At 34.8% G+C, this 60948-nt stretch overlaps 3 protein-coding genes and 1 pseudogene across 3 annotated transcripts; 2 read left to right on the forward strand and 2 right to left on the reverse strand.

Moving 5' to 3' along the window:
- Positions 1–33111: 33111 nt before the first annotated feature.
- LOC121262209 lies at positions 33112–34856 on the forward strand (annotated as a pseudogene).
- A 3606-nt stretch (positions 34857–38462) lies between these two features.
- On the forward strand, positions 38463–41968 carry LOC121262517 (serine/arginine-rich splicing factor 11). Its single transcript, XM_041165018.1, has 6 exons — positions 38463–38790; positions 40446–40524; positions 40610–40672; positions 41307–41351; positions 41437–41493; positions 41590–41968. The coding sequence occupies exons 1-6, from the start codon at positions 38567–38569 to the stop codon at positions 41680–41682; spliced, it is 561 nt and encodes a 186-aa protein (XP_041020952.1). The 5' UTR covers positions 38463–38566; the 3' UTR covers positions 41683–41968.
- A 1731-nt stretch (positions 41969–43699) lies between these two features.
- Positions 43700–44686, reverse strand: LOC121262518 (putative invertase inhibitor). The gene has a single exon (XM_041165019.1). It carries the CDS (start codon positions 44505–44507, stop codon positions 43983–43985), a length of 525 nt encoding a protein of 174 aa, XP_041020953.1. The 5' UTR covers positions 44508–44686; the 3' UTR covers positions 43700–43982.
- Positions 44687–45748: 1062 nt separating this feature from the next.
- LOC121262520 (60S ribosomal protein L18-2-like) lies at positions 45749–48049 on the reverse strand. The gene is made up of 5 exons (XM_041165020.1): positions 47863–48049; positions 47681–47770; positions 46929–47057; positions 46658–46840; positions 45749–46084 (listed from the first exon to the last, which is right to left on the reverse strand). Exons 1-5 carry the CDS (start codon positions 47863–47865, stop codon positions 45926–45928), a joined length of 564 nt encoding a protein of 187 aa, XP_041020954.1. The 5' UTR covers positions 47866–48049; the 3' UTR covers positions 45749–45925.
- Between the last annotated feature and the right edge of the window lie 12899 nt (positions 48050–60948).

The raw sequence follows: 60948 nt of genomic DNA on the forward strand, positions 1-60948 counted from the left end.
TATTTTATTTACGCATGTACCATGATCTCCCATAGGAACCATGTGCGCACCCTGGCTCCCTTCGTCACACTACGGATAATGTCCGTGCATCTGATTTCAAAACAAGCAATGCCCAGTTCCGCACCCGGCACGTACGTGACCAGACATCCTCTAGCCCCTGCCAACAAAAGGGCTACAAAATCGTGCCAAGAGAGTTACCGTCTTGGCTAAGCCAACTGTCGCCCGTTGACAGCCAAAGGGACGTCACTCAGTTTTACAAGCTCCCGAGTGATCAGAGGAGTTGCACTAAGATAATACCCCATCTTGGTTTGGGGTCATGATACGCAATACCCACAAAAATATTACCAACATACAAAAGCCCAGTTTTCAAATCACACCACATGGCAGAACACAACACAGTTAAATAATCAAGACAGATGTTATAAAGGGAGATATGCAGATGCATGACAGACAGTATAATAGATGACATGGCATGACACACATCAGACAATATATATCATCACAACATTCACAAAGTGCACAGTTTAACAAACCCAACTACACACGAAATCCCATCCTCCATCGGCCCAATTTCCGCAATCACACACAACTATCAATCCCAACACTTCGCCGAGCCTAAGGCCCATCTCAACACAACCAAACTGCAAACAATGGATGTCATAATCCCAAGGGTCAGCGTTGGAGAGGCACTTACAATGCGATCAGAAAATTTGGATGATCGAGTGCGCATCGGTCTACGGGTCCCGCAATTGGACCAGCGTGTGCGACGCTACGCGTACGGACACCAAACGGTTAGTAAATAAACAATCGAAAACAGAAAACAAAAAAGCAATTTCGAGGCAGCTTTGGCTCACCGAGGTGACGCAAAAGTGGCGGGCAGCGGCGATGCAAGGTGGCAGCGGCGGATATGGGCTCAAACTCACGGGTGTGGTTTTGTGAGATAGGGACGACGGGTAAGGGAATGTGGGTGCTCGGGGATGGTCGCGCGGCCTTGGAAGGCAGCTGGGGGAGGCTGAGCACGGCGGCGCACGGCTAAAACTCTCCTAAGGGCTTCGGGAAGCAAATTAAAGGATGGGATTTCACTAGATCTAGGCTTCGAGATGGAGAGAAGAGGAGTTGGGATGGGTTTCGAAGGGTGGAGATCCGACGTATTTGTGGGCCGTGGAGTTAGGGCACGATGGATGCAACCCTGGCTGCGATAGGAGGCGCGGGACGGTGGGGAGGTGGCGCTTGACACAGAGGGCTTGACGCGGCGGTGGGTGGCTATCGGCATCATCGAAGAGGGAGAAAGAACCAGAGAGGGGGCGGGGGGGGGGGGTTTCGCAGACGAGGACGCGAGGCAAAGCTGGACTGGCGATGGTCGGTGGCGCTGCAAGGGTCACGGGCGTGGGAAGGTAGGAAGAAGAAAGAAAAGAAAGGAGGGCTGCGGCGCAAGGCGAAACCGTTGAAGCCCTAAAGGCTGTGCCGAAACGGCGCCTTTCAAGGGGTGAGGGCTGGGCTTCACACACGGGCTGGGCCCATTCACACACCTCATTCAGCCCACAGAACACAACACACAAAATAAACTCTTTCACTTAACCCACTAAATTTAAAAAAGAATAGACTAAAAAAAATAAAAATAAATACATAAAAATAAAAATAAAAATAAAACAACCAATAATAATACATATAAATAATTAAAACACTCTAAATTTGGTATCTCACACATCTCCTATGCCCGAGACCTGCACTAGGAGGGAGAGAAGGTTGTGTAAAAATGTCATCCAAAAGGCAACTAAAAAAGTGAATCCAACTAAAATTTATCTATTTAAATTTTGTACAAATTATTTCTTTATATATATATATATATATAATCAAATTCAAGTCGTGTCAACTATTAAAATTATAAAAATTTAAATTAGTAAAAGAAAAATCTGATAAATTGAGATAGAAATTCCATACGTATTAAGAGAAATTTTTTTGCAGGATGTGGTTTTAAACACCAAATAACACCTTGCTATAAGAGGATGCCATGTGGTCGTCTTATTTTTCTGAAACAAAACCGCACAATACAAGATTTCTCTTGTGTGACCCTTTCTCTCACAAGACTCGCGATCCTAGAACCTCACATTCTCTCCCAAGACCCTCAACGGACATGCCATATATAACACACCCTAAGGATTAAATAAAAAATCTCACTTCAAGTGCGAGAACCTCCTGAATAAGAGAAAGGAAGAAGAATGATAAACTTGAAAATAAGAATTCTATTAGTTTCTAGAAAAAGCCCCCCCCCCCCATACGTATTAAGAGAAATTTTTTTGCAGGATGTGGTTTTAAACACCAAATAACACCTTGCTATAAGAGGATGCCATGTGGTCGTCTTATTTTTCTGAAACAAAACCGCACAATACAAGATTTCTCTTGTGTGACCCTTTCTCTCACAAGACTCGCGATCCTAGAACCTCACATTCTCTCCCAAGACCCTCAACGGACATGCCATATATAACACACCCTAAGGATTAAATAAAAAATCTCACTTCAAGTGCGAGAACCTCCTGAATAAGAGAAAGGAAGAAGAATGATAAACTTGAAAATAAGAATTCTATTAGTTTCTAGAAAAAGCCCCCCCCCCCCCCCCCCCCCCCCCCCCCCCCAATTATATGTAAGGATTCCCTAATGGAAGGCTTTCCATCTATTGGTCCTCGTGAGCCATGATTTAAACAACTAACATAAGTACAATAAGAAAATAAAAAAGAAGTCCTTTACATCATTACACTATTAGGACCTAAGCCCATTACAGTAACTAAAATATATTGGGTCTTCAGTCCAATGGCCCTGTTTGGAAACCCAAGCCTGTAGCCCACTTCCATTATTCAGTGCAGCTACCTTTATCGAGCTTGCCCCAACCATTTGAAACAAAATAAGGCCTAGGAGTTCAAGACCCACGAACTGTTACAGATCTTCCCCCATCAAAGCACATTGACCACAAGGTGCTTCCCATAATTCTTCTTCATTTAAAAAATCTTGACAACTTCATCAACATAAGTACACAGGGCTAAAAGTGTATCGTGGAGAACTATATTCACAAGTGCTAAATTATTGAGTCCTCGCCTAGTGGCAATGGTGTTCATCATTCCCAGGAGAGCCATTGTTATACCATATATGGCAGTCAAGATTAAAATATGCATATAAGCCTATTTACATCTAAAATTTGGTAAGCTTGTTCTTTCAAGAGCAATAAAATCAATGAGCTACTTAGGAAGCATGTGAACGGATCCCAAATTGAAACCAAGCTTATGATTTAAGAGAGCAAAAGAATTTACTGTTTTTTCCCCTCATTTATAGGTTTTAGCTAGAAATCAAAACTGGGGAAATCATAGATATATAATAGTTACAGTACCCATTTATGATACATTGAACACAGGCTAACCTACATGCATAATTGCTCCTGCAACCAACATAAATAATTTTACCAAAGTTTTATATTTCAAGTTGAAAGATCAAGCTACATGTGATAATTGAAGAAGGCCAGACGGAGGAGCTCTAATCCATTTTACTCTCAACCTAATTGACATTGATGATAGCAGAAGAACTAGGTACTAAATTAGTATACACAAAAGTGAGATAAAAAAAGATGTTATGACTTACATACTTCTTAAGAGATAGCCAAACAAAAAATAAAAAGATATATGTACAAACTTTACTGCATCAGATACATTGAGAGATCTCAATGATTTTTGAATGACGGCTTTTCATTAGCTCTTGAAGATCTCGTATCAGTAGCATCTACATATATCTTCTTTCTAATCTTACAGAACCTCAAGAGAGGAAATGCTTTGATACAAGTGATATAAAAACTTAAGGGCCTAATTTATAAGGCAGGGATGTTTCATGCTTGTGAGAACATTCATAGAGTCAATCTCTTAAAACTTTATCCGGCTATGAGTACATACTTAATATTTAAACAAGAATATGCTTAAATTACCTTAAAAATATGCCTATAAAGTACAAGAATTTGGGAAAGAAAGCCCTGGATGGGCTTTAAAACTTCCTCAGCTTATTCAGTATTGATATGCAAAGAGGTCAGACAACTACCAAGGGTTCAGTTCTACCAGTTACATCCTCATGGGTTCTCACCTTTTTCCAAATTTCTAAATTCTAACAAAGGGGTCAACTCCGTTCTTAAAACAAAAAGTCAACAAAAATTAAACATTGACAGAAATAACAATAAGGTGTAAACATAAACGCAAATCAATTTTGTTGTTAACAGCACAAAAGTGGGTTTGAAAGCCTACTCATTTTATGCAAATATTGATGATTATATATGCTTCGAGAATATGGGGTTGCAAAACCTTCTCGAGCTTAAATTCATGAAAAAAAAGGTAAAGAAATTAGGCTAATTTCATAATTATTCTGTCCATTCAGTTTCATTTCCCCTTGACAAAAACTAAGGTCTTCATGAAAGTAATCAACTGCAACGTCATCTGTTTCCATCAATTTGAAGATAGTTCATTTTTTGGTAGATGAGTCATACAAGAGCAGTTGTCCATCAGCACTTCCCAAAAACAGAGTATCAACCTTCCAAAACCCTAATACAATGACAAATATTGTAAAATGTTTCAGAGTATATATCTTCCTCCAAGATTCTTTGATGCCAAATTCACCCAATAACCATTTATGAAAGTAAACATCTGATTATTCTTCATCTGGGATACGAACAACTAGAGCAACTAATTCATTCAACACAAACAAGTCTCTCCAATTATAAAGCCCACTCCCAATAATGTTTTTTTTATCTAGTATCGGTGTTCTAAGAAAAAACTTCTTTCCTCATGTCAAATGATAAAATATACTCACAGTCACCTTGTGCCCGCCATGAAGCCATTCTATTAGTATATGTCCTCGTACCTCGTACCCATAAAACCGTCATAAATGAAATAGTACGGGACATCAAACTAAGGTTGACTATCAACATGTCGCCAAGAATCGATACTTAAGCTATATAGCTCACTTTTGTACATGTATTTGCATTCATAGTATAAAACAGAGGGATCGGAGTAAACGAAGCGAAGAAGCTTTGATTATCTTGTAGTTATTAGTTTTGGAATCAAAACTGAATCCGATAGCATTACTAAAGGCGCAATAGTTACAAGGAAGGCGGCGCAATGTTGATTCAACTACAACATTTATTTTTTTAGTAGCAGGATTTCATATAAAAATTTTCCAGGCATATGCATCGGATAGGTAGAACAAGCTATCGCAAGAACCCACGAAAAAAAGTGGACTTTCTTGTCGATCTCAAAATACGGTGGAGGCAAAGGTTATGTAAGCGATACTTAGAATGATTAGTGAGAAAGAATTGAGAGAATATGATCACTGATAGTTTTATCTAGCCAGCTAAGGAGAAAAATGACATTTTTGTTCTTGTTTGAAGGAGAGCAATAATGGAGGATGTGTTCTCTAATGAAGTCATGGTGAGTAATGAGAGCATACAAAGGTTTGTTGATCACTGCAATAAAGACTCGACAGGCAGCAATAGTAGCGCCTCAAACAACAAGTCTTCCGGCAGTTCGTTGGCCATTGACAATTGGCTTTCCGGATTTTTTCAACTTAGGTTACAAAGTGGAATAATAAATCGGTTTGATGAAGGTCTTCTTGATCAGAAGATTACAGTTCCAAAAACCCGAGCTCAAGGCAGCATACGTTTAGAAGATTACAACATCTTCTTGGCTTCCTTCGGGAGATCATAAAATGATGGAACAAAATGGAATTAGAAATCCAATTTTGTTATGGGAAATGCAGTTTGGATGCCAGTTGACTACCCCTTGACTGAATGGCGGAATTGAATAAAATTTATAATCTTAAAACTGTTAGGATTGTGGTGAGAAATATAGCATTTTAACTTGAAAGCTTATTATTGTAGAGCTTTTTGAGGTAAAAGTATTTTTTGAAGTAAAATTAACATAAAAGTTCATTTAATTATCTTATAATCAAATAATAATAAAAATAGTCTAATAGAATTTTCAGTAAGTATAATAAAAAAAATTCATTCAACGATGCATAAGTGAAAAATAGTCCCTTCATGCATTTCCATGAATAAGAACAAAGGGTAAAGTGGTAATTATTTAGAATTTATATGAATATTTTCATTCATTGGCAGTTTTTGAAAAAACATATTTGAGAAAAACATCAAAATGTTTTTTTTTTTTCCTCAAAAGTAGTTTTAGCTTATTTGAGATTATAAAGTACTTTAATATGTAAATTGGACACTTTGTCTAAATCAATGAGAAATTAAACCATTGTCAGGAATTATCCTGTTCTTTAATTTCATTTCCCCTGATAGAAACTAGTTTCTATGAAAGTAATCAACTGTCATCAGTTCTCTATCAAGTTGAAGATAGTTCATTTCTTTGGTAGAGGAGTCATACAAGAACAATTGTTTATCAGTACTTTCCAAAAATAGAGCATTGTCCTTTCAAAACCCCAATACTTTGTCAAATCCAAGATTCCTCGACACCAACTCACCCAACAACCATATATAAAAGTAAACATCTAATTGTTCTTCATCTGAAATACGAACAGCCAGAGCGACCAATTCAATCAACACGAAAAGTTTCTCCAATTGTAAATCTCACTCCCAATAATGATTTCATCTAGCAACGTGTTCTAAGAAAACCTCTTTACTCATGCCAAATAAAAAAACATAATCGTAGTCATTTTATACCTGCTATGAAGCCACTCCATTTGTGCATGTCCTCATACTCATAAAATCGTTGTAAATGAAACAGTACAAAACTTCAAATAAGGGTTGACTATCAACTTGTCTCCAATAATTGGTACTTGTGCTATATACCTCATTAGTGTATGGCCTGCCATGAATTCATTCCATTAGTGTATATGCTCATATCCAATAAAATGTCATCAATGTAAACGTCTCGGATATCAAATCAGGATTGATTTTTCACTTATCTCCAAGAATTGGTTCTTAACCTATATATGTCACTTTTGAAGTACAATACGGAGGAATCAGAGTCAACGAGGTAAAGAAGCCTAATTATTTTGTAGTCATTAGTCTTAGAATCAAAACTGAATCCGATAGCTTTACTACAGTTGCGATAGTCACAACGAAGGCTGCGAAATCTTAATTTGAGTACAACATTTGTTTATTTAGTGGTAGGATAACATAAAAAAAATATTTCAGGGAGAGGCATCGGAGAGGCAAAGCAGGCCATCGCAAGAACTTACGATAAAAATGTTGAGTTGCTCGCGATCTCAAAATACGGTTGAGGCAAATATTGTATAAGCGATACTTTGAGTGTTTGGTAAGAAAAAGTGCAGAGAAGATGATCATGGGTAGTTTTATCTTTTCGAATAAGGAGAAAATGGCATTCTTGTTCTTCTTTGAAATGAAGTGATTGTGGAGGAAGTGTCTTTTGATAAAGTCATGGCAAGTAATGAGAGCGTACCAGGATTTACATACGCACTTGAACCACAATAAAGAAACGATTGTCAATGATAGCAACGTCTGTAACACCAGGTCTTCCGGCATTTACTTGGCTATCGACGATTATCTTTCTGGATTTCTTCAACTTTGGTTACAGCGTGGAATGATAAATTGGTTGTAATTCTTGATCAGAAGATTATAGTTCCAAAAATCCAATTCCAAAGCAGCATACGATCAGACGATTACAACGTCTTCTTTGTTGACTTCTTTGGGATGTTTATGAAATGATGAATGAATTGATTAAAATCTATAAACAATGAAGTGAGAAATGCAGTTAGGATGATAGTTGACCACTCTTCATTTATTTTTGTAGATGATAAGAGCTTGTATGCTCAAAACAAGCTCCAAGGAAGTGGTATAGAATGTTTGAAAACTTAATGTAGAGTTCCGGTTACACCAGATGTCAAGTAGATCAGATATCAAGTGATCAACAATTAAAATAAACAATTATTACAATAAAGTGCAATGAAGAATTTCGGAGATACAAAACAAGTCCTTGGCATGAGAATTATCACAGACAAAGTCCTCTAGCAGTTGTCCATCAACACTTTTTAAAAATAGAGCATCATCATTCCGAAACTCTAATACAAAGTTCAATTTTATAAGAGGTCCCAGAGTATATATCTTCCTCACAGAGTCATTGACACCAAACTCACCCAACAATAATATATGTAACCATACATTTGACTGTTCTTCACCTGGGATACGAAAAGTCAGAGGAATCGATTCATTCAACACAAACAATTATTTCCAATCATAAAGCGCACTCCCAATAACACTTTCATCTGTCATTGATGTTCTAAGGGAAACCTCTTTCCTCATATCAAATGACAAAATATACTCACAGTTTATGTCTATGTACACTGCCCACTATAAAACTATTTCATTAGTATATGTCCTCGTATTCGATAAACCGTTGTGAATGTAAAAGTCCTGGACATCAAACCAGGTTTGATTTTCAACTTGTCTCAAAGAATTGGTGCTTAAGCTATATAGGTCACTTTTGAAGTACAGTACAGAGGAATCAGAGTAAATGAGACAAAGAAGCCTTATTATCTTGTAGTCATTAGTTTTGGAATGAAAATCGAATCCAATAGCTTTACTATAGTTGCGATAGTCACAATGAAGGTTACGAAATATTGATTCGAGTACAACATTTATTTTTTTAGTTATGGGATTCCATAAAAAAAAATTTCAGGCAAAGGGATCAGAGAGACAAAATAGGCCATCGCAAGAATCAACAACAAAAAAGTTAAGTTGCTCGTGATCCCAAAATACAGTGGATACAATGGTTGTATAAACGATACTTGGAGTGTTTGGTAAGAAAAATTGTAGAGAAGATGATCACGGGTAGTTTTATCTTTCTGGCTAAAGAGAAAAAATGCATTTTTATTCTTGTTTGAAAGTGAGTGATTGTGGAGGAAGTATTTCCTAATGAAGTAATGGCAAGTAATGAGAGCGTATAGGGATTTGCAGACGCACTTGAACACAATAAAGAAACGACTGGAAACGATAGCAATGTCTATAACACTAGGTGTTTTGGCAATTTCTTGGCCCTCGACAATTGACTTTCTGGATTTCTTCAACTTGAAATACAAAGTGGAATGATAAATCTATTGGAATAGAGTCTTTTTTATCAGAAGATTACAGTTCCAAGAACTCAATTCAAGACAACATACCATTAGACGATTACAACATCTTCTTTCTTGGCTTCCTTGGGATGTCCATGAAATAATGAACAAATTGACTAAAACTTAAAAACGTTGATTAATGATTTTAGAAGTTTTAAATATGAATAATTCTATTAATCCCATCATTTTGTTCCATTAAAGCTAATATTCATTTATTTTTACAGATGAGAAAATATTGTATGGCCCGAAACAAACTCCAAGGAAGTGGTATAGAATGTTTGAGAACTTCATGGACAGTTTCGGTTACACTAGATGCCAAGTAGATCATTGTTATTATATTTGACATTTTGACAACTCCTATATTATTTTATTATTATTTGTGAATGATATATTTATTGGAGGATTTTTTATTGAAGTGATCAATAATTGAAATAAACAATTATTATAATAGCTTGCATTGAATAATTTGGGAAATACAAAATAAGTCATTGCCATGAGAATTGTCACAGACAGAGTTATATAAGAACAATTGTCCATCAACACTTTCCAAAAGCAAAGTATCATTCTCCAAAATTCTAATACAAAGTTCAATCCGGTAAGAGGTCACAGAGTATATATCTTCCTCCAAGAGTCCTCAATACCAAACTTACCCAACAACAATATATGTAATCAAACCCCTTACTGTTCTTCACCTGAGATACAAAAGGCCAAAACAACCGATTCATTCAACACAAACAAGTCTCTCCAATCATAAAACGCACTTCCAATAACGTTTTCATCTGGCATCGGTGTTTTAAGGAAAACACTTTTGCTCATATCAAATGACAAAATATACTCGCAGTGTATGTCCTCGACTCCTCATACACTACCCGCCATGAAACCATTTTATTAGTGTATATTCTCGTACCCGATAAACCGTCATGAATGTAAAAGTAAAAGACATCAACCCAGGGTTGATTTTTAACTCGTCTCCAATAATTGATGCTTATGTTATATAGGTCATTTTTGAAGTACAATACGGATGAATCAGAGTGAATGATGCAAAGAAGCTTCATTATCTTGTATTCATTAGTATTTGAATGAAAACCGAATCTGATAGTTTTACTATAGTTACGATAGTCACAACGAAGGTTGTGAAATATTGATTCGGGTATAATATTTATTTGTTTAGTGGTAGAATTCTTTAAAAAAAAATATTTCAGGTAGAGGCATCGGGGAGGCAGACCATGCCATCACAACAACTCACGACAAAAATGTTGAATTGCTTGCGATCCTAAATACGATGGAGACAAAGGTTGTATATGAGATATTTGAAGTGTTTAGTAAAAAAAAAAAGTGCAAGAAGATGATTACGAGTAGTTTTATATTTCCGGGTAATAAGAAAGAGGGCGTTCTTGTTCTTGCTTGAAGGTGAGTGATTGTGGAGGAAGTATTTTCTAATGAAGTCAAGGCGAGTAGTGAGAGCGTACCAGGATATGTAGAGGTACTTGAACTGCAATAAAGAAACGATTGGCAGCAATAGGAGCGACTGTAACACCAGGTCTTCTGGCGTTTTTTTGGCCATCGATAATTGGCTTTCTTGTCTTCTTCAACTTGGGTTATAAAGTGGAATGATAAATTGGTTGGAAAAGAGTATTCTTAATCAAAAGATTACAATTCCAAGAACCTAATTCAATGCAGTATATAATTAGAAGATTACAGCGTCTTCATTCATGGTTTCCTTGGGAATTTCATGAAATGATAAACAAATTGACTAAAATTTATAAACGATGAAGTGAGGAATGTAGTTAGGATGACAATTGACTATCCTTTGACCGAATTAACTAAAATTTATAAACATTGATTAATGATTCTAGAAGTTTGAAATTTGAATAATGCTAATAATTCCATCATTTTATCTAATTAAATCATCATTTATTTTTGTAGATAAGAAGAGCTTGTATGGCCCGAAACAAGCTCCAAGGAAGTTATATAGAAAGTTTGACAACGTCATGCACAATTTTGGTTATACCAGATGTCAAGTAGACTATTGTTATTATGTTAGGCATTTTGACAACTCTTATATTATTCTATTATTATCTGTGAAAGATATGCTTATTGTAAGGTTTTGTATTGATGTGATCAACAATTGAAATAAACAATTTTTACAATAGCTTGCAATGAAAAATTTGGGAGATATAAAGCAAGTCTTTTGCATGAAAATTATTAGAGACAGAGTCAAGCAAAAACAATTGTTCATCAACTCTTTCAAAAAACAGAGCATTATCCTTCCAATACCCTAATACAAAGCTCAATCATGTAAGAGGTCCTATATATCTTCCTCCAAGAGTCATTGACACAAAATCCACCCAACAACAATATATGTAACCAAACCTCTCACTGTCCTTTACTTGAGATACGAAAAATTAGAACAATTGATTCACTCAAAACCAACAAGCCACTCCAATCATAAAGCGCACTCCTAATAATGTTTTCATTTTCATCGATGTTCTAGGGAAAACTACTTTGCTCATATCAAATGATAAAATATACTCGCAGTGTATGTCCTCGTACACTCCCCGCCATGAAACCATTTCATTAATGTATGTCATTGTACCTAATAAACCATCGTAAATGTAGAAGTTTGGGACAATAAACAAAGTTTGATTTTCAACTTGTCTCCAAGAGTTGGTGCTTAACCTATATAGGTCATTTTCGAAGTACGATACGGAGGAATCAAAGTCAATGAGGTAAAGAAGCTAGATTATCTTGTAATCATTAGCCCTGGAATCAAAACCGAATCCGATAGCTTTATTATAGTTGCGTTAGTTACAACGAAAGCTAGGAAATCTTGATTCAGGTACAAAATTGTTTTCTTAGTATTAGGATTCTATAAAAAGTATTTCAGGCAAAGGCATTAGAGAGGTAGAGCAGGCCATCGCAACAATCCACGACAAAAATGTTAAGTTGCTTGCAATCTCAAAATACGGTAGAGACAAATGTTGTATAAGCAATACTTGAAGTGTTTGGTAAGAAAAAATGCAGAGAAGATGATCATGATTACTTTTATCTTTCCAGTAAATGAGAAAAAAAAAAGCATTCTTGTTTTTGTTTGAAGATGAGTGATTGTAGAGGAAGTGTTTTTTGGTGAAGTCATGGCGAGTACTGAGTGAGTACCAGTATTTACAGACGCACTTGAACCACAATAAAGAAACAACTAGCAACGATAGCAGCGTCTGCAACACTAGGTATTCTGGTAGTTTCTTGGCCATCAACAATTAGCTTTCTGGATTTCTTCAACTTCGATTACAAAATAGAATGATAAATCGGTTGGAATAGAGTCTTCTTGATCAGAAAATTATAGTTTCAAGAACCCAATTCAAGGTAGCATACGATCAGACGATTACAATGTCTTCTTTCTTGGTTTCGTTGGGATGTTCATGAAATAATGAACGAATTGACTAAAATTTTTAAACGTTGATTAATGATTCTAGAAGTCTTAAATATGAATAATGCTATTAATCTCATTAGATATCAAGTAGAACATTGTTATTATATTGGACATTTTGACAACTTTTACATTATTTATTCTTATATGTGAATTATATGCTTATTAGAAGTTTTTTTTATTAAAGTGATCAACAATTGAAATAAACAATTATTATAATAGCTTGTAATGAAGAATCTGAGAGTTACAAAACAAATCATTGGCATGAGAATTATCAGAGACAGAGTCATGCAAGAACAATTGTCCATCAACACTTTCCAAAAATATAGCATCATCCTTCAAAGACCTTAATACAAAGTTCAATCCTGTAAGAGGTCACAGAGTATATATCTTCATCTAAGAGTCCTTGACACCAAACTCACCCAACAACAATATATGCAACCAAACCTTTGACTGTTCTTATCTTGAGATACCAAAGGCCAGAGCAATCGATTCATTCAACATAAAACAAGTCTTTCAATCATAAAGTACACTCCCAAATAACACTTTCATCTAGTATCGATGTTCTAAAGAAAACCTCTTTACTTATATCAAATAATAAAATATAATCGCAGTGCATCTCCTCGTACATTACCTGCCACGAAACCATTCCATTAGTGTATGTCCTAGTACCCAATAAACCGTCGTTAATGTAAAAGTAAAGGAAATGTAAAAGTAAAGGACATCAAACCAGGATTGATTTTCAACTTGTCTCCAAAAATTGATGCTTAAGTTATATAGGTCACTTTCGAAGTATAATACGGAGGAATCTGAGTCAACGAGGCAAGGAAGACTCATTATTTTGTAGTCATTAGTTTTGGAACTAAAACCGAATTTGATAGCTTTACTATAGTTGGGATAGTCTCAATGAAAGCTGTGAAATATTGATTCGGGTACAATATTTGTTTCTTTAGTTATAGGATTCCTTAAAAAATATTTCAGGCAGAGGCATTAGAGAGGCAGAGTAGGCCATTGCAATAACCCACGACAAAAACATTGAGTTGCTCGCGATCCTAAAATACGATGGAGGCAAAAGTTGTATAAGGGATACTTGGAGTGTTTGGTAAGAAAAAAATGCAAAGAAGATGATTACGAGTAGTTTTATCTTTCAGGGAAAGGAGAAAAAGGACATTCTTGTTTTTATTTAAAGGGGAATGATTGTGGAGGAAGTGTTTTCTGATGAATTATGGCGAGCAATGAGAGTGTACTTGGATTTGTAGACGCACTTGAACCGTAAGAAACGACTCGTAGCGTTATCAATATTTGTAACACCAGGCCTTCCGACAATTTCTTGGCCATCAACGATTGGCTTTCTGGGTTTATTCTACTTGGGTTACAAAGTGGAATGATAAGTCGGTTGGAATAAAGTCTTCTTGATTAAAAGATTACAGTTCCAAGAACCCAATTTAAAGCAACATATGATCAGACGATTACAACGTCTTCTTTCTTGGCTTCCTTGGAATGTTCATGAAATAATAAATGAATTGACTAAAATTTATAAACGTTGATTAATAATTCTAAAAGTATTAAATATGAATAATGCTATTAAGCCCATCATTTTTTCCCATTAAAGCTAATCCTTATTTATTTTTGTAGATAATAATAGCTTGTATGACCCAAAACAAGTTCCAAGAAAGTTGTATAGAATGTTTGACAACTTTATGGACAATTCTAGTTACACCAGATGTCAAGTAGACTGTTGTTATTATGTTTGACATTTTGACAACTCTTTTATTATTCTATTGTTATCTGTGAATGATATGCTTATTGTAGGATTTTGTATTGAGGTGATAAACAATTGAAATAAACAAATATTATAATAGCCAATGAAAATTTTGGGAGATACAAAGCCTGAGAATTGTCCATCAATATTTTCTAAAAATAGAGCATCATCTTTCCAAAATATAATATAAAGTTCAATCTTGTAAAAGGTCCCATAGTATATATCTTCCTCCAAGAGTCCTCGACACCAAAACTTACCCAATAATAATATATGTGACCAAATTTCTACTGTTCTTCACCTGGGATATGAAAGGCCAGAGCAACCGATTCATTTAACACAATTAAGTCTCTTCGATCATAAAGTGCATTCTCAGTAATGCTTTCATCTGGCATCGCTGTTCTGAAGAAAACCCATTTGCTCATATCAAATGACAAAATATACTCGTAGTGTATGTCATACACTGCCCCCCATGAAACCATTCTATTAGTGTATGTTCTCATATCCGATAAACCGTCGTAAATGTAAAATTTCGAGACATCAAATTAGGGTTGATTTTCAACTTGTCGTCAAGATTTGGTACTTAAGCTATATAGGTCACTTTCGATGTAAAGAATGGAGAAATCAGAGTCAACGAGACAAAGCAGCATGATTATTTTGTAGGCTTTAGTTTTGGAATTAAAATCGAATCCGATAGCTTTACTATAGTTGTGATAGTCACAACAAAAGTTACGAAATCTTAATTCGGATATAATATTTGTTCCTTTAGTGGTAGGATTCCATAAAAAATATTACAAAAGAGGCATTGTAAAGGCAGAGCAAACCATAGCAAGAACGTACAACAAAAACATTGAGTTGCTCGCGATCCCGAAATATGGTAAAGGCAAAAGTTGTATAAGTGATACTTGGAGTGTTTGGTAAGAAAAATGCAGAGAAGATAATCACGGGTAGTTTTATCTTTCTAGGTAAGGAGAAAAAGGGTTTTCTTGTTTTTGTTTGAAAGAAAGTGATTGTGGAGGAATTGTTTTCTGATGAAGTCATGGCAAGTAATGAGAGCGTACCAGGATTTACAGATGAACTTGAACTATAATAAAGAAACAACTGGCAGCGATAACAACATTTGTAATACCAGGTTTTTTAGCAGTTTCTTAGCCATGAACGATTAGCTTTCTAGGTTTCTTCAACTTGGGTTATAAAGTGGAATGATTAATCGGTTGGAATAGAGTCTTCTTGATCAGAAGATTACAGTTCCGAGAACTCAATTCAAGGCATATTATGATCCGAAGATTACAAGTCTTCTTTCTTGGCTTTCCCTGGATGTTCATGAAATGATGAACGAATTGAATAAAATTTATAGACGTTGAAGTGGGAAATACAGTTAGGATGATAGTTGACTACCCATTGACTGAATTGACTCAAAATTTATAAATGTTGATTAATGTTTCTAAAAATCTTAAATATGAATAATGCTCCAAATCTTGTAAATGAGAAGCGCTTGTATGGCCCAAAACAAACTCCAAGGAAGTGGTATAGAAAGTTTGACAACTTCATATACTGTTCTGATTACACCAAATGTCAAGTAGATCATTGTTATTATATTGGACATTTTGACAAATCCTATATTATTCTATTGTTATCTGTGAGTGATATGTTTATTGTAGGGTCTTGTGTTCAAACGATCAACAATTGAAATATATAATTATTATAATAGCTTGAAATGAAGAATTTGGAAGATATAAAGCAAGTGCTTGGCATGAGAATTATCAAAAACAGAATCATATAAGAACAATTATCTATCAACACTTTCCAAAAACAGAGCATCACACTTTCAAGATCCTAATACAAAGTTCAATCCTGGAAGAGATCTCAAAGTATATATCTTCCTCTAAGAGTCTTAGACACTAAACTCACCCAACAATAATATATGTAACCAAATCTCTCACTATTATTCACCTGGGATACGAAAGGATAGAGCAACCAATTCATTCAACACAAACAAGTCTCTCTAATCATAAAGCGCACTCTCAATAACGCTTTCATTTGGCATCGGTGTTCTAAGAAAAATCTCTTTACTCATATCAAATGACAAAATATACTCGTAGGGTATGTTCTCGTACATTGCCTGTTATGAAATCATTTTGTTAGTGTATGTCCTCGTACCCGGTAAACCGCTGTAAATGTAGAAGTTTGGGACATCAAATCAGGGTTGATTTTCAACTTTTCTCTAAGAATTGATGCTTAAGCTATATAGGTCACTTTCAAAGTACAATATGGAGGTATCAAAGTCAATGAGGTAAAAAAATCTGATTATCTTGTAATCATAAGTCTTGGAATGAAAACCGAATTTGATAGTTTTACTATAGTTGCGATAGTCATAACAAAGGTTGCAAAATCTTGATTCGGGTACAAAATTTGTTTCTTTAGGCCTCGTTTGTTTTCAGAATACCTCTCATTTCATCTTACCTCATCATTACAACTTTCTCAAAAATAATATTAAAAAATATATTCTAACAATATTTTATTCAACTTTTTAACTTTAATCTCAACTCATATCATCTCTGAAAAAAACAAACCTTAGTGGTAGGATTCCATAAAAAAAAATTTCAGCAGAGGCATCAGAGAGGCAGAACAGGCCATCGCAAGAACCCACGACAAAAATGTTGAATTGCTCGCGATCCCAAAATACGATGGAGGCAAAAGTTGTATAAGTGATACTTGGAGTATTTGGTAAGAAAAAATACAGAGAAAATGATCACGGGTAGTTTGATCTTTCAGGGTAATGAGAAAACTGGCATTCTTGTTTTTGTTTAAGGGGAGTAATTGTGGAGGAAGTGCTTTATGATAAAGTCATGGCGAGTAATGAGAGAATACCAAGATGTGCATACATGTTTGTACTGCAATAAAGAAACAACTGACAACCATAGAAGCGTCTGTAAGACCACGTCTTCTTGCAATTTGTTGGCCATTGATAATTAGAGTCTTCTTGATCAAAAGATTACATTTCCAAGAACCTTATTCAAGGCAGCGTATGATAGACGATTGCAACGTCTTTTTTTTTTGCTTCGTTGGGATTTTCATGAAATAATGAATGAATGTATCGATTTAGAAACTTACCTTTATAGTGGGAATTACAGTTAGGATGATAGTGGATTACCCCTTGACTGAATTGCAGTAAGAAAATTTATACACATTAAGTAATGTCTAGTAGTCTCAAATATGAATAATGTCTATCCCTTAAAATTATTATTAGTGTATTTTAGATTATTTTATTTTATTTTTAAAATGGTTAAAAATTTCACTACTAGTACATTTGTATATTCCTTTTTTTTTCTTTAAGTACATTTAAAAAAATGAAAAATGAAAAATAAAAAACACACAAAAACTCAATTTCTTGTTACATAACATTATTTTTCTTTTGTAGAATGAGAATAACTAATTTACCTATTTTGCTTTTGTTATAAAAAGCTCAAAATTTAGAAAAATAATTAAACTCATTTAACATGTTGTCAAAGTGTTATGCTCTATATGTAGCATGATCCTTTCATACTTTGGTGTAATCGATCTTTGAAATTGTGATTATATTTATAATTTGATTTGTAATAAAATTAATGTTAAACATGTTTACCTATCAAACAGTTTTATATCGGGTGCATTTTGGCTATGCAAATGTTTAATCTATTAAAAATAATGCAAAACAAACAAAACATAACAATTAACAAAATAATAATATATGGATTGTATTCAACATGTTAGAAATATCGCCATATTACTAAAAAAACATACTTACACGTTGTTTGAACCACTTTGAAAATTTAGCTTCATGTCTACGATATACATTATTTGTGCATTTTGTTTTTATCTCCTCATAGTGCTCACTGCATATAAAATTTATATCAATATGTGACATATGATTTACTTACTTTAGATACTTCTCAATTTTTGTGCAATTATTTAGCACATACCATTGTGTCTTTGTAAAAAGTTGTTCATCTAAACTGAAAAGTGTTGAGGATCCCAATGGACGAACATTCTGAGAAAAAATGGACAAACCTCTGCATTCATTCCCTTGCCCAATATCAGTATTCACTCTACACGATTAAATCTTGTCTCAACATCATGAAAATTGAAAATACATGGAGTAGAATGTCAAGCATTCAACATCAATATATGCCTCTGCAATTGATCCTTCTGGATGTGCTCGATTTCACACATATTTTTTGAGTTTTTCGAGAAACCTTTAAATGGTATATATTCATCGAAATTGCACCGGTCCTGCAAGCAATGCTTCACGTGATAGATGAATTGCTAAGTGTATCATTATATCAAAAAAAGCTAGTGGAAATATCATTTTGAACTTGCAAAGAATAATGACAATGTTGTTTTTTAGTTGCTTCAAAACCTCTATGTTTAACGTACGTGAACATAGTTCTTAAAAAAAAAAAACTTGGCTCAATCAATGCCATCTTTATATTTTTTCGTAAGTATTCACGGATTGCAACTGAGAGTAATCGTTATAAAAAAACATGACAATCATGACTATTCATTCCTGATATCCTGCGATTAGCAACGTTCACACTCCGAAAAATATTTGAAGCATAACCATCAGGGAACTTCATAGATTCTATCCAAGCACAAAACTTTTTCTCTCATCAGTTGACAATGTGAAGGGTGCATGTGGCATTAGATAAGAACCGCCATCTTCTTTTAAGTGTAGTTCCTTCTTGAGACACATTTGAAACAAATCCTTTTGTGCTTTGATTGTGTCATTTGTCTTTTCCTCTATATTCATCAACGTTCGTAGGACATTATCACAAATATTTTTCTCAACGTGCATGACGTCTAGGTTTTGTCTTAATTTCAGTGTTGACCAATATGGTAACTCAAATAATATACTTTTTTTTTTTGTCCAATTCAACTTCTTTACAGCACGTTTTCTCTTTTTTTTTTTTTCCAAATTGCATATCTCTGACATTCATAAGTTGTTCTAATACATCATTGCCAGACAGTTTATGAGGTGTCAATCTATACTCTTCTTTACCATTAAAAATAACCTTTTTTTTGGCTAAATATGCCCTGATTGCAAAAAGCGACGATAAGCTATATAACAATGCTTCTACCCATATTTAACCACATAGATTTTGTCTCCTCATTACACACTGGACACACTAATTTTCCTTTAGTGCTCCATCCGGAGAGGTTTGCATATGCAGAAAAATCATTTATTGTCTATAATAATGCTACATGTAATCGAAAGGTTTGTGAGACTAATGCATCAAATATATCTACACCTTCTTCCCACAACTGCTTCAACTCATCAATCAATGGTCTCAAATACACATCAATTTCATTTCCAGGTGCCCTAGGTCCAGGAATAAGTAAGGTCATCATAAAGTACGGATCTTTCATACACTTCCAATGAGGTAAGTTATATGGCATAAGTAGTACCGGCCACACGCTGTAAGATGTACTCATGTTACCAAATGGATTAAAACCATCTGTTGCCAGTCTAAGTCGAACATTGCGCGATTCTTGAGCAAACCATTGATGCGATTTATCAAATTCTTTCCAAACCACAGAGTCGGCTGGATGTCTCAAATTATTCAAATCCTGAACTCTTTTTTCTCTATGCCATCTCATATCCTCAGCTGTATTTTTTGACATAAATAACCTTTGCAACCTTGCCTTCAATGAAAAATACCGCAACATCTTATGAGGAATTTTCTTATCTTTTTTTTTTTCATTATCAATCCATCTTGGCTCTTTGCATATAGGACACTTTTGACTATTAGCATGCTCTTTTCAAAAAAGTACACAATCATTTTTGCATGCATCAATCTTATCATAATTAAAGCTCAAACCCCGTTTCAATTATTTTGTCTCATAGTATGACTTAGACAATGTCTCTCAATCAGGAAGTGCGTTTCTCAACAAGTCGATCAACATGTCAAATTACTTATTACTCTAATTATTAATTGTCTTCAAATGGAGCAACCTTATTATGAAAACCAATTTTGAAAACTTCACACAACCTGAATAAAGTTGACGTTGAGAATCTTTCCATAACTGTTCAAAATTTCTATTTCTCAATTCTGGCAATGCAGGACCTTGGCTATTGGAAGACTCTCCGATATAAGTATCCATAAATGTTCTCATGTAAACATCATCTAACAGTTCTTCAATTCCGTCAATATTTTCCGTCCAATAATTTTCATTAGCATTGTCACGAACCTGATTTTCATTCCATGTTTCATCTTCTCCATGAAATATCCATTGCGTGTAATTCTTATCAATTCCTTTAATGAATATATGATCTTCCACCACATCTATAATCCTATAATACTCATTTTTACACTTAACACATGGACACTTAATCCTGCTCAGTTTGTCTGCATGACCACGTACAATACTAATAAACTGGTTTACCCTTTCTACATATGTTGTAGAAAATCTATTAGTAAGTTCATCAAACTTTTGTCCATTTTATTGTACCTATAAAAAATTTAACAAACAAATCGAGTTCAACTAAAACTAAAAACATCATTGAAAAGTATATGTATGAAAAATTATAAATTTACAATCTTTTAACAATTATATTTTAATCTAGAAATTAACTTTCATTATCATGAAATATAATACCGTTAAAACTATTTTTTAAAGAAAAATTCTAAGGTATGTTCATTTTCTTTTAAAATAATAAAGTCAAATCATCAATTATATTTGTTAAAATAAAATGAGAAAAAAATAATTATTTCAATTACTTCATTAAAATAAAATTTAAAGTTAAATGAGAAAAAATAATTATTTCGAAATTAGTAAAAATATAATGATTAACACTACTTAATTGTGATAAATCTTTAATTAATGTAGTAAAATTATGCACAATTCTGATATTATCATTCTTAATTGATTAAGATTATTCAAAATCGTGAGAAAATTGTGATTGAACCCATATCCATAATTCCATCTCTATCAATTGACTTGAAACAAGAATAATTAATCATTGAACACAAACAATTGGGAAAGAAATCACATCTCATAATAATAAGGTTTTATCTACAATTTTAGTTAAGAATTCAGATAGACATATTCTCGAAAATAAACTCAAAAACCTGAATATAAATAAATATTAAAATAATTAATTGAAAGAAAAATAACACTTACAGTGCTTCTAGAACGTAAAGATATCAGCAAGACTGTTGTGAAATTTTAATTGTACTTGCAAGTGAACGAATCGTACCAAAGTATAGTTGTAGCAAAAACGAGGTCAAACTCACAGGAACTTGTCAAAACATACAAATCTAATTAATTATAAACCAAATAAATTCTAATAAAGATGAGTTGTAAAATAAAACAAAAAATTAAGAACTAAACAATCAATTAATCAAAACAAGAAATAATTAATTTAATAAACTAATCACAATAAAAGAACTAAAATAAATTTTGAAGATGAAAATTAATCTAAAAAATGAATAAACTATTAATGGATAATGAACTAAAGTTTTGAAATCCACCTTATTAATTCATAATAATATATTTATGAAAATTGATTCTTCCAGAATATTTACATGATAATCTAGAATTCAATTTTGTTATCATAAAAAATAGCATCGTTGAAACCTATTTTTAAGAAAATATTTATAGTATGCATGTTCTTGTTCGCTCAAAGATATAATGTAACACCCTGTATTTTAGTGTATTTTTACTGAAGGAATTATTTTTATGTAATTAAAATAATTTCTCTTATTTTAAATTGGTTGGATTTTTAGTGAGTTTATTTCTATGATTTTAATTGGTAGAAATTAATTTTTATTTGCTTTCTTAATATTTATTTTTTGTTGTGCATTTAAATTGTTTTTCATATTTAATTAATTACCGTGGGATTTAATTATTTTAATTTGACTTTACCATTACGTTTAAATTATTTCATTTAACTTGTGGTTTTAAAATCGTTTCCGTTGGATCATTTTCGTGACCCAAGTTATGAGGATTGGACCTCATTTCTTTTCCCTCTATTTTTTCTTTTCCTTTTCTTTTTCTTTTCTTCTTTTCTTTTTTTTTTTTCTTTTTCTTTTTCTTCTCCCGGTTTCCTCCCCGGGGTGCGCGAGTTCTCTCTCTCTCTCTCTCGCCGTGCGTGGCTTCCTCCCCAGCCCGCCGCCGTGCGCCGGCGGTGGTCGACACCGCCCGGCTCCACCGCTCCCCTGCCGCCGGCGATCACCTCCCTCCATTTCCAGCTCCTCCATCGTCGCCGTTAACCACCACGAACCCATTGAAGCCGCGGCGTTCCATGCACCACTGCGCCGCCGTCGCGCCACCTCCGGCCACCATCTTCCTACCACTTCATCCCCGGCCTCTTGGCAACCCATTGGACCCAACCCCAGCTCCGATCCATCACCGGTGAAGCCCCACCAAGTCCATCTCCGATTTGTACTTTTTTGGCCTAAAACCACCCCTTGCGCCGCCACCCACGGCAAACCACCACCACCACTAGCTTCACCGACCTCCCTAGGCCCTACCCTATCAATTTTGGGTCTTCGTTTGTCCTCGTTGAAAAGTTGGTATTTGTGACCCACGGCCACAGTGTATTTTACACTGTGGTGTTGCTCAAACGTCGCCTTTTTCAACTTCGCGATCCTCGGAAAATTATTATATTGCACTGTAAGTATTTCTCCAAAGAACTTTCGTAATTTAAATGTATTTTTGCACTAACCCATTTCACTGTATTTTTTTGGCATGCCGGACTGAGTCCGAGGAGTTCGGGGGTCGGATAGATTTGTGATTGGAGTTGTTTGGTTGGATTTGATTGGATTGGTATTTGTTGGTTTGGATGTTGTGTTGGTACATGTGCATTTCATCATTTCATGCATGATCATGTTTGTAAAAGAAAACTGGGTTTTCGTGTGTTGCATTCATGTTCATGTGCTTTGAAAAGCTATGATTTTATGTGTTAATATTTTTGGTGCGTGTGTATCACGACCCCAAGCCGAGATGGGCATTAACTCGGTGGAGCTCCTCTGGTTACTCGGGAGCGGAATATACTAAGTAACGTCCCCTGGATTGTCGCCGGGCGACAATGGAATCGGACGAGATGGTCTCGTGCCGACTCCGTGGTCCTTCTGCTGGCGGGGACTAGAGGATGTCTGGCCACGTACGCGCTGGGCGCGGAACTGGGCATCGCTCGTTGCGTAGTGTGAGTGCTTGGCCACGTACGCGCTGGGCGCGGAACTGAGCACCGCTGCGAAGCCAGGACGTGCGGATGGTCCATAGGGGAGACCATGGTGCATATGAAAATAATGCATGGTGCATTTGGGATTAATGCACTATTTTCTGGGAAAATAGTGCGAGTTGATTTTTTGGGTAAATCATTTTCTGGGAAAATGATTTACGGATAATTTGGACCAAAATGAGATTTCGGTGTGTGTTGGAAAATTTATCATTTTCGGGGAAAATGATGTTTTGTGGAAAAATGCATGTTTTCATGTGCATGCATGTTAGTTGCGTTTAATGCATTTTATATTACGTTGTTGTTTGGGTTATACTTACCTGCGAGACCATTTTGTGGTGTCGCAGATTTTGATGCTGATGAGGAGGAGGAGGGCGAGCCTGAGGAGACGGCTCCGCCTGAGGAGTGATCTGGGATCACTCGTTTGTACATTTAAAACTATTGTAAATTATTTTATGGATGACTGTATAACTGCTATTTAAATCTTTACTGATGTTTGATTGTAATTAAATTCTGGTACTTAGTTGACTATCCGCTGCGTTATTTTATTTGAACAATGTTGCATGTACACACACTGGCACTTCGTTGGGATGTGTGACCGTGTTGTCACCATCCTGGCGTCTCGATCCCTGTGTATTTTTATAAGGGGGATTGGGGGCGCCACAGGTGGTATCAGAGTAGTTCGGCTCTGGGTAAAACCACATGTCCCTTAGGATAGTACCAGAAAATTTTTTTTTATTATTATTTTAAAATAATAAAATTTTTGTTTAAGTGGTGTAAGTTAAGTTATTTATTTTATATTATGAGTTTATTGCTATTTTATTTTATGTTAATTGATGTTATTTGATTTATTTGATTTTATTGCTTTAATTAGTGTTTACCTTTGGTTGAGTATGGTTTTATTGGCTTTATTTATTTTATTGTATAATAATTCTGTTGTTTATTTATTTTATTGTATAATAATTTCGTTGTTTATTTATTTATTTGTATGTCATTTTAATTTAATTGTTTTATTTTATGGCGGATTATTTTATTGTTATATTTATTTTATGGTGAACTACTTCATTGGTTTTATGCATTTTGTCGTATGTTATTTTATTTATAGAATTTTATTTTGTTTTGTTCGAAATTGAAAGGCGGGTTAAGGGTTATGTTATGACAGAAAAATGGTACGACTGAGAAGGCCATTGTTAGGCTTAAACATTGGTATAGTAGGCCTGAACTCTTGGTGATTGGTTGTTTTAATATCAAGGCTCGAACATCAGGGTCTGGGAGAACTCTTTGGATTAGGTACCCAAGTTGCTGCTAAGGAGGGGAATAGTTTTTAATTGCTTAGGATAATTGAGGATTTAGGTTCCGTAGAATTTAGGTAATGAGTCTTTGAGGTAGGGGGTTGTAAGTTCAACGAATGTCAATGTTAGATTTATGAGAAGTTCATCTAAGGTTTGTGGCCCCATAGTTTTTTTTAGAAAATAAGTTAATGGGATTTAAGCTGGTAGGTTCAACAAGCAATTAAGAGATTACTTAGACTAGAAGTTTTTGATCTTGCCGACCTCGATAAGCAATTTGATAACATTTGGGGTTTTAGAATTTACAAGTTTTATAAGGCGAATGTTTTAGATTTGAGTTCATCGATCTTGAGGATTTCAGGAAATGATTTATATTTGGGTTAAGGTTTTAGAATTGCAGAGTTGAATGGCTGAATTAAAATAGGATTGATCTGAGTTGAGTTATTGATATGAGAATTTTTTTTTTTTTTTTTTTTTTTTGGGAGAATTTCTTTGGAGATGGAGGATGTTGATCTAGTTCAGTTAATAATTGATTTTAGCTTGAGGTTACAGTGTCAGGTTGAGGATTTAATCCATATCAATTTTAAGGATAATAGATGGTGACGATTAAAGAAATGATTCTTATTGATTTCGAGGATATAGGTTTAGTGATGGAATGGTAATGATGACCACCTGCACGTTTGGAGGATTATTGGTTTTGGCTAAGGGTGCGTAAGATTGATGTATGGTAGTGGTGAGTGGTTATGGATTTCGGAAAGTATAGGTCCTAGTCTCATTTGGTTTGAAAGAAGTGGTTTTGGTTGGTGTGGAAGAGGAGTCAACACAATAGTAGTAATTCAAGAGACTTTGGCTTGGAGTTTTTGGGGAGTTGATCGAAGTGTGCAATTGAAGTGGGTTACTCAATGAATCATGGTTGGGAATAGTTATTGTGATTATCTTCAGGAATTAATTGTGACTTGAGGTTACCTAGGAATTTAAATTTTAAGGTTATACTTTCTTTTGGAGTTTGAGCATCTAGTTGGTTGAATGAAGGACATTGTTATTTAACTTGAAGAGAGATTGATAGGATGTCACGTATGGTATATGATAAGATCTTGGAAGTTGAAGTTTAGACGTTAGCGATGAATGATATGATCAAGTATGTGGGGGTAATAAAGCATTAGGATCCTTGGGTGCTTTGTAATGGCTTTTGGTAGATTGAAGATTTGATCAGTATGGTTTGCCCTGAGGTTTAATAGTGATGTGCTATTGAAGGAACTAGTTGTGTTAATACTAGCTTATTGGAGTAGAAATAGGTGGGCGAGTTACCGAGGAAGTTTTGTTAATGTTTTGGTGAAGTCAATGGTGGTTCGTTGTGAGTTTAGTCACCGTTAGATTAGATGATGTTTAGAATGTAGATGGTGAGCTTTCGGGTTTAGGTTGTTAGGTAGAAGTCTCTAGGCACTCTTTTTGATTCGCTAGGTTGGAATTGAGTCTTTTAAAGTATGTTTCTTATCTTAGAGGAGATGAGTGTATTTTGGGTTGAGGTTGTTTATTTTCAATTTGGGATGCTGAGGTTGTTTGATATTGGGTTTCTGTCTTTGATCATGGTTGTATTTTATAGAATTTGATTTTGATCAAGGCAGCAGAAGTTAATTGAGGAATTTGAGTTATAACTCGTGGTTTTGAGAGAGAGTGTGTTTTTTCTACCAAATTATGATAAGGGTTTTGGTTAGTAGGAATGGAGCCACCTTGTACTCTTGGTGTTAGTTTCATGAGGACGTAAGTTTTATGCATGTGGCGAATATCTGAGTGCGCAGCAGAAGCGTGGTATTTTTGTTGTAGTCAGGAGTTCAAATTGTGCTGATTTGAAGAATTAATGGCGACTTGAATTTTGAGAAGATACTTGTGATTGGCGATTAATCATTTGGTTGTGCAAAATCTGTTACTGATGGTTAACATTGGAAGTGGCTATTAGGTTTCCAATAGTAGAATTCAATAAAGGTTTAGAAGTTGGAGCATAGGAGTTGATTGCAGTTGGCACATATTATTGTAAGGGCTTTTGATCATTGGAATTTATTGGATGTTGTATTAAGGTTCTTGAGGAAATGAGATTTTTGGATAGCAGTCACTCTAGGAATACTGGTCGTGATGTGTCATTGGGGGACTAAAATGAGTATGATGGATAGTGCCATGCTCATTGAGGAATGTGCCACGTGCCGTCTAGTTAAGGTTGAGCATCAAGGTAGACTTCAACCTCTCCCTATTCCAGAGTGGAAGTGGGATGATATTTCTATGGATTTTGTGGTAGAGTTGCCGAGGACTCCTAGTGGGAAGAACTCAATTTGGGCGATTGTTGATGTCCAAGATATGTTGGCCATTTTCAGATCGTAGAGAAGGTTGCGCTTGTTGCTTATAGAGTGGCCTTGCCGGACTATTTTGGCGGTATGTTCTTAGTCTGCTCTTAGTTGAATCTTATTCCTGTCTTAGTCTTAATGTTGACCTTGCCAATTTCGAGGATGAAATTTTATTTAAGGGGGGAGGATGTAACACCCTGTATTTTAGTGTATTTTTACTGAAGGAATTATTTTTATGTAATTAAAATAATTTCTCTTATTTTAAATTGGTTGGATTTTTAGTGAGTTTATTTCTATGATTTTAATTGGTGAAAATTAATTTTTATGTGCTTTCTTAATATTTATTTTTTGTTGTGCATTTAAATTGTTTTTCATATTTAATTAATTACCGTGGGATTTAATTATTTCAATTTGACTTTACCATTACGTTTAAATTATTTCATTTAACTTGTGGTTTTAAAATCGTTTCCGTTGGATCATTTTCGTGACCCAAGTTATGAGGATTGGACCTCATTTCTTTTCCCTCTATTTTTTCTTTTCCTTTCTTTTTCTTTTCTTCTTTTCTTTTTTTTTTCTTTTTCTTTTTCTTCTCCCGGTTTCCTCCCCGGGGTGCGCGAGTTCTCTCTCTCTCTCTCTCTCGCCGTGCGTGGCTTCCTCCCCAGCCCGCCGCCGTGCGCCGGCGGTGGTCGACACCGCCCGGCTCCACCGCTCCCCCTGCCGCCGGCGATCACCTCCCTCCATTTCCAGCTCCTCCATCGTCGCCGTTAACCACCACGAACCCATTGAAGCCGCGGCGTTCCATGCACCACTGCGCCGCCGTCGCGCCACCTCCGGCCACCATCTTCCTACCACTTCATCCCGGCCTCTTGGCAACCCATTGGACCCAACCCCAGCTCCGATCCGTCACCGGTGAAGCCCCACCAAGTCCATCTCCGATTTGTACTTTTTTGGCCTAAAACCACCCCTTGCGCCGCCACCCACGGCAAACCACCACCACCACTAGCTTCACCGACCTCCCTAGGCCCTACCCTATCAATCTTGGGTCTTCGTTTGTCCTCGTTGAAAAGTTGGTATTTGTGACCCACGGCCACAGTGTATTTTACACTGTGGTGTTGCTCAAACGTCGCCTTTTTCAACTTCGCGATCCTCAGAAAATTATTATATTGCACTGTAAGTATTTCTCCAAAGAACTTTCGTAATTTAAATGTATTTTTGCACTAACCCATTTCACTGTATTTTTTTGGCATGCCGGACTGAGTCCGAGGAGTTCGGGGGTCGGATGGATTTGTGATTGGAGTTGTTTGGTTGGATTTGATTGGATTGGTATTTGTTGGTTTGGATGTTGTGTTGGTACATGTGCATTTCATCATTTCATGCATGATCATGTTTGTAAAAGAAAACTGGGTTTTCGTGTGTTGCATTCATGTTCATGTGCTTTGAAAAGCTATGATTTTATGTGTTAATATTTTTGGTGCGTGTGTATCACGACCCCAAGCCGAGATGGGGCATTAACTCGGTGGAGCTCATCTGGTTACTCGGGAGCGGAATATACTGAGTAACGTCCCCTGGATTGTCGCCGGGCGACAATGGAATCGGACGAGATGGTCTCGTGCCGACTCCGTGGTCCTTCTGCTGGCGGGGACTAGAGGATGTCTGGCCACGTACGCGCTGGGCGCGGAACTGGGCATCGCTCGTTGCGTAGTGTGAGTGCTTGGCCACGTACGCGCTGGGCGCGGAACTGAGCACCGCTGCGAAGCCAGGACGTGCGGATGGTCCATAGGGGAGACCATGGTGCATATGGAAATAATGCATGGTGCATTTGGGATTAATGCACTATTTTCTGGGAAAATAGTGCGAGTTGATTTTTTGGGTAAATCATTTTCTGGGAAAATGATTTACGGATAATTTGGACCAAAATGAGATTTCGGTGTGTGTTGGAAAATTTATCATTTTCGGGGAAAATGATGTTTTGTGGAAAAATGCATGTTTTCATGTGCATGCATGTTAGTTGCGTTTAATGCATTTTATATTACGTTGTTGTTTGGGTTATACTTACCTGCGAGACCATTTTGTGGTGTCGCAGATTTTGATGCTGATGAGGAGGAGGAGGGCGAGCCTGAGGAGACGGCTCCGCCTGAGGAGTGATCTGGGATCACTCGTTTGTACATTTAAAACTATTGTAAATTATTTTATGGATGACTGTATAACTGCTATTTAAATCTTTACTGATGTTTGATTGTAATTAAATTCTGGTACTTAGTTGACTATCCGCTGCGTTATTTTATTTGAACACTGTTGCATGTACACACACTGGCACTTCGTTGGGATGTGTGACCGTGTTGTCACCATCCTGGCGTCTCGATCCCTGTGTATTTTTATAAGGGGGATTGGGGGCGCCACATATAAAATCAAATCATCACTTATATCTGTAGAACAAATCACAAAAGATATAAGATTTTATTTTTGACAAAATTATAATTCAGACTCTTAATTGATTAAGATTATTTTGTATCATGAGAAAAATATGATTGAACCCATATCAAGAACTTTATCTTCAATTAATATGAAGTATGAATAATAGATCGTTGAACACATACATAACTGGAGAAAAAATCAATCTCATAAATAATACTATAATATAATCATCAATGAGATTTCATCCTCAAACTTAACTAGATATATTGATAAAAATAAATTCTAAAATTTGAATGTAAAGAAACATTAAAATAATATTTGAAAGAAAATATAAAAAAATAAAAATTACATACATAAACACAGTCGTTCAATTTCAATCTTCCTTCTCTCAAACCCATAATACTCCTGCGCCGCACGGCTTAGTGTCTTTATGTGTTAGATTTCGTTCTACAGGTGCCATTTTGGTTGGTCTATTTATTTTTTTTTTTGTTGATTTCATTCGGCGTGCTGTTTGCTTTAATCTATTTATATATCAATTACATCCCGTTTGTTACGTCAATCTTAACACTTTTTTTTCTCTTTTCTTTATACGCCTCTTTCTTCTTCTGTTGTTTTTCCTTCCTCTCTCTATCACGCCTCTTCATTCTAAGGTTTTTTTTTTTTTTTTCACTTCTTCCTTTTATGTTAGTATCTAAATTAAATTTATCTTTTAATTAAACCTTATAAAAAATAAATACAAATCTCAAGACTAATAAAAACATAATAAGAATTAATACCATAAAGCCATGATCATCCTTTATATCATCGCTAAAACATTACTTTTTGTGAAGATAAATTAGATAGTAAAAAGTCAATTATTAGATTATAATTGACAAAAAATTATAACTTCACTAAAACTTATTATTTATGATAAAATGCAACTCGTTGGCAATACTATACTGCAGCAAAATTATTAGTGATGATTATAGTCGTTGCTAGTTCTATAATTGTCGTTACAATTACTTTCTCATTTGGTCAGAAATTCTCCCGCTCATGCATTTGCAACCAATATAAATGACGATATAATTTTGGTCATTAAAAGTAGTATTAGGGACGAATTTAAAGTTTTTCTCATTAAAGATAAACTTTTAGCTACGAGTTTTATATCGTAACTAAAACATTACCTTTTGCGAAGATAAATTGGGTCGCATAAAATTAATTATTAGACTATAAAAGATAAAAAATTATATCTTCACTAAAACTTATTATTTATGACAAAATGATGCTTACTTACTAAAAATAAAATATTTATGAGAAAATGCAACTCGTTGGCAACACTCAATTGTAACAAGATTGTTAGCGACCATTACAATCATTGCTAATTCTATAATTGTTGTCACAATTACTTTCTCATTTAGTCAAAAATTTCCCGCTTATGTATTTGTGACCGATACAAATGACAGTATAATTTTGGTCGTTAAAAGTAATATCAGCGACAAATTTAAAGTTGTTCTCACTGAAGATAATTGTTTAGTTACGAGTTTTTTATCGTCGCTAAAATATTACTTTTTGCGAAGATAAATTGTGTCACAAAAAGTCAATCATTAGACTAAAATTGACAAAAAATTACAGTTTCACTAAAACTTATTATTTATGAAAAAATTTAACTAGTTGGCAATACTCTACTGCATCAAAATTATTAGCGATGATTATAGTCGTTACTAGTTCTATAATTATTGTCACAATTACTTTTTTATTTGGTGGAAAATTTTCTCGCTTATGTATTTGCGACTAATATAAATGACGGTATAATTTTGATTGTTAAAAGTAACATCAGCGACGAATTTAAAATTTTCTTCACTAAAGATAAACTTTTAACCACGATTTTTATATTACTGTTAAAACTTTCGTCGGTAAAAGTAATTTTTCTTGTAGTGAAATGGATTAATTTAAAAGGAAATGAGAATGAATTTAAAGAAAATAATGAATACTATAAAATGAATGAAGATAAATATTTTATAATAGCATTATTATCATGTTTTTGTTTTTCTCTATTTATAAATTAAACTTTATTGAGACGAATTTTTACTTATCATTTTCACTTTATAGCTATTGAGAATCTGAGATGGACTTAATCTCATTATTTCCCCCCCACCCGTCAAAGTTAATATTAATATATTTGAGATTCTTTTATTTTATTTTTATTTTTTAAATGGTTAAAAATTTACCTGTTGTATATTTTTTTCTTTTACATTTTAAATAAAAAACACACAAAAAACCAATTTGAATTCGTAGTAGCTTTGAGGGGGGCAAAATGATGGTGCTCAGCAGCACCCCTCAAATATACAAGACTTATTGCAGTTATTTTTAAAAATAAAAAATAAAAAGATTCCAATATAAAAGTGTAAAAATAAATTAATTTGTTTTAGTAGGATTTACTTTTTTAATAAAAAACTTGCGCTGAATTTATACACTTTACACTTGTACATAACATTACTTTATTTTTCTTTTGTAGAATAAGATTAACTTATTTATCTACTTTTTCTTTTATTTTTTGTTTTAAAAAACTCAAAATTTAGAAAAATAATTAAACTCGGACAACAAGTTGTGAAAGTGTACACTCTATATTTATCATGATCCTTTCGTAATTTGGTGTGATTGGTCTTTAACATTGTTATTATATTTAGAATTTGATTTATAATAAAATTAATTTTAAGCATTTTACCAATCAAATAGTTAAAAGTGTGTTATCAATATTGACTTCCAAGTAAAATGAAAATAATAATAATAACAGAATAAAATAAAGGAAAAGTAAATGGATTAATTTTAGAATGTTTTTAAAAAGGAAATGAAAATGAATGTAAAGAAAATAATGAATACTATAAAAATGTAAAAAGACAAATATTTTATAATAGCATTATTATCATGGTTTTTTTTTCTCTATTTATAAATTAAAATTAATTTATTGAGAAGAATTTTTACATGTCATTTTCACTTGATAACTATTGTGATAGACTTTTGAATGATAAAAGCAATGAATAATAATTTTTATATTAAAAGAAATCCCTGTTCTTGAAAAGGATGTAATTTATGAAGTTGTGATCATGTATTAATACAGATCATCATTCTAAATATGATTCTTTTACATATTCATAGTTATGGAGTCTGACTTTGTGTAAGACATATTCTAGAGAGAAATTCTATTTATAGTTTCCAAATAGAGATTGCATGTGCAAGCCCTTTATTAAATGGAAAAAATTACCATTTTGATAAGGACGTTATTGTAACTTTGAAAAAATTTAAAGGCAAAATTAACTAGACTTACAATGTAATCCTCATTTAAGGACTGTACGTAGCATTACTCTATTCTAGATAAGTTGCTGATAACATCATTCTAAAGAAAATAATTCATATGATCTAAAGGAATTTGACTAGGTCAAGACCAGAATGTCAAGGCCCATATCCGTCTGGGTTAGGTAATATATAGTCCATTTTCTATATATATTCGGAAGGTATATATGTAATATATAACTAAATATACGAATGTTTGTATTAGAATAAGTTTGGCCGCCATGGCTATGACCTGTGAATCTGTTACATAAAGAAAGTTGGCTGCAGATTATTTTCTTCATTTGTTTCATACGTGTTGTTCTTTAGTTCAATAACTAGGAAAGAAAAACAGACCTATAAATTAGACATTGACCAGGCCATGATCTTATTTGATCGATAATTGCTATTTGCTGGGCCTGATGTATCTGGTGCTGCTCTACTTTGAGCAGGTTCCTCTCCTCGTCTCCATCTCTCGCAGGTTCTTCCACTGAAGATGGCATTTGCAACTCCACACAATACCCGTCTTTCTGCAAATCCAGCTTACCACCCTACAAGTCTAGCAGTACCATATAGGATTATGGGAGGCACTTTGTTCACCTCTCCTTATCATCAGCACAAGACTTTAGTCAGCTTGTCAAATCATTCCTAAGATCACATTCCTCATATTCAGAAGCCACCATTCGTTCCCTCCAAGATTGTCAGCTTTTTAGCTGACCTGAACGTGGATTTCCTATCGAAAACTTTTCAAACTGTTAATTCTACAGACAGTCTAAAGAACTTGCAAACATTGTCTAGCGCCACCTTAACCAACTAAGAAACATGTTCTGATGGCCTTCAGGAGGCAGCATCAGACTCCAGCGTCAAAAAAGGACTCCAGATCCCATATCTAATGGGACTAAGCTCTATAGCATTTCTCTCGATCTTTTTAATCGTGGTTGGGTTACTCAGACAACAAGAAAGTTCCGAGTCTGCAATTGCGAGGAAGCTGCTTCAGACAACGAGCAGCGTATTGGTGAGCCAAAGGGTGGTTGTGAACCTGGATGGTAGTGGAAACTTCACAACTATCAATGATGTTGTAGTTGCTGCTCCAATCAATACCGGAACTAGTAATGGATACTTTGTGATTCAGGTGGTAGCCAGGGTCTATGTAGAGTATGTTTCCATTACTAAGAACAAGCAAAACTTGATGATGATTGGGGACAATATCAACCAGACTGTAATCATAGGCAATCACAGCGTCGTGGATGGTTGGACTACATTTAATTCTTCAACATTTGGTAAGCTAAATTGCAACTTCAAACTCTGTTCATTATAATACATGTAACTTTCATGATATAGAGAAGTAATCAGCTTTGATCCAGAATACAGGTTATTATGATCTTAATAAAACATATCATTGTCTTTTTAATATTTGTGTTATGATTTTAATTCATATTGCAGCTGTAGTCGAGCAAGGATTTGTAGCAACAAACATCACCTTCCGCAACACAGTCGCAGTAATCAAAAACCAAGCTGTGTTAGTCCGTAGTGGAGCTGACCTCTCCACATTTTACAGATGCAGTTTTGAAGGCTACCAAGACACATTATACATGCATTCAATGAGGCAATTTTACAGAGAATATACTTCCACTGCAAGGACAGTTCAATGCCATCACTGCGCAAGGCAGAACATATCCCAACCAAAACACCATAACTTCCATCCATAACTGCAGTATTAAGGCAGCCAAGGACTTGGCCTCTGGCGATGGAACTACGAAAACGTATCTCGGGAGGCCATGGAAGCAGTATTCAAGAATTGTTTATCTGCAATCTTTTATGGATAGCCTCATTGATCGTTCAGGTTGGCACGAATGGTCTGGGACTTTTGCCATAAGTACGTTGTACTATACATGCAGAGTACAATAATTTAGGGCCTGGATCGAACACTAGTGGAAGGGTTACATATAAATTACTCTTTATGTTATTGTGGATGATCTTAACAAACTAATAAAATCTCTCTCAAAATTATAAACGTGGATGGTCAACTCTTGCAACCAAGCATGCCCCAAGTAGTACTACTGCGCGCCAATTTCTTTCTTCCTCAATCTTCCCCCTTTGTCTCTCTGCATATATAATAAAATAATGCTAGATAAGTTGTGTGTCACGTACTAATTAGTATAGAATTTACTATTAAAAAATTAATTTTTTTTATTTAGATCTCATATTTATTCACTTTCTTTAAAAATAGTGTATAGCGCTTACACTATGACTACAAATATCATTTCTCTATATAATATTCTTGACATTCCAAGGATTTGACCTATGGCCATGCATATTCTTAATTTGTTGCTGTCTTTTTATTTTTTATTTTTTTATCGTTTTTAAAGATTGTAATTAAGATGGAGAGGGACGTGATTAAAATATATTGTAGTTATAAATGCAGCTAGCTAGCATCAAAGAAGAAAAGAAATGGCTTCTAAAGTAGTAGTAAGAAATTTTACATGGAACCTTGTCATGTGCCTCGCACTTTCATACGGTGATGGAGACCCAGACAGTGATGGTGCTTGACCCATGCGGTGTATTTCTCATCTTTCTCTCTCAGTAATCTCTCTCTCCGTCTTTGAAATTTCTCAATTTCATTTTTTTTTTAAATCTTCTTTCCTATAGGATTTCTCTTCTTAATCTCGTTTCAAGGAGTTCGATTTATCAATTTTGATTATTGACGAGAAGCCCTAATTAATTGTAAATTATTGGTACCTAATGGCACCTGAAAACATTTTTAGGTCTTTTTGGTGCGAAACCATAAGTTGCCGACCGGAGTGGTGCGAAATATGTGGCCAACGATGGTGCTCAATTCATGTGGGTCAGGTGGTCTACAAATTTTCTTGCTTGGTAATGGATGGTCGGCGTTGGAATGAGATGGTGGCAGTGGAACTGAGCTTCGTCTTGGGCGATGGGCTTGGTGGCGATGCACTAAGGCGGGCTCCGTTTGCACCATTGCTGCAACTCATCTCACTAGACCCCTAAATTGTAAAATGAACTGGAGAATAATTACTGAAATTGTAAGTAGCGATTTCATTTGGAGAATGTTCTAGCCCAAAGTAGTGAATGATGTGAAGAGAGAATCGAAGAAGAAGAATCTTGAGGGGGAGAAAAATTGAACCATTCTAGGGTTTATGGATCTGTTGCGAGAGGGGGCTGGGCTGTCCGTCTCCAAAGCCACGGTTGCGGGGGCTGGGGCTGTCCGTCTCCTTGCCATGGTCACAAGGGGGTGGTATTCGCAACGTCGTCAAGAGGGGGGCCGGAGGGGAGGTCTGATTCGTGAGAGTTCTCCTGGATGAAAAAGACAACAAAGATGAGTGGAAAACAAAGAATTGGGTGAGGTGCGATCCCATGAAAATAAAGATGAGATGCGTACATGTCTGCTTCTAATTGGTGGGCTGTTTTTAGGGGCTTAGCAGCCCAACCGGTCAGCAGGTTTTCTCTTATACTTAAATTATTTTTGGCCAAAACACATAGGATGAGAATGGCGCCTCCTTTTATTGTACATACAGACAATCTAATTTACATTAGATGAGGGCAAAAGAGTGGCTAGGGCTCAATATCTCATCTAATATCATCTCATATAATTATTATAATTTTTTCAAACTTCTACACAAAATATAATAAACAATTCAACTTTTTCGACCAAAACAATTGGATCAAAAGAAAAAAACCCTAGGCATCTCCTTCCCCCACCCTCTATCTCGTAAAAAATCAAGGACTCTAGATTTGATTTTCGCCGGAGGGGGAGGAGACCTCGGCTTCCTCCTCCTCTTCCCTTTCCTTCACTCCTTCCTCCATTAACCCACCTTATCTATCAAGATTTATTTTGCTTAGTTTTATTTTTCTTTTTTCAAAGTCAAAAAAGACAGATTTATAGCTTTATGACAACTCCCGAGAGACATGTGTGGCACAAATAGATTTACAAGTCGAAAATCGTTTGGATGAAAGTGGTGGTTTTGTGAAAATTATCACACGTGATTCTCATGCGCTGCCCACTTCTACGCTTAGTCCTCACGCGCCACCCCTTCTAGCAGCTCTTCTCAACACATGAGCTACATCATCGAACTCGCCACCACTAGACATTTCAGATCTGACCTTTGTACTTGAAAAGAGACAAGTGTGTTGCCTTCATGGGCCATCACAGATTCTAAAGTCTACTGGAGTTAGTCCAAACTGTAATCCATCATTTTCGCATTTATCTTAATGTTTTCATTTTTTGTTTCCTTATTGTTAATTAAAATAAAAAAAGAGTTCGTCTCTCAGACGTTTGTCTGTAGAGGTTGAGTAATCTCATTCTATAAAGGGTGATGTTGAGTTTCTATTTAGGCAGAGAGTGTTGTCTCTTGGACGTTTGTCTGTAGAGAGTATCAGGAATAGTGAAAACCAAACTAGTCACAAAAGAAAATAATGTACTTGCAGAGCTCCAAATGCATTATTTTGGTTTATGATGTCATGTTTGATATGATGACATCTCATAATATATCCGGTCATGGATGTAAGTTTTTCTGATAAATGAATGATGTCATTTTTCCTTAAAAAAAAATTTAACGTTTTCAAATCTCAAAATAAAAATAATATTATAATAATATTTTATTCAATTTTTTAATTTTATCTCATCTCATGTTATCAAACATATGTTTTATTGTGCATAAATGATGTGTGGTGTGAATGCTTTCAAATAGTATTATTATAAATAATGATCAATATATTAAAGTAAATAAGAAATAAAGAAGGGGGTGGGGAATCCCAAACAAAAACATGATTGCTATAGCTAAGTAAATATGTAAAATCTCTATTTTTGTTAAGCCATTTCATCCATTCAGACTCTTTTTTTTAAAAAAAAAATTGAAAGATTATATCAATAAATATCAAGTAATTGGAAATCTTAAGGGTTTGGGACACTTACAATTTTAATCTCTATGAGATTTTGTATACATTCCTCTACTTAATTCATCACAATTATTATTAGACTCCATAATCAAATTACAACTAGAATAAAAAGTTAATACTAAAATTAAAATAATAATATTTTTTTCTACACATTATTTATGGTATTAAGTTTTTTTTATCGATATTATTTATAGTACTAAGTAAATATTTTGAAACAAGATTTTGATCAAATTAAGCATCAAAGTAGACCAGATAAAAGTAGGAAATAATAATTTTATTTTATTTTATATAGAATACTGTTATTGAACTATCTAAAACTTATCATTAAGATGGTCTCCTTGACATGTTATTTATTAAAAAAATATTTAAAACAAATGACGTCTCAAATACACAAATTATTCTTTTATATATACATATATGCATATATTTTTTATGAAAACTGCTACATATACAAAGAGATTATACAAAATAAATTTATAAATTGATGTAATTTTATGAAATTCGTGAGATTTATTTTATAATAAAAATAACTTTACAATTTGACGTACTATATTAAATCACACTAATTTATAAATTTAATTTTATATAATTCTTTTGTAATTAAGATATTTTATTTTTTACTTGTGAAAATTTTCATTTATACATAGCAATGTTAATTTTATGTTTTTTGAAAAATGTGATTCGTCCCATAAAGCTCTTTTAGAGAGAAAAACACACGAACAGAGGTAAATTATTTTCTCGTTGTTGGCCTCCTCCCCGCGTCGCGCTCTCTCGCTCGTGCCAATGGCCGCCTCATCTTCTTCTTCCTCATCCTCCACGTCCTCGGGTTCTGATTCCCTGTCTTCTCCCTCTCACCGTCGCCGTCGTCACCGTAGCCGCCGAGACCGGGAAAGAAACAGAGAAGCCCTCAAGATCAGAAAGAAAAGCCGCTCCCACACTAAACGGCGTCGCCGAAACCATCACCACTCCGATAATTCTCACTCTTCATACGCCTCTGATTATTCCAGGTCCCCCATATATTTTGGCAAATAATAATAACGGCTTTTATTAGTATTCTTCTTTCTTATTGTCAGAATTCAAATAATAATTAGGGTTTTGCCAATTCCTCTTTTTTTTTTTTAGTTTTTATGTTGGTTGGATATATAAATACTTGGTTTGTAGCTCTTCTTGGCTTTTGTTTATTGTTTGGTTGCTAGGATAACTTGGGGGGAAGGCAAAGGACTGCGAAATTGTGAATATAGTGAGGATAATTTTTTTTGCCAACCCAATTGAGTTCTTATTCTAATTTTAATTTTTCTTGGGCATTTTTGCTTGTTATTGTTTAGTTGTGTAATTAGTCTTGTTTGTTTGGATTGACGATCTTTTTGGTTCCTGAGAAAGTTCAGGAAAAGAAAAAAAATTAATCTTTCGAGTTTTATGGCTTGCTTTCAGAGGACTAACTACCAAACAAGAAAGGACGCGCTTTCAGAAATAGTTCTCTGAAAGTTCATTTTTCTTTCTTTCATAGTTACTTTTCATTGCGTATTATGAAAGTAAAAGTTTACATAGCCTTAATTGCTGCTGCTTCTTTAATGGTTATGGCCCATGGGTTTAAATACTTAACCAGAAGGCCCGAGTGTAGAGCCTGTTTTTGTTGGAATTTCGATGTGTGACTGAAACATTGTTGCTTGAGTAATTGTGGGGGGAGCGGTAGGATATGGGAAAGTGAGAAGTCCCTGGACAAGAAAGTATTCTGGATGCCATAAGTTTGTTTTTGTACATGATAAGAGAAAGTGAGACCTTAAATAGTCTCCCACTAGTATCTTACTGATTAAAAAAGAAAAAAGTTTAGATAGTCCTAATGTGTTGTATTTTCGTTCTACTAGTGGCAAAAAGTGGTTAATTGCATAGAGGTTTTAATATTATTAACAAAAAAAGAGAAATGCTGAACCTTGTGAACACAAAATTTTCTATCAGATACATGGCTTACGACAGGTACAAAGAACATTTTCTTGGCTTTGGAATGATAATGATTTACACTCCAATGCCTAGGAGAGTGCTAATCATGATTAGGAGTGTAGTGAATATGGTTTAGATGACACCACCAAGGGTGTTGGCTCTATGGTTATTGGGTTACTCCCAAGTGGTTCGGTATGTACTACGTCCTGGGTTCAAATCAAAATATGGATTCACCTTAGACTGTTGGTATTAGCTGCCTAAGAATTCATTGAATTCCCTAGTGGCGTTAGGGTCTAAGCTATGGCTCAAACCCAGTTTGCGGGAAAGGTTGTGGCTTCCTACCGTCTAGGCCCCTCTTGTCCGGTTTTGAGCAAGTAGGGTGCTGCCATTGTCATGCTCCGGTTGCCCCTCCTACCCTCCGGTTGCCCCCTCCTGCCCTTTTGCACATAAAAAAATACGGTTAAAATTACTTGCCTTCATAGTATTTTATTATTAAGTTTGCCTTTTTTTTGCAGTCGCATGATTTTTACCTTTTCACCCTCCTGGAATGATGTGGTAGCAAATGAAACATGGTCTAGATCTGTATTAGAAGCATAGAGTTTAGAGATTTAAATAGCAGCCAAAATTTTGTATGTTAGGTTCTCAGGCATTTTTCCATTGTTTTCTAGCATGGATGTTAAGATGATTGGCTTTCCCAACTTATCTACATTGCTGATTCTTGTAGAAGTGACAGTTCTTCCCACAGTGAGCCTGAAACATCTAGTCATTCGAAGAGGCACAAGAAGAGTGACAGACCAAAGAAGGTGGTGGTTGAACTACAATGTTAGTTTTCTTGTTATGTGCTCTGCTTGTCTTCTTATCCCTTGTCTCTTCCCTTTCATTTTCTAGAACAAGGAAAAGGACCAAAGCAAGAGTGATCGCCATAAACAGCATGGTCGCAAACTTAAAGAGGTAGGCCACACCACTCTTATGTAGCTTAATAGGATCCACATGATTGCTTTTATGCCAGTGGTTCACTTGTTAGTAACTCTTTGACATTTGAATAGTGTTTTTTTGTCATTTCATCAGGGTAGTGAGGACTAAATTGTGAGTAAACTAAGACATTGATAACTGCAGAAGCATTAAAGATGTTTTTAGCTTGACATATAAATAATAAAATAGATGGTGACATGCTGAACTTTACTTGAAGTTTGTATTTCCTGAAAAGTGATATCAGGACCTAAGGTCCCCAGTCACTTAATTTGCTGCATAATGGGTTTATAAGAAAGCTTTTCTTTTCTCCCGTAAAAAGAACTTAAAAAAAGAAGGGTGGGGGATTCTTTGAAATTTTTTCAATACAAGTCATCTTGCATGTAAAAGCTGTGAAAGTTCCATGTACTTGTGCATATAGGAAGCTAAATGCATATCTAGCAATTTATCATGGCATTCACAATGTCTGAGGTGCTTATAATACTTTCTGCCTGTTGTATGGATTGGCTCTTTGAAATTGGAGCTGGGGTCTGTGACATGATGGTTGGTGCTTGATTGACTTGCCTGGATGTTGTTGCTTGGTTGGGTTTGTCTGGGCAATGGGAGCCGTCTATAGAAACAGCAGGATGAGAGAAGTAGCGGCCCTGTTCAGCTTTCTAAGGTTCTCATCAGACTGTAATACTTGTGGTTGCTGTTGCAAGTTTTGTTGTTGCGCTGTTTCTGTAACCTTTATGTGCTTCATACAGTTTTTAGCGCGTGACAAGGATGATGGTGTTCGTCTTAGTGCTATCTCTGGAAAAAAGGTTAGGCAACTATTTACAATGTATTAGGACCTCAAAGATTTGTGTATGAGATACTCGTAGAAAAAGTGATCTTCAATTACTTCTCCTGTTATGCAGATTCGATTGAAAGTTGATAAAACAAAAGAGGACAAGTTGGCGGAGAATAAAAGAAATGAACTGTTGAAATTTCTAAATGCTAGTTTTGATTGAACTTGTGGAGCTTGAAGTCAAGTCACTGGAATTAAGACAAAGAAGAAATCGTTTTAGCAAGGTAGCCATTCTTAAATATCCAAGTTTCTTTCTTGAAGACCAAGCTGCCTAGACTGGGGTTCTATTTCACCAATTTGTGTTTGGCTTTGTTACCCGTTGGATAGGAAAGCATTGTTGAATTGGAATCTGAGATTCTATTATAGTTGTGGTGAGAAGTGTGTATTGGATTTTGGTGTTGTATCGTATCTAATTGATGCTTCATTTATGTTATTGCTTTATATGAACAGTGTACAAGTTTTCTCTCTCCCTTCCTTCCTGAGAAAAGCCCTCTTGGTCCTTGGGCGTGAGGGTCAATGGACTCTTGTTCTGAACTGATTTGGCACGTACTGCAGTTTGATACATGAATTAGTAATAAAATCAATAATCAATGTAAAACTTGTATTCAAAAGCTAAATAGCGTAATGGTACAAGCTTTAGATATGCAACTGCATGCTTGGGTCCCTTGATACTTTTTCATGGTGAGGTCCATTCTTTTACAAAGGTTATGTGCAAGGCAAGGCTTGTACAAATCATTACTGAAGTAAATAAATATCTTCTATTGATAATGTTAGTTACAGGGAATAAAGTAGATTATAACATTTGACAAGAAAAAAGAAATATTTATATAAATCTTTGATTTTTCAAACGGAATATGTAGATGATAGTTTCTGTAAAATCTTCAATAAAAAAAATAAGAGTCATAATAAAAAGGCAGATGGTAGTACTATAATAATCAGGCTTATTATGTACACATTTATTAATATACGTGTATTGAACAAAACCAACTTTTACTTTTTATGTTTAGAAAGTGTTCCATTGATTTGCTATCTGTGAGAAGATCCACTCTTCACCTTAAGTAGTTTTCTTTGAATGAAGCTCGAACATATAAAGTTTGTAGGTGTTCCATTGATTTGCTTTCAGTGAACAGATTGTAGTTATTGGATTCAATTCATAGTTTCAGTTCTGTTTCAATATCTGATATTTCTTGAAAACGAAAATTGATTTGGAAAAGCAATTATACATTTGAATTTATAAAACTTTATCTAATATTTATTGTTTTTTTTTTTTTTTATCGTGAATTTTTAATTCCTTTCTGGGTTTAAACTTTGCACAAAGTAATTATGACCCATGCGGATACTTTCTGCCAAAGTTTATTCATTAAAGTTGCTTTATTTGTTGAATCTTTAACATTTATTGATTGGACTAAATGCTCGATTGTAAATTAAAATCATGTCGGGTTCATATTCTTTTTAAAAAGGTTGTTGGTGATTGAGGAATCTTCCTGGTATACTTCTTGGTTGACAAAGTCTAGTGACTCCCAAGAGTCAAGACTACACCCATCACAACCGCGATGCTCTAAGATATATGTTTCATTGATGATCTTAATAATCTTATAAGATAGGTCTTACGATTCTAGATTTCGTTTGGATTCAAAAAATATTTTATCTTATCTCATCATTATAAATTTTTTAAATTTTTATACAAAATATAATAAACAATTCAATTTTTTCAAATCTCAATTCTACTTTTTCAAATTTTAAAATAATAATAATATTAAAAAATAATATTCTAACAATATTTTTTTTAACTTTTATTTTTTATCAAAAACCATTTCATCTAATTTCTAAATAAAAACCAGCTTATTTTTTGACCTTTTAACTTTCAAAAAGCATTAAATTGGATCTCATTTCTATTAAAACTAAATCCATGTCTCACCTTCAATGGGTCCAGTTTCAACAGAAAACTAAACCCAAGCTTATAAAAACATGTGTAAGTTAATCTTACTTTAACAAATCACCTCGAGTTCATATTTTTTTTTTTTTTTTTTATTGTTAGACTTTGAATTAAATAATTAAATTCATCATTTCCAATCAACTTAGGCTTTTGCTACATTTTGACCTGCGCTTAAACTTTGCGACCAGGAACGAGAAATAATGCTATGTTGCGCAAATATCGACAACTCTCACATAGGCTTAGGTGAACTTGCAACCAAATTTCAATTTACCACCGATTGGGGCTTTTCAATTGCAACAGACATTTTAGCTCTTGTATGATCGAAGAACATAAAGGAAGCTCGAGATCGACTTGCAAAACTTGATTTTGCTCGATTCATTTATTAAATTATGACCAGTTATTAATAATACGACTTGTATACAGATAAATTATGACCAGAATTTTTATTGGGCAAAGCTTAGAGCTTAATGAGATAATGATCAGTCTCTCAAAGAGATTGATATTATATAATGAGAGCAGCTAAAAGATTAGTGCCCTGCCAGTTGATTGGTAAGCGCCAAGACAATGCTGCAGAGCTGGCTGAATGTCGTACTCAAACCAAGTATCGGAGAGGCTTTGCCCATTTCCTTCAAACCATCCTCACATGAATCAGAATTGCTCATTGCAGCAGACACCCATGTTAATACATCACTATACTTTTTAGACTTAAAGGACGTGACGGAGTCCTGGAGTCGCTCACTTGCACCATCGTAGTTCTCATTGCAATCTTTAAAAGCAACGGATTTATCATTCTGTTTGGAGAGTTGGCCCTGAATTTGCTTGGCCTGGGATAATGCATGCTGCAGTGCAACTTTGGCTAGCACGCCAATATCAGTAGCCGCACGGCTCTCCGGGTCAGATTGAAGGGTTTGTCTGCACAGATCCTTGTACAAAGTACGATCACAAGCTGAGCTTATAAGATTAGCCTTTTGCGCTTCTCCAACATCTCTGCATTGATACATTGAGCAGAGAGTGAAAAGCAGACAGAAGAAGAGATTCAAATTCGGGTTCATGTTTTCAAGATGAAAGATCAATGGAGAAAATGAAGAAAACAATTGGAATGCTATAAACTTCTTTTATCTTATATTCTTTTCACAACAATTGTGAAAGCATGTCTATATATATAGAGATAGTGAGAGAGGGGGGACGTAGACAGATGCCCAAGAAAGGCGCATGACCGCTCAATGTCTGTTTAAGAGGTCTCTTCGGGATTTGTTTGGACAGGCATGGATGAATCATCAGTTTCATTTTTAGTTAGGAGCTTATTCCGTTTGATCTGTGCTTTCACTCTCAAGATAGGGGAGATTTGTTTCCTGATTTGTTTATATACTATATATAGGGGATTTTGTTTTAAGAAAAATGCTAGGGAGCCCGTTTTGGGCTCCCCTTTTTTTTCTCAAAATTTTTATTTTTTATTTTTTTTTATTTTTAGTTTTTCTTTGACTTAGTATTTTTCTTTTTTTTTTCACATTATTTTTTTTAACCCTTTTGAATATTTTTAAAAGAAGAAAAAAAATTACAATATTATTAAACAATATTTTCTTAATCACTAAGTCAAAAAATATAATAAAAAAAACTAAAAATAAAATAAAAAGGACAATCGAAAAAATCGGGAGGAGGCACTACAAAAAAACTATTTATTTGTGGCTAATTAATTTCAGTGAAATAATTATTTTCAGTTAAAATGAGTCTATTTTGATCACAAATAGTCTTTTCGCCGCAATTAAATGACCACAAAAGCTTGTTTTTCTTGTAGTGAGGCTCCCGAGCATTTCCCTTGTTTTAAACCTCAGTTATTGCTTTTAATCGATAGCATTCAGACTTTTCCTTATTATATATATCTTGAAAACTTTGAATCCAATGTGATAAAATAAAAAATAATTTATATGTAAATACAAAATGAATTTCTCCGTAAATAATAAATAAAAAACTATTTAAATTAGAAAATGAAAAATACTATCTATTTTTAGAAGGTTGAATTTGAAAAACTCATTTGTTTAACCCATTGATTCCCATGTTTTTCCCATCAGCACTAAGATGTGCATTACAACAGCTTTCGAAATTTGGAGAGGTCGTGGACAATCCCCCGATCCTCTCATGTATTGTTGGATAATGGAGAGCATACAAAAGTAACTACTAAAAGAAGAGAAGCATGAAACTCTAGGGAACACAAAAATCTGTAGCTGCGAGACATAGTGGTGCGTGGAGGGAATATCAAACATCCCCCCAAGATACATTTTTAGACAAAATAGTGTAGAAATGAGACGTCTGAAGTAACAAGCATTAAAAGATCATGTCCATAGCCAACATCAAAGTAAGAAAGACAAATACAACCCGCCATGCCATATCTACATGACGATAGTCTAGCAAAAATTTGGATCACCATAGTCAGAAATAACATTTCTTCCTCAACAAGGGTACCAAAATCAACTCAAACCCTAAATCCCTTGCTGTTCCTCTTTCCTCTGGCCCTCTCAAACTTCCTTCCCTTTGATCGTACATAGGGCTTGCTGTGGCTGTGTGGCACACCAGGTGCGGGACCAAAGTGTTTCACTGCCTCACGAGCATTCTTTGGACCTCTGAGAAGAACCTGCATCCAATATTATGTTTAATAAAATAGGTTTGAACCTATCAAACATTGCATGCTTATTTAGAAGAGCTTATAAAAAAAAAAAATAATAATAATAATAATTTGTTGAGTTCCCAGTACAAGAAGGATGAATATCTATAAATATCAACTCTATTTTTATCGTTTCATTAATAACATGTACGTACAAGAACTCAATTTTTTTTTGTTAAGATCCCAAAACTCTACAAAACAATAGAAGGGAATTGTTAAAGGAATGACAAGAGAATCTTCATCTGCACAACAAAGAAAGGGAAGCTTAATAATTGTGAATTGTCTCAGCAAACTTCTAGGGAATTAGTTTATTGTAGAGCTTTTAGTAAAATCTTCTTTTGGAACATCTTAAATTTCTAGAATGATTTACAAGCCATCAAATTACAAAATAAAAGAGAGATTCAAAGCTAAATCTAACAATTGGGCACCAGAAACGTCCTAAACTAACTCAATAATGTAGCAACCAAAACAAATCAACATAACAGAGTAAATGAGAGCACTCCAATAACAACGAAAGATTAACAGCGGCATCAAATCCAATACCGTGTTCTGTCCCAGTGGAGCCCTCAGAGCCAGTTGGTCAAACGTCAAGCACTCACCGCCAGCCTTCTCAATTCTCGCCCTAGCTGTCTCAGTAAATCTCAGTGCTGTGACCTTCAAGGCAGGAACTTCATAAACCCTAATATCATCGGTCACGGTTCCCACAACCACAGCAATCTTACCATCCTATAGGAAAACCACACACACAACAAGATCAAAATCCATAATTCATGTTTTTCATGGAAAGGGAAGTCAAGAAAAAAAAAATACAAACCTTTCCCTTCATGTAACGGATCAACCTAGACAGAGAAAGTGGTGGCTTGTTGGTTTTGCTCATGAACAAGCGCTTAAGAATGACTGCATTGAACTTGCTGCCAGTTCTCCGAACAAGGAACCGATAAAGCTAATCACATAGCATCAAGTCATAGACTATACACATAGCACCAGAAGGTACACAAAAATATGTACAAAAGCACAGTATAGAACTTATATAAATCCATGAACTACAAACATGTTATTGTCCTCCAAATAGAGAATGCAAACAAGTTCGCATAATCCAGATTCAACCAAAATTCTAAAGAAATATCCTCCAAATAAATTTTCTTTAATAAAACTCAACCAGAATCCATTACATTTTATGCTAATTAATAAACAGGGTTTTTCTTCTATGATACACAATATGCCACCACCGCACCAGCTTGTTTAGGTTGAAACCTAACTATACATATTTTTCGACTAACATTTTAACAAATCATACAATCAGACACTCAGTCAGTAAGATTTCCACTGTGGGTTTTTTCTTTCAATTTTCCACTATACCTTCCAGCACTAGGAAAGAAGTTAAATTGGTAACATGTCTATGCTAGAGTTTGCTTTCTAAACATAAACAAATGGATTGCTTTATGGTTCTCTCGACATATAAAAAATAAATCATGGAACAATATACGCATGTAAAAAACATGTATACATAAAACCCACATACACCCTTGAAATAAATGCACGATGTATGAGTAGGGCTTAGGAGACCTTGACGAGGAGTTTAAGGTAGATATCATCGGATTTCGGAGCAGTACGCTTGGATTTCTTGCTCTTACCTCCTGCGACCAGATCGATCCCCTGCGCGGAAATGAAACACACAATTAAACACATACAGCCAGATTTAGTATATAAGAAATGGAATCAGATAGAGACGGAGATAGAGAGAGTACCATTGGAGCTTGCTTCGTCAGAAGAGGTTGCGGTGTCTCGCTAGTGCTGGGGGACGACGACGCGACTAACGCAAGAGAGGAACCCTTTAAAACGAGAGCTAGGGTTTTTAAGGGGCATCTTATCTTGTGCCATCGAACTAAAGAGCTGTATTGGTCCTCATGGTGCTTCACATCATGGAACGACACGTGTCTCAATGACTAGATTGTTGAGAGCGAATGAGCAATCACTAGATTTTTAATCCCCAATTATATATCAAACCCAAAAGTGACTTGTTAAAACATATTGACTGACTCATGTAATTTACGATGAAAAAAATTAAAAATCTTGAAATTTTATTCATAAATCTATTTAGAGCTCGTTTAGATATTGAGATAAGATGAGATGAGATGATTTTAAATAAATTAAATAAAATATTATCTTTTAATATTATTATTATTTTAAGATTTGAAAAAATTAAATTATTTATTATATTTTATATAAGAATGTAACACTTCGCATTTTAGTGTATTTTTACTAAAGGATTTATTTATTTAAATTTATTCTCTTATTTTAAAATTGGTTGAATTTTTAATGAGTTTATTTCTATGATTTTAATTTGGTGAAAATTATTTTTATGAGCTTTCTTAATATTTATTTATTGTTATGCATTTAAATTATTTTTAATATTTATTTAATTACTGTGAGATTTAATTATTTCAAATTGACTTTACCATTACGTTTAAATTATTTTATTTAACTTGTGATTTTGAAATCGTTTCCGTTGGATCATTTTTGTGACCCAAATTATGAGGATTAGACCTCATTTCTTTTCCCTCTATTTTTCTTTTCCTTTTCTTTTTCTTTTCTTCTTTTCTTTTTTTTCTTTTCTTTTTCTCCTCCCTGATTTCCTTCCCGTGCGCGACTCTCTCTCTCTCTCTCGCCGTGCATTCATCTCTCCCCCAGCCCGCCACCGTGCGCCGGCGGTGGTCGACACCGCCCGGCTCCTTCGCTCCCCCTGCCGCCGACGACCAACCCCCATCAATTCCAGCTTCCCTCGAGCCGCCGTGAGCCTCTACGCACGGCTGGAAGCCGCGGCACTCTTTCCACCGCTGCGCCGCTGTCGCACCACCATTGGCCACCATCTTCCTACCACATCATCCTCGACCTCTTAGCAACCCATTGGACCCAACCCCAGCTCCGATCCGCCACCGGTGAAGCTCCACCATCTACATTTCCGATTTGGACATTTTGGTCTTCTACCGCCCATTTCGCCGCCACCCACGGCCAACCACCACCACCACTAGCTTCACCGACCTCCCTAAGCCCTACCCTATCAATCTTGGGTCTTCGTTTGCCTCCGTTTGAAAGTTGGTATTTGTGACCCACGGCCACAGTGTATTTTACACTGTGGTGTTGCTCAAACGTCGCATTTTTCAACTTCGTGATCCTCGAAAAATTATTATATAGCATTGTAAGTATTTCTCCAAAGAACTTTCGTAATTTAAATGTATTTTTGTACTAACCCATTTCACTGTATTTTTGGCATGCCGGACTGAGTCCGAGGAGTTCGGGGGTCGGATGGATTTGTGATTGGAGTTATTTGGTTGGATTTGATTGGATTGGTAATTGTTGGTTTGGATATTGTGTTGGTACATGTGCATTTCATTATTTCATGCATGATCATGTTTGTAAAAGAAAACTGGGTTTTCGTGTATTGCATTCATGTTCATGTGTTTATGAAAACTGAGTTTTCATGTGAGAATGGATTTTTGGTGCGTGTGTATCACGACCCCAAGCCGAGATGGGGTATTAACTCGGTGGAGCTCCTCTGGTTACTCGGGAGCGGAATATACTGAGTAACGTCCCCTGGATTGTCGCCGGGCGACAATGGGATTGGACGAGATGGTCTCGTGCCGACTCCGTGGTCCTTTTGCTGGCGGGGACTAGAGGATGTCTGGCCACGTACGCGCTGGGCGCGGAACTGGGCATCGCTCGTTGCGTAGTGTGGGTGCTTGGCCATGTACGCGCTGGGCGCAGAACTGAGCACCGCTACGAAACCAGGACGTGCGGATGGTCCATAGGGGAGGCCATGGTGCATATGGAAATAATGCATGGTGCATTTGGAATTAATGTACTATTTTCTGAGAAAATAGTGCGAGTTGGTTTTTGGGTAAATCATTTTCTGGGAAAATGTTTTACGGATATTTGGGGCCAAAATGGGATTTTGGCGTGTGTTGAAAAATTATTATTTTCGGAGAAAATGATGTTTGGTGGAAAAATGCATATTTTTCATGTGCATGCATGTTAGTTGCATTTAATGCATTTTATATTACGTTGTTGTTTTGGGTTATACTTACCTGCGATACCATTTTGTGGTAACGCCGATTTTGATGCAGATGAGGAGGAGGACGGCGAGCCTGAGGAGACGGCTCCGCCTGAGGAGTGATCTGGGATCACTCGTTTGTTTATCTGAAACTATTGTAATATATTTTATGGATTACTGTATAACTGTTATTTAAATCTTTACTGATGTTTGATTGTAAATAAATTCTGGTACTTAGTTGACTATCCGCTGCGTTATTTTATTTGTACACTGTTTCATGTACACACACTGGCACTTCGTTGGGATGTGTGACCGTGTTGTCACCATCCTGGCGTCTCGATCCCTGTGTATTTATATAAGGGGGATTGGGGGCGCCACAAGTGGTATCAGAGCAGTTCGGCTCTGGGTAAAACCACATGTCCCTTAGGATAGTACCAGAAAATTATTTTTATTATTTTAAAATAATAAAATTTTTGTTTAAGTGATGTAAGTTAAGTTATTTATTTTATATTATGAGTTTATTGCTATTTTATTTTATGTTAATTGATGTTATTTGATTTATTTTATTTTATTGCTTTAATTAGTGTTTACCTCTGATTGAGTATGGTTTTATTGGCTTTATTTATTTTATTGTATAATAATTCTGTTGTTTATTTATTTTATTGTATAATAATTTTGTTGTTTATTTATTTTATTGTATAATAATTTTGGTGTTTATTTATTTTATTGTATAATAATTTTGTTGTTTATTTATTTATTTGTATGTCATTTTAATTTAATTTTTTTATTTTATGGCGGATTATTTTATTGTTATATTTATTTTATGGTGAACTACTTCATTGGTTTTATGCATTTTGTCGTATGTTATTTTATTTATGGAATTTTATTTTATTTTGTTTTGTTCGAAATTGAAAGGCGGGTTAAGGGTTATGTTATGACAGGAAGATGGTACGACTGAGAAGGCCATTGTTAGGCTTAAACATTGGTATAGTAGGCCTGAACTCTTGGTGATTGGTTGTTTTAATATCAAGGCTTGAACATCAGGGTCTGGGTGAACTCTTTGGATTAGGTACTCAAGTTGCTGCTAAGGAGGAGAATAGTTTTTAATTGCTTAGGATAATTGAGGATTTAGGTTCCGTAGAATTTAGGTAATGAGTCTTTGGAGTAGGAGGTTGTAAGTTCAACGAATGTCAATGTTAGATTTATGAGGAGTTCATCTAAGGTTTGTGGCCCCATAGTTTTTAGAAATTAACTTAATGGGATTTAAGCTGGTAGGTTCAACAAGCAATTAAGAGATTACTTAGACTAGAAGTTTTTGATCTTGCCGACCTCGATAAGCAATTTGATAACATTTGGGATTTTAGAATTTACAAGTTTTATAAGGCGAATGTTTTAGATTTGAGTTCATCGATCTCGAGGATTTCAGGAAATGATTTATATCCGGGTTAAGGTTTTAGAATTGCAGAGTTGAATGGCTGAATTAAAATAGGATTGATCTGAGTTAAGTTACTGATATGAGAATTTTTTTTTAGGGGAGAATTTCTTTGGAGATGGAAGATGTTGATCTAGTTCGGTTAATAATTGTTTTTAGCTTGAGGTTACAGTGACAAGTTAATGATTTAATCCATATCAATTTTAAGGATAATAGATGGTAATGATGATCACCTGCACGTTTGGAGGATTTTTGGTTTTGGCTAAGGGTGCATGTGATCGATGCATGGTAGTGGTGAGTGTTTATGCATATTTCGGAGAGTTCAGGTCCTAGTCTCATTTTGGTTTGAAAGAAGTGGTTTTGGTAGGTGTGGAAGAGGAGTCGACACAATAGTAGTAATTTAAGAGACCTTGGCTTGGAGTTTTTGGTGAGTTGATCAAAGTGTGTAGTCGAGTGGGTTACTCAATGAAATCATGGTTGGGAATAGTTATTGTGATTATCTTCAAGAATTAATTGTGACTTGAGGTCACCTAGGAATTTAAATTTTTGAGGCTATACTTTCTTTTGGAGTTTGAGCATCTAGTTGGTTAAATGAAGGACATTGTTATTTAACTTGAAGAGAGATTGATGGGATGTCATGTATGATGTATGAAAAGATCTTTGAAGTTGAAGCTTAGGCATCAATAGCGGATAATATGATCAAGTATGTGGGGTAATAAAGCATTAAGATCCTTGGGTGCTTTGCAATGGCTTTTGGTAGATTGAAGATTTGATCAGTATGGTTTGCCCTGAGGTTTAATAGTGATGTGCTATTGAAGGAACTAGTTGTGTTAATACTAGCGTATTGGAGTAGGAATAGGTGGGCGAGTTACCAAGGAGGTTTTGTTAATGTTTTGGTGAAGTCAATGGTGGTTCATTGTGAGTTTAGTCACCGTTAGATTAGATGTTGTTTAGAATGTAGATGGTGAGCTTTCGGGTTTAGATTGTTAGGTAGAAGTCTCTAGGCACTCTTTTTGATTCGCTAGGTTGGAATTGAGTCTTTTAAAGTATGTTTCTTATCTTAGAGGGGATGAGTGTATTTTGGGTTGAGGTTGTTTATTTTCAATTTGGGATGCTGAGGTTGTTTAATATTGGGTTTCTGTCTTTGATCATGGTTGTATTTTATAGAATTTGATTTTGATCAAGGCAGCAGAAGTTAATTGAGGAATTTGAGTTATAACTCGTGGTTTTGGGAGAGAGAGTGTTTTTCTACCAAATTCTGATAAGGGTTTTGGTTAGTAGGAATGGAGCCACCTTGTACTCTTGGTGTTAGTTTCATGAGGACGTAAGTTTTATGCATATGGCGAATATCAGAGTGCACAGCAGAAGCGTGGTATTTTTGTTGTAGTCAGGAGTTCAATTGTGCTGATTTGAAGAATTATTGGTGACTTGAATTTTGAGAAGATACTTGTAATTGAAGTTTAGTTCGGCGTATAACCCCCCAAACGGACGGCCAATCAGAGCGTACTATTCAGACTCTGGAGGATATGTTGCGGTCTTATGTCATGGAATTCTAAGGAAGTTGGGAAAATCACTTACCGCTTATTGAGTTCTCTTATAATAACAGTTTTCATTCCTCCATTCAGATGGCCCCGTATGAAGCTTTATATGGACGGAAGTGCAGATCGCCTTTATGTTGGGATGAAGTTGGCGAGAGCAAATTGTTTGGGCCTGAGATAATTCAAGAAATGAAGGATCAAGTTCAGTTTATAAGGACTAAAATGGTTGAAGCGCAAAGTCGCCAGAAAAGTTACGCAGATACAAGAAGAAGAGACTTATCCTTTAAAGTAGGTGATTGGGTTTATCTTAAAGTCTCTCCTATGAAAGGCGTTAAGCGCTTTGGTAAGAAAGGAAAGCTTAGTCCAAGATATGTCGGCCATTTTCAGATCGTAGAGAAGGTTGGGCTTGTTGCTTATAGAGTGGCTTTGCCGGACTATTTTGGCGGTATATTCTTAGTCTGCTCTTAGTTGAATCTTATTCCTATCTTAGTCTTAATGTTGACTTTGCCAATTTTGAGGATGAAATTTTATTTAAGGGGGGAGGATGTAACACCCCGCATTTTAGTGTATTTTTACTAAAGGATTATTTTTATTTATTTAAATTTATTCTCTTATTTTAAAATTGGTTGGATTTTTAATGAGTTTATTTCTATGATTTTAATTTGGTGAAAATTATTTTTATGAGCTTTCTTAATATTTATTTATTGTTATGCATTTAAATTACTTTTAATATTTATTTAATTACTGTGAGATTTAATTATTTCAAATTGACTTTACCATTACGTTTAAATTATTTTATTTAACTTGTGATTTTGAAATCGTTTCCGTTGGATCATTTTTGTGATCCAAGTTATGAGGATTGGACCTCATTTCTTTTCCCTCTATTTTTCTTTTCCTTTTCTTTTTCGTTTCTTCTTTTCTTTTTTTTCTTTTCTTTTTCTCCTTCCTGATTTCCTTCCCGTGCGCGACTCTCTCTCTCTCTCTCTCGCCGTGCATTCATCTCTCCCCCAGCCCGCCGCCGTGCACCGGCGGTGGTCGACACCGCCCGCCTCCTTCGCTCCCCCTGCCGCCGGCGACCAACCCCCATCAATTCCAGCTTCCCTCGAGCCGCCGTGAGCCTCTACGCACGGCTGGAAGCCGCGGCACTCTTTCCGCCGCTGCGCCGCCGTCGCACCACCATTGGCCACCATCTTCCTACCACATCATCCTCGACCTCTTAGCAACCCATTGGACCCAACCCCAGCTCCGATCCGCCACCGGTGAAGCTCCACCATCTACATTTCCTATTTGGGCATTTTGGTCTTCTACCGCCCATTTCGCCGCCACCCACGGCCAACCACCACCACCACTAGCTTCACCGACCTCCCTAGGCCCTACCCTATCAATCTTGGGTCTTCGTTTGCCTCCGTTTGAAAGTTAGTATTTGTGACCCACGGCCACAGTGTATTTTACACTGTGGTGTTGCTCAAACGTCGCATTTTTCAACTTCGTGATCCTTAGAAAATTATTATATAGCATTGTAAGTATTTCTCCAAAGAACTTTCGTAATTTAAATGTATTTTTGTACTAACCCATTTCACTGTATTTTTGGCATGCCGGACTGAGTCCGAGGAGTTCGGGGGTCGGATGGATTTGTGATTGGAGTTGTTTGGTTGGATTTGATTGGATTGGTAATTGTTGGTTTGGATATTGTGTTGGTACATGTGCATTTCATTATTTCATGCATGATCATGTTTGTAAAAGAAAACTGGGTTTTCGTGTATTGCATTCATGTTCATGTGTTTATGAAAACTGAGTTTTCATGTGAGAATGGATTTTTGGTGCGTGTGTATCACGACCCCAAGCCGAGATGGGGTATTAACTCGGTGGAGCTCCTCTGGTTACTCGGGAGCGGAATAAACTGAGTAACGTCCCCTGGATTGTCGCCGGGTGACAATGGGATCGGACGAGATGGTCTCGTGCCGACTCCGTGGTCCTTCTGCTGGCGGGGACTAGAGGATGTCTGGCCACGTACGCGCTGGGCGCGGAACTGGGCATCGCTCGTTGCGTAGTGTGGGTGCTTGGCCATGTACGCGCTGGGAGCGGAACTGAGCACCGCTACGAAGCCAGGACTTGCGGATGGTCCATAGGGGAGGCCATGGTGCATATGGAAATAATGCATGGTGCATTTGGAATTAATGCACTATTTTCTGGGAAAATAGTGCGAGTTGGTTTTTGGGTAAATCATTTTCTGAGAAAATGTTGTACGGATATTTTGGGCCAAAATGGGATTTTGGCGTGTGTTGGAAAATTATCATTTTCGGAGAAAATGATGTTTTGTGGAAAAATGCATATTTTTCATGTGCATGCATGTTAGTTGCATTTAATGCATTTTATATTACGTTGTTGTTTTGGGTTATACTTACCTGCGATACCATTTTGTGGTAACGCAGATTTTGATGCAGATGAGGAGGAGGACGGCGAGCCTGAGGAGACGGCTCCGCCTGAGGAGTGATCTGGGATCACTCGTTTGTTTATCTGAAACTATTGTAATATATTTTATGGATTACTGTATAACTGTTATTTAAATCTTTACTGATGTTTGATTGTAAATAAATTCTGGTACTTAGTTGACTATCCGCTGCGTTATTTTATTTGTACACTGTTTCATGTACACACACTGGCACTTCGTTGGGATGTGTGACCGTGTTGTCACCATCCTGGCGTCTCGATCCCTGTGTATTTATATAAGGGGGATTGGGGGCGCCACAAAGAATTTAAAAAAATTATAATGATGAGATAAGTTGATATCATATAATTACTTCGACCGGACACTAACATAAAGAAAGAAATATTATTTTATTATCACCAAAGGATGTAGACACTAGTTGGAATGTGGTTCTTATTCTATGATTTTGTTCAAGAAATGACTCAAATCCAAAGCTCAGTTCTATACGTTTAGGTTGGTTTGGTTATATAAAATTAAACTATTTTATCTTATATCATCTTATATAATTATTATAACTTTTTCAAATTTCTACACAAAATATAATAAACAATTCAATTTTTTTTAAATCTCTAAAAGAAAAATAATATTAAAAATTTATATTATAACAATATTTTATTTAATTTTTAATAAAATATCTCATCTCATCTAAATTACGTAATCAAACGACGCCTATACATCAATGGAAACTTTAAACGTGATTGAGACCTTATTATATGTCCTTTTTTTTCTCACTGATAAACTATTTTAAAGAGTTATGTGTTTATTATTATTCGAGTAATTCTATTCTTAGGCCATTAACTCTCCAACACGTCACTCCAGCTGAGCTGGCTTCTTTTTTTTTTTTTTTTTTTAATTTCAAAACGATTCGTTAGACTACTATCTCCCTAACCCAGCCGAATCCCCTTTCCCTTCCTAACTCAGTCGAATCCAAAAGAACCTAAAAGAACAATTTCATCAAACCAGAAAGTTCTAGAAATTCAAAGAACCCATGTAATCATAACGACTACAAAGAAAAAAAAAATTGCTAAAGTATCCAAACACATCTTGAATACGATAGGAATTAGGAAAAAAACAACAGAGTTTACAAAATATTTTGTTCTTCTATTCGGTTTCCAACTTCACAAACTCTGCACTTCACCTGCCATAGTTACCAAAGCGGAAACCAGAAAACAAACAGCGTAGGTACTCTCTCTATGGCAATCTCTCTCTCTCTCTAAACAAACAGCCGACCAGGATTACCGACCGACGAAAACGATCGTTTGGGGCCGCGCTCAGCTCACACAAGTTTTCTCTCGCCATACTGCTCCATACTTCTTCATTATCTTTGTTATGATAGGTGAGCAACACTCGTGAGTCTCAGAGGGGATGGGCAACTAGGAATCAAGGGGGAGAGGGGATTTCTTAGATGGGTAGAGAGCTGAACGAATCATGAGGGAGAGGGATGAGAGATTTCTCAGAGGGCGATTGAGGAATCACGGAGGAGAGTTCGGGTTTGCTATGTCATAAGTGTGTAGTGTGTGATTTCAAAACCGGACTATGAATAGAATTACTCTTTATTTTATACTAAAAAAAATTACGATTTAACTTGTTATATTGAGCCATGTCAATTTATAAATTTTTATAAAATATTTTTGTCAAACCAGTATTTTTCTAGTAAGAAATAGCAAAGACGGCAAGCAGCGTCTATCTAAAACGGTTTGGAATCACAACTCATCTCACTACTATTCATCAACTTTAACTCATAAATCTTATTACTATTTACAATACATCTCACTACTATTCACAATTCATCTCAACTCATATTCAAATCCAAACGAGGCAAATCCACCAAATCCTAACATAAACCTACCTCCATACAACAATACCCAAAGAAACCTTTGCTCTCACATAACCCCGTTTTCACGGTGAATTACTCTTATCCATAATAAAACCCATCTCCCCAATTTCTCAGTGACTCCCGAACATGGCCCTTCGGATACGTTTGGGTAGTGAGATTATTTCAAATAATTTATAAATAGTAATAAAAAAGTAATAATAAAATATTAAATATTAAAAAATAATAATAAAAAATAGGTAAAAAATAATGATAAAATAATAAATAGTAGTAGAGTGATCTAACTACCCCAACACAACTAGACTACGTATGAATGCTAATGTAATCTCAGATAATTTTTAAATAATAGTAAATAATAATGAAGAATAAAGAATAGTTTATAAATAGTATTGAGCTATTTATGAATATTAGTGAAATAGTCTAAAACTACTTCAACCATAGGACTCCATTTAGATAGTGAAATATTCTGAGTCAGAACACTCGACTATTATTCATTATTTTATCGTTATTTTTCATATACTTTTCACTATTTTTTACTATTATTTACTATTATTCAATATTTTATCATTTTTTCACTATTTTTTCATTACTATTCATGAAATATCTAAGATCATCTCACCATCTAAACGCAACCAAGATTCCGTTGTAAATTAATTATGAAAACCTTAAAAACTTGTTTAGCTTTGGTGCAAATCCAAATTTTAATATATGGTCTAAACAAGGGATTTGGATTTGGATTTGGAACTAGACCAATTATTTTAGGCATGGGCTTCTCCGTTTGAATTCTAGTATTTTTCATATTTTTTGTTCTATTTAGACAGAAAAAATATATTCATCATTTCAACTTCTATCATCTTCCTATCATCTCATGATGTGACATTAAATTATAAATTTACAAGTGAAATGTAATAAATAATTTTCAATCACCTAATGTCACATCATATGATAATGAAAAGATAATAAAAATTGAGATGATAAGTAATATTACTCTTTACGCACTGATTCACTCTATTTTTTTTTTCAAAATAAAAGAGTGACAAGCGTCTATACCAACAAGGTATCTTTCAACCGGGGTATTTTTCCCTTCTCAATTTTTATAATAATATTATATATAATTTTAAAAAATGTAAAATAATATTAGATATAGTTTTAAAATGTATAAACCTCACGAGTACAAAGCAAAAGCATAACTATTGCACATTCAATTTGTAATGAGTATAAAAAAATTATATTTATAGTCTTAGGATATGCAATGCAATTCTTGTGCACTCTCTTTGAAAAAAAAAATTTGAAACTCAAATGATAAAATTAATTTTTTAAAAATAGACTGTACTTATTTTCAAAAAAAGTGAACAAAACTTACATATCCTAAAACTATATATATTATTACTAAAAAAATTATATAACCTGAAAAACTAAAAAGTAAATAATAAAATTTATACCTTACAAGTTGGAGAGATCCGGATTGTTACAAAGAAAATGGGTTGCAATTTACAAATCGTAGAGTGCACGGCAGTGCGTAAAAAGCAGCGCGTAAAAGTCTTTGTACATTAGCATTTAGCAATTTAGCAACGCTGTAAAGTAAAATTCATATGAATTTTATATATTAGATTTGTTTTATAGTAAAATATAATATATTTATTATCTATTTTTTTATTATCTTCTAATTATTTCATAAAGTAACGTTAAGAGTATATTTAGATGTTAAAATAAATTGAGTTGAGATGATAAAATATTGTTAGAATATTATTTTTTAATATTATTATTATTTTAAAATTTGAAAAAGTTAAATTATTTATTATATTTTGTATTGAAATTTGAAAAAGTTGTAATAATGAATTGAAATAAATTGAGATGAATTGAGAGTAGTTGAAGATCCAAACAAAGCCTAAATAATAACTTTATAAATAAAATATAATAAATAGTCTATAATCATATAATGACACATTATAAAATAATAAAAAGATTATAAAAATTAAGATAATAAGTAGCATTACTCTTAAAATAAACTTTACATAAGGAGAGAAAAGAAAGATGAAGCGGAATTTATTTGTTGCGTGCTGTTTTATTATTCTCTTTTTATGATGCTTACGTGTTAAAATTCTATTGAAGAGCGGAAAAGCTCATTCTTCGCTCCATCCGGCTATCTCTTCGTAGATGAAATATATTTTTTGGAGAATTATTTCTCCAATTATGCATTTTTTAATTCGGAGTGCAAATATTGTCATTCAATTTGAAAAAAGAAACGTGGCTTAGACAAGCTACGTATAAGGTAATAATATACCTAGAATTAGTTTATAATTTAATTTAAATCAATCAATTTAATTGTAACACTTTATTAAAAGATAATTGTAATTTTATTTAACTACCCGTAAACTAGTTATAGATTAATTGTAAATTTATCATTTTTTAAAACGGAAATTCATATGAAAAAATTATTTTTTTTAATAGTATCTTTCACTTTTTTTCAAACGGAATACGTTGAGATTGTACACTCTATAACTATATATAACATTACTCTAGATTGAAATTAAAAAAGGCTACTAGAAACTAACATTAAACAGATTAAAAATTGAGATAATCAAATAATTTGTGGTTGACGTGACACAGGTCCAAAATTGATTATATATACCAAGTGGATGCTTCATTCGGAAGCCAAAGCCCACAATGTCGATATTAATCAAATTGTTTTGTTGGTAAAGGCAGTTTGCGGGTGAAATGTCAAGAATCAAGATTACTTTGATTTTACTATTGTTTGAAAAAGGAATAAAAATTTTGTCCATGGAAGGAAGATCAATCAATTCTACAAAAGAGAGTCGCAATCACTTCGTATTCAAAAGAAAAAACCGACTCACAAGGAAAGAAAAAATGTCTCGTGAGAGATGATCAAATAGATAAGTATAAAAAGAAATGATAGTTGTAGTTATGACTGTGTAAGTGCCGTGTAATCATTTTAAAAAAAAAATAATATACACGGGATATACATAAAAAATAAAAATAAAAATTTAATAGTGAGTCTCACTCTTTTTTAAAATGATTATATGTCATTTGCACATTTCACGATTGTACGTAATAATACTCATCATATAAATTTTAGTAAAAAGTAGACTAGACTTAAAAAAGTGTAAAAAAAATTATTATTTATGAGTGTGACTCACTTTTTTTTTATAAAAAATTTATTTATTTCAGACTTGTACTTAATGTTACTTTAAAAAATTAAAAAAATTAAAAAAATTAGAAAAAATACAATTCAGTATAAAAATAAAAATCGATAGACTCTATCATTTTCCTAAAAATAATAAAAGTAACTTTAATTTTTGTGAAATAAGTATATAATAGTTACATTAATTAAAGGATATTGAAATGAGGAAAAACGCATGGCATAAAAATCATAAGAACAAAGCTGCTGACCACACGAAACGGAGCTCATGCTGTGTGGGGGAGGGACCGCTGAAGAAAGGCTGCGACCATTGAACGTACCAAGATAAGCT

Source organism: Juglans microcarpa x Juglans regia, chromosome 4S (assembly GCF_004785595.1).
Source record: "Juglans microcarpa x Juglans regia isolate MS1-56 chromosome 4S, Jm3101_v1.0, whole genome shotgun sequence".
Taxonomy (NCBI): domain Eukaryota; kingdom Viridiplantae; phylum Streptophyta; class Magnoliopsida; order Fagales; family Juglandaceae; genus Juglans; species Juglans microcarpa x Juglans regia.

Bases quoted from the DNA above. Each gene is read 5' to 3' on its own strand.
- LOC121262517 (XM_041165018.1), top strand. From the start codon at position 38,567: ATGGCCGCCTCATCTTCTTCTTCCTCATCCTCCACGTCCTCGGGTTCT. The intron at 41,352-41,436 runs GTTCTCATCAGA...TGCTTCATACAG, and splicing joins GCCCTGTTCAGCTTTCTAAG to TTTTTAGCGCGTGACAAGGA. The intron at 41,494-41,589 runs GTTAGGCAACTA...CCTGTTATGCAG, and splicing joins GTGCTATCTCTGGAAAAAAG to ATTCGATTGAAAGTTGATAA.
- LOC121262518 (XM_041165019.1), bottom strand. From the start codon at position 44,507: ATGAACCCGAATTTGAATCTCTTCTTCTGTCTGCTTTTCACTCTCTGC.
- LOC121262520 (XM_041165020.1), bottom strand. The intron at 47,058-47,680 runs GTCTCCTAAGCC...CTATGTGATTAG, and splicing joins ACCTTAAACTCCTCGTCAAG to CTTTATCGGTTCCTTGTTCG. The intron at 46,085-46,657 runs GTATTGGATTTG...TATTGGATGCAG, and splicing joins CTCCACTGGGACAGAACACG to GTTCTTCTCAGAGGTCCAAA.